This window comes from Abramis brama (assembly GCF_963993115.1).
Source record: "Abramis brama genome assembly, chromosome: 7".
NCBI classification, from domain to species: domain Eukaryota; kingdom Metazoa; phylum Chordata; class Actinopteri; order Cypriniformes; family Leuciscidae; genus Abramis; species Abramis brama.
In genome coordinates, this window is record NC_139969.1 from 15642583 (window position 1) to 15714671 (window position 72089).

Below are 72089 nucleotides of genomic sequence, written 5' to 3' on the forward strand. Positions count from 1 at the left end.
TTATAATAAAACAGGCCTATATGATTTACTTTAATGCTGTGAAAATGTATAATATAATATAATATAATATAATATAATATAATATAATGCAGATGTTAAACCCACAAAAATGTATTTTGTAGGAAATGAATACCTTTGACTAACTTAATGTACTTTACAACAGTGTTTTATATTCTTTGGCAAAAGGTCATTGAAATTTTAACTGCACAATTATTGCATTAATCTCAAATAATTGCTGTTAGATTGAATAACTGCCATTAGACAATTAATCAATAATTGCTATAGGTCTATGGCTGACTTATAAATATAAAAAGTAGAGAAATACTTCAAACAACATAAGATTGTACAAATGTCATACTAAGGAAGGAGGCGGAGCTTCCAGAGGAGACTTCAGATTTGTCACTTGTCTTGTTACTTTATTTTGCTCTGCTTAGGCTCACAATGTTGCTGTACATAGTCATTTGGATCTTAACCGTAGCAGGTAAATATATTTTTTCTTTACCCAGTTTGTGTGACTGTATTACTGAAAATATGCTTCTTTAAATGCCAACTGAGCTGTGGAAATCAACATATTTCTCCTATTTTTTTATCTTTAAGATGTCACTCTTGCAGATACCATTACCTCAGAACACACAGAAGTGCATGCAGAAGAGACCGAGAACATAACAATATCCTGTAGGTATTCCTCAGCATACAGTCTCCTTTGGTATCGACAGCATCACAGTTCAGCTCCTCATTTCCTCATGCTCATCCTTCAAAGCTCTGGAAAAGTAGTACAGAGTTCAGACGAGCGCCTGTCAGGAAAACTGAACGTGGAGAAAAATCGTGTAGATTTGGAAATCGCCTCTTCCACAGTACAAGACTCAGCACTGTATTTCTGCGCTCTGCAGACCACAGTGATAGGAAATCAAACATTACTGTACAAAAACCTAACAGCATGCATGAGAGTTTATCATGCTCATTATTCACTCTTAGTTAGGGGGAGGAGCTTCAAGCTGCTTTAAGATCTCAAGTGCCATCACAGACTTGCCATTTCAGCACAATGCTGCTCATCACAATGATCCTGCTCTGTGCTGTTGGGAGTGAGTATAACTCAATATTGCTTAGTCAACTTTATTTGTTTGTCTTAATAATATACCATATTTGAATATAATTACACTGTAAATGATGTCAGACTTTTGCCGAATAAAACCAAATTGTATTTTATAGTTCAGAGTGCAATATTTTTCTAATTCTTTTTATCATCATTTTCAGGTGGAAGGTTTGAGAGTCTCATTACATCAGACCAAACTGAGGTCTTTCATGAGGAGGGTGACATTATTGTTTTGTCCTGTAGCTACTCAACAGCAATTAGTTTGCATTGGTACCGCCAGTATCCCAAATCAGCTCCTGAATATATTTTATTAATTCTGCAAACCTCTGGACGGGTCCAGAATGCAGAGAATCTGGACTCTCGGTTTTCCGGGAGACTAAATGAAAAGAAAAACGGTGTGGATCTCATCATCTCCTCTGCTAAAGTATCAGACACTGCACTGTATTACTGTGCCCTGGAGCCCACAGTGACAGGAAACACTAGAACACGCCACAAAAACCTGCCTAAGCATAGTAGAAAAGATATACACCCATAACAAACAGTTCCTTTCCTTTCATTCTAATTTGAGGACATTGCAAAAAGGCAAAGATTTCATGCTCAACTGTAGTTAATATTCTGATTTCAGTTTCTCCAAGCCAAACAATTGCTCATAATGTTCATCATTGTCTCATTTATTTTACGAAAACAAATGCTTTCAAGGCTCTGAAAAACAAACATGTTCAACTCCTGTCATATAATCCTCCTTCAACCACTTAAGATATCGTATCACTCAAACAATGTAACAGTGTAATAGCCATAACAATATTTACAGTAGAAAATATAAAGACTATCATTATGAAAAAAAGACAATATCATAAAGTTCATAAATTTTAAGATTAATCTGCCATCTAGTGGTCCACTCATGACACTGGGCGGAAAAACTTGTGAAATATGTTTTTGAGGCTTTATGATATCATATCAAACAGTGAAAATGTAAAATATCACTGTCATCAAAGTGGCACAAAATTTGATTTTAGATATTGCATGTATTCATTTCTGTTCTCCATTTTGGTGGAAGGCCACCAAATATTATTTGTGATGATAGTTATTCTTTTAAAGACTACACAGACATGTTTTATATGAAAACTCTGAACATTGAATGAAAGAAAACAAAAGCAAGAACCAGTTTGATATGCATAAAAACATATTTCAGCACATTTCAGCACTTCAATGTAACTGTGATTGTCACTGTGAACATAATTTCTTGGTTTCTGAAATGAATATGTTTTAACTTATGTTTAAATATGTTTAAACTTTTTTTTTGTCTTTCTAAGCTTTCTCTTTGGCCCTGAGTCTGATTTAGAGAAAAGTTCATGAAATGATCATGAGAATGATTCTGCATTTTTATATTTTACCAGCAGGGAGCACCCAGAGTTTTGATCTACAATGAAAGTCGGTTATGTTGTGTGAAAGGATACAGAACCCTGATAGTTCAGAGGCTGAACAGACTGTGAGAGCGGGTGTCAGGTCTACGTTTAGCTATTGTTTCAGTTCTTTAGCAGATTTTTTTTGGTCAATCATGAGAACTTGGCTGAGGGATATCCTTATTGTTATATTCTGTCTAGGTAATGTAGCACGTTTTTATTAATTTCATTCTTTTAGGAAAATGCTGTTTGAGAATGTGTTGTGAGAGGCAGAATGAGTTAAATAATGTTACAGTATGTGCTCTCCACAGAATGCAGAGGACAACATACTGTATGTCAACCAACAACAACAACTTCAGCTCGCATTGGAGAGACTGTAACCCTGAAGTGTGAATATAATACAACAGACACAATGCCTGCTTTGCTGTGGTACAGGCAAACTAAGCATTTACCACCAGAATATATATTAGTAAGACACAATCTTGGAAATGGAAGTAATTCCAAAGACTTCCCCTACAAGCGATTTCAGTCCCTGCTGGATTCTGCAGCAAGAAGAACTACACTGACTGTCCAAAACCTTCATCTGTCTGACTCTTCTGTGTACTTCTGTGCTTTGAGGCCCACTGTGAAAGCAGGATATTGAGTTTTCTAACATAAACCTGAACTTCACAGCCCACATATTACAGTTTGTTGCCACTCTCGTTGTCTGTATACACTCTTAAAAAATAAAGGTTCCAAAAGGTTTTTTTTTTTTCTTCACAGTGATGCCATTGAAGAACCATTTTTGGTTTCACAAAGAACCTTTCAAACAGTTCTTAAAAGAAGCATGGTTTCCTTTGAGCGAAGACATTTTTAACAATCTGATGAACCCTTTTTTTTTTTTTTTTTTTTTTACTGTAAAGTACCTTTTGTTAATAGAAAGTTTACATGAATGTTTAAGGTTCTTAATGAGACCATCAATGCCAAAAAAGAACCTTCATTTTCAAGAGTGTATGATGAAACACTGCTGATAAAAAATAGATATATATTTAAACAGTATTTATCTATTATAAAATGGTATATACACTTTTTATACTAATAATACAATGGATCATACAATTACAAATAGTACATACAATATATAATTTTTTATATAAATAATATATTTTTTTTTTTTTAATCAACATAATATCTTAAGATAATATATATGTATAATACATCTTAAAATGTTCTGGATCAGCATAATTACACTAATTTTCCCTGTGGAAAAATGATGAAAATAAAATAGACTAGATTAAAACTTCTGTCTTCTGTTCTACCAATGTGATATAACCTAAAATGTCAGACAGAGGCCAGTAATGCAGCAACACCAATTAGAAATCTGTCATCGTTTGATTGTGATGTTTTGTTTTGCTATATGGACAGCACTTATAAACTGCCCTATAAAAAGTTATTGAGCTGGTAAACATACATCAGCATTTACATAATGCCCTAATTTAAATGAATTGCCCTAACACCTGTGAAGAGATGACTTTAACTCCTGCGAGGATAACAGATGATGCAAACTCTGAATCACCCAGTGCTAAATTTCTATATATTGCAAGCATTATTTTCACAACTTGTAATAATGACTTAAATGAGCTCATTGTTTCTGCCTTAAATTAATACATTGTTAGCTAACTGCGTGATTTGTATGTACTTGGACACAGTAACCTCTGATAACAGATCACTCTAAATTGTAATGTAGACGCATGCATTTTCTGTAAAGGTGCTTTGAAACTATATATATATTGTGAAAAGCGCTATACAAAATTAATATTGAATTGAAAATGTATTTTAGACCACTGGAGATGACAAGAACATCAATTTAAGAGTTTGTAACAGTCCTATCTAGAGTCTAGCATCTGTGACACCTGCCAGTGACATCACTGCACTGTGATTGGTTGTTGAAAGCACTGACTGGGAGCTTCAGTTTGAAGGATTCTGTTATGGCAGTTCTGCGAAGCTCAGTGAGGAAACCATCGTTTAAAACAATGTCTTTCTGTTTGTTAATAGTTTTAATGGCATTTATTGGTAAGATTTCTGTTCTATATCTACATGAATTTACTTTCTTTCCACATTAGCAGTGCATATTTGATGCTAACTTTAGTGGCTTTGCAACATTGACACGAATAAACTGAATTAAATCAACAGTGAATTAAATTGAGCTGAATAATGATACTATTGCCTTCTGTAGAGCTGCTTTATAGCTGAATTGAAGTCATTTAAATTTTGCAATGCTGTTATTTTGCTGTTTATTTCTGCAAAGCTGCTTTGAAACTATCTAAAGAGTTTTACAAATAAATGTGACTTGATTTGCTTTCAAATGCTAATTCAACATTCTTCCCAGGTGACAGTATACAAGACAGAATTAATCCAACAGCTCCGGTTGTCCATACAAAGGTCAATGAAAAAGTGACTATTTCTTGTGAATACCATTATTCCGTGTCAATGAATAATCTACAGTGGTATCGACAACACCTCCACAACACCCCACCGGAATTCCTGATTCTAATCATGGAGTCGGGACAAACGCAGACCGCCACTCCTCCTCATCCTCGGGTGACAGCCTCAGTTGATAAAAAAAACAAGACGGTGAATCTGGAAATCTTCCCTGCAGATGTGGCGGATTCTGCAATGTATTACTGTGCACTGCAGCCCACAGTGGCAGGAAACACCATGAACTCCATACAAAAACCTGCTAAAAGCTAAAAGGTTTAGATGTTAGAAACCTCATGGTACCAGAGAGTCTACACACACACCACAAGAGGGCAGCACTTTTCATGACTCTCAACAACATAAGCGTGTGTGTGCATAAAGCTGAAAGTTATACTATCAACCACTTGAGACTACACAGAAACAAATCAGCACCTCAAGAGATTGTGAAGAGAAGCACACAACTGATCAGTACATTCAGGATGAGGAGATCGCTAGTACTAATTCTCATTGCTACAGGTATTTGAAAGCCTGTAAAATGTATGAATTTTTAACATTAATGTATAATTTCAAAGCTTAATAAATCAGAATTTATCACAAAGCTTTCACATAACAATTTTTAATTCCTTTACAGTTGCTCTTGGTGATCACATTGGACCAGATGAAGCTGTTATTATTAGAAATGAAATGGACCGGGTGACATTAAGATGCTCATATGAAACAAGCAGTGAAAATGTTGATCTTTATTGGTATAGACAGTTTCCTAACAGTGAGCCACAGTATTTACTGTGGAAAGGTGCGCGATCAAGAGATGGCGAGAGTGATATACCAGATCCTCATTTTGAATCATCTACAACCAGAACATCCACTGAACTGATTATCAAAGCAGTTGCTCTGAAAGATTCAGCTCTCTATTACTGTGCTCTTTGGAAAGACCCAGTGATACAAAGTTTAAGAGAAGCTGTACAAAAACACACATACTTTGAACTCAAAAACATCAAAGTATTAGCCAAACCAAGAAAAATTATCAGCCATAACCATTACTGTATGTGGGAACACCTGCGACTGATACGGTAGCCAAAACCAAAAGAATAATACACTGTTAGACTTTTCAAGGGTTTTTTACAGTAACTTACTGGCAACACTGTTGCCAGTAAGTTACTGTAATTAAGAGTTACAGTACCAAACCGTATTTCAGTTTTACAGTAAATGGTACCGTAATTGTGTAATACAGTGCATTACTGTAAAAAACGAAGCTAATCAGTACACTACTGTAATTAGTTTTTTTATTTGTTCTAAATATAAATTAGATTTCATAATTTTGATATATGATTAATTTTATTTTTATCCTACATAAGTACTACTGTACAAACCAATTCGACAAAGTTATCACAAAATACCATTTTTTTATTTAAAACATTTCATATATATCACAAAATAAACAGTCTGTCAATGCTGGAAATGATGTGTGAAATTTTTACACATTAATGGGTGAGTTTAGGGACAACGTTTTTTGTGTTAATTTTAACTCATTAATTGTGTTAATGATTTTAACAAAGTAAATATGTCAGAAAGGTTAGCACAAAGATGTGTAAACGTGTTAAATTAACACATTATGTGCTGTCCTTCACTGCACACATTGTTAAAAACATACATAAAATCATAAACAAAACATTAGCATTTGACTAAATGAATGTAGAGTCATTGGTTGTTTAGCTTATACAAGTATTATAATGAAATATCAACCATTACATTCATAAAACTGCAGAATATAAATACATTTTTAAGCAGTCAAAAAGGAAATGTCCAACACAGGACAAAACTTTTCACAATACATGACACATAACCCCACCTTCAAAATAATTTCACTTATTTCCAAAAATTTGTTGGATTCATGTACACTGGTGGACAAAAGAAGTATTTAAGTGTCTTAATGTTTTTGAAAGAAGTCTCTTTGATGCTCAAGAAACATTTCTTATTATTATCAATGTCTGACTGTCTACTCCTCCATCTTTTCTACAACATAGGAGAAAAAGTCTTCATCAAAATAATCTTTAAAAAGCCAGCACAATGTTTTTGTCCACCTTTGCGAATAAACAAACTTCTCCAAAGATTGGTTCCTGGGGTCCGTTCTTCGTACGTCGCTAACTCACTTAGCTGGATTTGATTGTTGGCGATTTGGCATGATCTTGGATTGTTTGGTTCTTCAACGCTCATCCAGGACTTGCTGTCATAGCAACATGTGCGCAAACTTAAACCTGCTCGGGAGCAGGCTTATTTCATGTAAACAGGATTAGATCGCGGCTTCATATGCGGAGCTGATACGGGAAGTCCAGCGCAGCGCGATAGTGCACTTTCTGAGATATATATTTTTTGTCGTGATTCGTGAGATTGTCGTTTTTTGTCGCTTTTAGGTTTAAAAAACAGTTTTAGTTTTTTTGTGGCATTTCCAAGCCACGTAAGACCCAATGTTGTAAAGCAGTTTTATTTTTATTTTTTATTTTATTTTTTAGGCTATCATAATTTTTTATGAAGATCATACAATCATGACCATGCCGATTACAGTATATGTCACTCAGGCTTCACTAACGTGATTGGTACCATAGACTATAGGCTACTATAGACTGTCATCAAGGCCTCAATGAAGGGGATTATGTGAACAGAAAGGGGGATTATGTGAACAGAAAGGGGGTTCACAATGTAAATGTGCAGCCCAGTTACTATTGTGATTCTTAATATTCCAGATTAGTAATATTATATCAAATAAAAAAAAAAGGCAGTTGACTAAAATCTTCCATATCACAATTGTGAAAGCAAAATGGCCAGGATCTGTGCATGACTTAAGAATTTTGAGAGATTCACATTTATGCACATTATTTGAAAGTGGTAAGAAAAGTTCCACAATTAAATATCAAGCTCACTGTATTACGTACACTTATGCTGATCCCAACAGAACTGCACAGGTTGCACACCTGACAGGGCCTGTGACATTGTTGCATGTGCCATATTACACAACATTGCAAAAAAAAAAAAAAAAAAAAAAAAAAAACTTTTCATTAAATGTTTAATAAAAGACAAATATGCTTAGTTCCTTGAGTTTTATTTCAGTTGTTCTTTGTAAAGAAAAGCCAGTGGTCAAGTGCAACCCACTGGCTTGACAGTGTTTTTAAGTACTGAAAATTATATTAATACTATGCAAACACTGCATCCTCTTGATTTTACATTTTTACCACATCTGTTCTGAATCACACTAGTACTATTTGGTGATCATTTTACAATAAGGTTCCATTTGTTAACTTTAGTTAACCACATTTTTTTAACAAACTATAAAGTACTTCTAAAGCATTTATTAATCTTAGTTCATGTTTCAGCATTTACCAATACATTATTAAAATCAAAAGTTGAATCTGTTAATATTATTTAATGGACCTGAGCTAACATGAACTAACAATGAACAGTTAATTTAATTAACGTTAAAAAAAGATTAATAAATCAACAAATGTATTGCTAACATAATTTTTTTGTTAATGTTAGTTACTGCATTAATGCATGTTAACTATAATGAAAGCTTATTGTAAAGTGTTACCATTTTTTTAATCTATTCAATATTTAGTGGTGAAATTGGGCAGACCGAAGTGAATTAATTGCCAGTATTGTATTAGATTAAAATTATGTATAGAGAATCATTACCGAAGACCATTTGTTTGTGTATTTTTTAAGAGAGGTCAAAATTTATTGACTTTAAACTAGGGGTGCAACGAGACCCTCATGTCACGATTCAATACATATCACGACACTGAACTCACAACATTATTGCGATACTCCAAGACATTTGATAAAAGGTAAACAAAATATTTACTGTTGATTAAAATGCTAAATTTTATATTACATTGTGGATGTAAATGAATAGGTTTGGACTTGGTGCTGCTAATCCCAATGCCATAACGGATAATAGTGACACCAAAATAAAAATATTCATGATTCTGAAGCTGAAAATACATAATTATTTTAGACAAATATGCTTGCGCTCTGTCACTGATTAGATATATTTAAAATACCACTTTTTACTGGTAACATAGATATTTTGTATTTTCAGGACCCACAAATATTCCCCCATTGCATTATTATATATTATATTCAACATTATATGCAGTATAATGTAGTACTGACACTAGATTTAGATTTTCTTCTCACACAGTAATTTTGATTTTGCGTGAACTATCCACAATACATATTGTCACTATCCATGATACATATTGTTGCATTTTTGTATTGTATTTGTATTGTATTGTATTTTGTATCGTATTGTATACGATTTACACCCCACTTAAAAACTAATTGTTTCGCTGTTCATTTCTCTTTGTGCACAGCTAAGTAATAAATCTGACAATGATATTCAGATATATAAGCAGAGATTTTAATTTCACACAGCCCAGCACACATTTTAAAATATCTGACGAATTAAAATAATATCTATGCCCTCAATGCAGGATTTATATTTACAAATGAGTAAATGTTTTTGGGCATAGCTCTCAAAAATCCGTTTGAATGGGTGAAGACTAATTTTTTGCATGTGCATTGTTGCTGCCATTGTCATGATCAAAGAGCCTGTGCATCAGCTCCTGTCACAGATGAACCAATTAAACACCAATTAGAAATCTGTCATCGTTTGATTGTGATGTTTTGTTTTGCTATATGGACAGCACTTATAAACTGCCCTATAAAAAGTTATTGAGCTGGTAAACATACATCAGCATTCATTTACATAATGCCCTAATTTAAATGCATTGCCCTAACACCTGTGAAGAGATGACTTTAACTCCTGCGAGGATAACAGATGATTCAAACTCTGAATCACCCAGTGCTAAATTTCTATATATTGCAAGCATTATTTTCACTTGTAATAATGACTTAAATGAGCTCATTGTTTCTGCCTTAAATTAATACATTGTTAGCTAACTGCGTGATTTGTATGTACTTGGACACAGTAACCTCTGATAACAGATCACTCTAAATTGTAATGTAGACGCATGCATTTTCTGTAAAGGTGCTTTGAAACTATATGTATTTTGAAAAGCGCTATACAAAATTAATATGAATTGAATTGAAAATGTATTTTAGACCACTGGAGATGACAAGAACATCAATTTAAGAGTTTGTAACAGTCCTATCTATAGCATCTGTGACACCTGCCAGTGACATCACTGCACTGTGATTGGTTGTTGAAAGCATTGACTGGGAGCTTCAGTTGTCTGAAGGATTCTGTTATGGCAGTTCTGCGAAGCTCAGTGAGGAAACCATCGTTTAAAACAATGTCTTTCTGTTTGTTAATAGTTTTAATGGCATTTTTTGGTAAGATTTCTGTTCTATATCTACATCAATTGTTCTTTCTTTCCACATTAGCAGTGCATATTTGATGCTAACTTTAGTGGCTTTGCAACATTGACATGAAATAACTGAATAAAATCAACAGTGAATCAAATTGAGCTGAATAATGATACTATTGCCTTCTGTAGAGCTGCTTTATAGCTGAATTGAAGTCATTTAAATTTTGCAATGCTGTTATTTCGCTGCTTATTTCTGTAAAGTTGTTTTGAAACTATCTAAAGAGTTTTACAAATAAATGTGACTTGATTTGCTTTCAAATGCTAATTCAACATTCTTCCCAGGTGACAGTATACAAGACAGAATTAATCCAACAGCTCCGGTTGTCCATACAAAGGTCAATGAAAAAGTGACTATTTCTTGTGAATACCATTACACCATGTCAATGAATAATCTACAGTGGTATCGACAACACCTCCACAACACCCCACCGGAATTCCTGATTCTAATCATGGAGTCGGGACAAACGCAGACCGCCACTCCTCCTCATCCTCGGGTGACAGCCTCAGTTGATAAAAAAAACAAGACGGTGAATCTGGAAATCTTCCCTGCAGATGTGGCGGATTCTGCAATGTATTACTGTGCACTGCAGCCCACAGTGGCAGGAAACACCATGAACTCCATACAAAAACCTGCTCAAAGCTAAAAGGTTTGTGTTAGAAACCATGAGATCAGAGAGTCTGCACACACACCACAAGAGGGCAGCACTTTTCATGACTCTCAACAACATAAGCGTGTGTGTGCATAAAGCTGAAAGTTATACTATCAACCACTTGAGACTACACAGAAACAAATCAACACCTCAAGAGATTGTGAAGAGAAGCACACAACTGATCAGTACATTCAGGATGAGGAGATCGCTAGTACTAATTCTCATTGCTACATCAGGTATTTGAAAGCCTGTAAAATGTATGAATTTTTAACATTAATGTATAATTTCAAAGCTTAATAAATCAGAATTTATCACAAAGCTTTCACATAACAATTTTTAATTCCTTTCCAGTTGCTCTTGGTGATCACATTGGACCAGATGAAGCTGTTATTATTAGAAATGAAATGGACCGGGTGACATTAAGATGCTCATATGAAACAAGCAGTGAAAATGTTGATCTTTATTGGTATAGACAGTTTCCTAACAGTGAGCCACAGTATTTACTGTGGAAAGGTGCGCGATCAAGAGACGGCAGGAGTAATATACCAGATCCTCATTTTGAATCATCTACAACCAGAACATCCACTGAACTGATTATCAAAGCAGTTGCTCTGAAAGATTCAGCTCTCTATTACTGTGCTCTTTGGAAAGACCCAGTGATACAAAGTTTAAGAGAAGCTGTACAAAAACACACATACTTTGAACTCAAAAACATCAAAGTATTAGCCAAACCAAGACAAATTATCAGCCATAACCATTACTGTATGTGGGAACACCTGCGACTGATACGGTAGCCAAAACCAAAAGAATAATAGATTTAATGAAGCAGCATTTGTACTGTGAACACAGCAAAGTGTAATCACTCTGGAAGATGCAATCCTTGTGGTTAGTATTAAAGTTTGAACCCACAATAAGCTAAAGGTATGAAACATATGCTACTAAAACATATAGTGTCTGTCTCCTGAGGTTAGTCATATTATGTTTCAAAATGTAAGACTAGATATCCTATTTTGCATATAAGTTTGGGCTTTGAGATGTGTTTGTTTGCTGTAAGTTCGGTATAAAATAAAATAAAAAATGTTCACATTAAATTTCTAAAGTTTGTTCTGCTAATATAAAGGGGCTGTCTTCAAAAGCTGGACCCCCAACTCCTAAAACATGTGTTTGGGGTCAGAAGGAGGGGCTTTAGTGTTCTGACACCATCTAGGCCATCCTGAGGATGTGGTTTTGAAATAGATTAGCTACAAACTGAGCTGTCAGTCAGAGCATCGGCCTGAACAATGTTACTCTGTTTACTTAGCTTTCTATCTACATTCGGAGGTGAGTAGCTCAATATTTGATTATATTTAATAACTTCCATTTTGCAACCACAAACTTTTCAGATTTTTCATTATGAGATCTTTATAATCCCTGCATGTACAATAAATCCTCCTGAGGTCAGGTTCACGAAGATCAGCCAAAATACAAGACCATAATGAACCTTACAAATACTAATTTCTCTTTTTCAGGTGGCAGTTGTGAAGATGTCATCACTCCTGTCCAAACTGAGGTTTATAGGAAGAGTGGGGATAAAGTCACGTTGTCTTGCAACTACTCTTCAGCCCTTTCTTTGTACTGGTATCGTCAATATCCAAGGTCAAGTCCACATTTCCTTCTTCTGATCCTGCAAAACAGTGGGGAGTCTGAAATTATGCAGCCTGAAATTAAAGTGAAAAGAATTTCAGTGAAATTAAATGAAAAGAAAACGTCTACGGATCTGGAGATCTCCTCTGTGAAAGTATCCGACTCTGCAGTGTACTACTGTGCGTTGAAGCCCACAGTGAGAGGAAACCCGTCAGCGCCGTACAAAAACCTGAATCTGGCTTGACAAAGTGTTTTTAAGAACTGAAAATTATATTAATACTATGCAAACACTGCATCCTCTTGATTTTACATTTTTACCACATCTGTTCTGAATCACACTAGTACTATTTGGTGATCATTTTACAATAAGGTTCCATTTGTTAACTTTAGTTAACCACATTTTTTAACAAACTATAAAGTACTTCTAAAGCATTTATTAATCTTAGTTAATGTTTCAGCATTTACCAATACATTATTAAAATCAAAAGTTGAATCTGTTAATATTATTTAATGGACCTGAGCTAACATGAACTAACAATGAACAGTTAATTTAATTAACGTTAAAAAAAGATTAATAAATTAACAAATGTATTGCTAACATACATTTTTTGTTAATGTTAGTTACTGCATTAATGCATGTTAACTATAATGAAAGCTTATTGTAAAGTGTTACCATTTTTTTAATCTATTCAATATTTAGTGGTGAAATTGGGCAGACCGAAGTGAATTAATTGCCAGTATTAGATTAAAATGATGTAAAGAGAATCATTACCGAAGACCATTTGTTTGTGTATTTTTTAAGAGAGGTCAAAATGTATTGACATTAAACTAGGGGTGCAACGAGACCCTCATGTCACGATTCAATACATATCACGATACTGAACTCACTATACAACATTATTGCGATACTCCAAGACATTTGATAAAAGGTAAACAAAATATTTACTGTTGATTAAAATGCTAAATTTTATATTACATTGTGGATGTAAATGAATAGGTTTGGACTTGGTGCTGCTAATCCCAATGCCATAACGGATAATAGTGACACCAAAATAAAAATATTCATGATTGTGAAGCTGAAAATACAGAATTATTTTAGACAAATATGCTTGCGCTCTGTCACTGATTAGATATATTTAAAATAATGTAGGCCACTTTTTACTGGTAACATAGACATTTTGTATTTTCAGGACCCACAAATATTCCCCCATCGCATTATTATATATTATATTCAACATTATATGCAGTATAATGTAGTACTGACACTAGATTTAGATTTTCTTCTCACACAGTAATTTTGATTTTGGGTGAACTATCCACAATGCATATTGTCACTATCCATGATACATATTGTTGCATTTTTGTATTGTATTTGTATTGTATTTTGTATCGTATTGTATTTACACCCCACTTAAAAACTAATTGTTTCGCTGTTCATTTCTCTCTTTGTGCACAGCTAAGTAATAAATCTGACAATGATATTCAGATACGTAAGCAGAGATTTTAATTTCACACAGCCCAGTACACATTTTAAAATATCTGATGAATGAAAATAATATCCATGCCCTCAATGCAGGATTTATATTTACAAATGTGTAAAAAAAATTTAGGCATAGCTCTCAAAAATCCGTCTGAATGGGTGAAGACTCATTTTTTGCATGTGCATTGTCGCTGCTTTTTTCCCCTTTCTACTTTTTTTAACATTAACCTGCCCCAATTCTTGTTTGTTTACATTGAATATATTGCAATATGTTGCAAGTTTTTGTAGTTATATACAGTGTGGTTTATTTTTAGTGCTTAGTCTAAAAATCTCCCTATTGATCTTTATATTCTGTTTTAACAATGGTGAATCTGATTGTCATGATCAAAGAGCCTGTGCATCAGCTCCTGTCACACATGAATGAGAACTCAACATTAGGATCATTTCAGTATCAATGTTTTTTTCCCTCCCCGTAGGTACAGTACATCATTGTGTCAAGAGGTGGAGCTCTCTGGTTAGTTTGACTTTGCATGGCTTGTTTTCTGTTGTAGAATGAAATCACATCATTGTCACTCTCTGTAAGAGCATCAACCAACATGTGCCTTGCTGTCTTTGTAATTTTGGTTCTTCATATAGGTGAGTATTGATTAATTTCTCAGAATTAATTACTTCAATTATATAATAATTGTATTGATTAGAATTGCTTTTAACAGATATTTAAATTAATAAATATGCTTCTTATTTTACTATGCAATTTTACATCTTATTTGTTTCATTTTATTTCATTGTTTCTCACAGGGAACATCCTGGCAAACATGATAACGTCTCATGACTCACAAACACAAGTTTTAGAAGGTGAAAGCGTAAATCTCACATGTAACTACAGCGGAGTACCTGATACTCTCCAGTGGTACATTGAATATCCCGGATCTACACCAAAGTTCCTCCTCTACATCTATGAAAGTGGCTTGAAAAGTGACAACATACCAGAGCGTTTAACGCCAAGAATTAATAAAGATACAAAACGTGTGTATCTGGAGATCTCCTCTGCTGAAGTGTCAGACTCTGCTCTGTATTACTGCGCTCTGAGGCCCACAGTGACAGGAAACACAACTACGCTGTACGAAAACTTCAAACAGAGAGAAAAGTATTTAACAAGTGGAGCACTGTACTCCATATTTTTAAACAAAATAGATAAACATGTTTCTCTGAAAAAAAACTCTCATTATTTTATATAACACAATTTCGTGTTTTAACCACTGTTAAATCAATTCAGCTGAATTTGTGCATTGCTGTGCTTTTATTTTACTTTTATTGTTTGATTTTATTGTACAAAGTAAAATGTTGTAAAGCTGCATCTCCTATAAGTTTAGGTTGTCACTCTGCTCCTTCTTGTTCAAGAATAACTTATTTTTTTAGCACAGTTAGTTAGAACTGATATCCATCTCTGTCTAGTGCTGTCTTTGAAGAGCAGAGGAGTCACCAAACCTGATTTGGGTTACAGATAAATTAGGACATGATGAGTTTTTGGTAACACCTGCAGGTGTCTGAAACTAAAATAGACATGTACGTTAACGCTATACATCCGCTATATTTAAAAAGGAAAGGGGGGTTAAGAAAAACATTCACTACTGTAAAAAAATCTAAAAATATATAATAGCAAAAAATAATTTGAACTGAAAAAAATTGCTTTGTTTGTCAATTTTTTTTGTTTGATTAACAATGCTTCATTAACCTGTTTAAAAGTAATTAAGAAAGGAATTATCTAATAGTCGGTTCTATAGCATGATCTAAAGCATATAGTTATTACTACAATAAGGAATTTATTTATAAATGTTGGTTAAAAAACAGTGATGGTGTATAATTTCACTGAAAATATAGCTCTATTGTTCTCAGAACAAAATAAATGAAAACCCAAAACAAGCATTACTTGTAAATCAGTAATCAGAATGTTTGTGGTTTGACATTTTATATCAGTTTTATGTTTGCCTATTTTTTTGCAACAGTGCTAAATTTACATTGTCGTCAGAACATTTTTAAGAAGAAAGTCTAACTGAATGTGATGTAAAAAAACAAACAAAAAAACTGTATATTTCAAAATATTCAGCATTGGTTTCACAAAGTGAATAAAATCATGCATTCTTTTCTCATAGTTTCTCTCCCATTCATTTATCCATGGTCAATTTCATTTAAATATTGAACCCTCAGATGATGAGATGTGTGGGTGGAGCTTTCAAAGACATTGTCATTTCTCAATCACAAGCATCATTTGTGTTTTACAGTGCAGTCATGATGTTCCTGTGCTCTCTGCTTCTGCTGACAGTAATACAGGGTATGTAAGAGACTGGTTTAAATATAAATATATTTAGAACTATATAACTATAATGCACCTGTTAATGTCAAATATCTGATTTTGTGATTCACCAATTTTCCATGACTTTTGACAATTATCATTATTTTTGATGAATATGTTCTACACATTTTGCAGATGAATGTTTTGCACAGACAATAACACCACTGCAGGGCAGAACACAAGTTACTGAGGGGGAAACAATCATTCTCTCATGCAAATATGATGTCAGTGTACAGAATTTATTTTGGTATCGACAATATCCTGGATCAGGACTGGAATTTCTGCTCCTTGTCGTTGAGTCATCCAAGAAGACTGTAACATATGCAAATCCCCCAATTTCTAGACTGGACGGCAACATGAACATGGGAGAAAAGAAAGTGTATCTGGAGATCTCCTCTGCTGAAGTGACAGACTCTGCTCTGTATTACTGCGCTCTGAGGCCCACAGTGACAGAAAACATGATAACACTGTACAAAAACCTCCAACCACACTCCATATGCAATAAATTAATAATGTTGAAATTAAATCACTTTCAAACCATTTATATCTTCTTCTAATTAAACTCCATGGCCCTGCTTTAAATATGGTAATTAATTGCTTATTGGCAAGGCAAGGCAAGTGTATTTATATAGCACATTTCATACACTATGGCAATTCAAAGTGCTTTACAGAAAGGAATTAAAATAATCACAAAATAAAAGCAAGGAAAATTAAAACAGTTATAAAATAAATTAAAAGAGATATATGATACAGTTATAAAATTAATTAAAAGAGTAAAAAGATGATACATAGATAAACTTCACCGGTGTATCATATTTTTCACAACTCCCAGTTTTACTCTGAGATTTTCCCATGGTGATTACACTGTGTCTGTGGTGTTCTTTCTTTTGGCGCGCCTAAGAAATCTATTGGACGTCTCCAATGGACCCGATTTTCCCCTAAAATTGGACAGGAGGAGCTCTAGGACTGACTCACGGGGTAACCTCGGGTTCTCTGCCCCATCAGTCCGCACCCCAAAAACCCATTTGTTCGGAAGCTCTAGGAATGGAATCAATCCAGTCCGCACCCCACAGAACCTCGAGTTTAATTACACATCAAACTCATACTCCAACACAGACTCTACAGATTATTGTTTTAGAGCAGGAACTATTTATTATTTCTTTATATAAAATATATTATACAATAGTTTGCCTTTTCTAAAATATAAATGCTTGCTAACTAAATGAGATTAAAGCATTTAACAGTTACATGCAGTTGAATCTTTTTTTATTAGTATATGAACTGTAAAGTGCAATTAATAATTTATCAAATAAACAAAACAATAAATAAACTTAATAAACTTGCTTAAAATAAACCAATAACCACCACGCAGTATGCACTGTAATGTGATGTAATATGTGGTACTAACTGGAGTCAGCTAATTTTCTGGTTCTTTAAAAGCATCGAAATAAGAAAGTTCAAATATCCACAAATATTTTACTGAAATGTTTTTTCAACAGGCCAATGTGAAATTTCTACAGCTGGCACCATAGAAAACTGTGATGTGATGTCTGAAATTATCCACAAGTGGGCGCTCTTCAACCAAAAATGAAAATAAAATGAACCAAATCTTCAAAGGCACGTAAGAGGAGGAGATACAAGGTAATTACTTCAGGCATGCAGAGGTTTCAGAGATAGTTCAATAGTGGCTCTCATTTGTTCCTCGTCAGAAATGATATCCCTTTTTTGTATATGGCTTATCTCAATCTTAACAGGTAAGATAAATGCAATTAATCAAATAAGCATAACTGAGAAGAGAAAACAATTCAAAGTATACTTCACTTCATCTCCATTCATTATTCCTATCTTTCTTCCCCTCTTTCTCTTAGGGGATGCTTCTAGTGAGGGAATAGCACCAGTCTCTCCTAATGAATTTGTCTCAGAAGGTAAAACAGTCACCCTGTCCTGCAATTACACTGGATCAGCTGCTACAGATGCTCTCCATTGGTATCGTCAATACCCGAGATCCAGGCCAGACTTCCTGTTTCTGATTAATGAAGCTAAATTTGAGCAATCAGCTGACCCTCCAGTTCCAGGAATATCTGCTAGATTAAATGAGGAGAAGAATCGTGTGGATCTGGAGATCACTGGCACTGCATTAACTGATTCTGCTCTGTATTACTGCGCCCTGCAGCCCACAGTGACAGGAAACATACATGCGCTGTACAAAAATGAGACACATCGAAAATAGAGGCTGGAATCTGTGTTCATTGTCTCTACTCAATGGCTGAAAGTATTGCATGATTATCCATGTTTGCATTCAAGCATTTTGATCTAGCAACTTTAAAGGTAGGGTTAGCAATTTTCAGAGTGGCTAGCAATAGCAAGCTAGCTTTAAAAGCATGAGATCCAACCCTCACTTCAGAGCATCTACAAAGCCACATCTCCAAAAGACATGAACGCACAGCAGATTCTGCAAAGCGTCACGAGACGGCGTTAAATTACTTCATAACATTACAATACTAATGAACGAAAGCAACTTACAGAGCTCTTACTTGTACCACCTGACTACTTCAGATTAATTTCAGCATTGATAGTGTTGACATGACACATAAATCCGAGTATGAGCTCCGGGTAGAATGTCACTGGTTGCCATCTCGTAATTATGGATATGACATGGCGTGAACAGCATAAGCTCATTGTTTTGGTTCAGGAGGAACTGTAGAAGGCGGCAGCTGTTTGTTTATGGCGCTCTGTGACTGACTGTCTACAACTGTGCATCGCTTTACAGAACGTGCTGATGATGTGTGATGTCTGCTCGAGCGGTGTGCAGGGAGGTATGGAAATACATGCACTATATTGTCAAAAGTTTTGGGATGTCTGCCTTTACATGCACATGAACTTTAATGACATCCCATTCTTAATCCGTAGGGTTTAATATGGAGTCGACCCAGCCTTTGCAGTTATAACAGCTTCAACTCTTCTGGGAAGGCTTTCCACAAGGTTTAGAAGTGTGTTTATGGGAATTTTTGACCATTATTCTAGAAGCGCATTTGTGATGTTGGACGAGAAGGCCTGGCTCGCAGTCTCCTCTCTAATTCATCCCAAATGTGTGAGGGTTGAGGTCAGGAATCTGTGCAGGCCAGTCAAGTTCCTGCACACCAAACTCGCTCATCGTTACGCAGACACTTTTATCCAAAGCAACTTGCAACTTTTCAGTACACATTTACATTCTTATCAGTGCTTTCCCTGGGAATTGAACTCATGACCTTGGCATTGCAAGTGCCAACACTCTACTGTTTGAGCTACAGGAAAGCTACAGCATTAAGAGTTCCTTTCACTGGAACTAAGGTTGTCTTATTATAATTGTCTTATTATTGTCTCCTTAACAGCTGACCTTGTGTTCAACACAGAATATTTCTGTCACTGTGAAATGAAAGATTTAGCATAAGTTCTGCCGGGAAGACTCAATTGTTGTGTCACTTTACCTTCTCATCTATCCAATCACATTCTAATACTCGTGGTATAAAAGATTGGTACTTACACACGTTTGAGTTCGCAGATGCTGACGCTTCCATTCACCTCCATCCTCCCCACCACCTCCAAGACGGATCCTTCCCTCCACCCTCCCCACCACCACCAGGATAGCCCCTTCCCATACCTCACAGGGGGTCAGCTGCGCCCCTGCCTTTGTCTTCAGGCAGGATATGCAGAGTCCGGACCCTCAGATTGCGAGCTACGGATGGGGCCTACGCCAAATAACTTTATTGCTTGCTGGGCTGTTAATAAATGTATAATTGTCACAGTATTTATTCTCTTTCTGATGTCTTTCTGGTAGAACTATCTATCTATATAATCATATATATAGCCAAAATGTACTTCACATTCTTCCATGTATAACATGTTTTGTGTAATCATAATCACACTGAGATGTGTGGGTGGAGCTTCAAGAGATTGAGTTGGCATTCATCTCTTATGATTTCAGTCTGTTCTTCAGCAGTGCAAAAATGAGATCGCTTTTTTACCTACTTGTACTATTAGCCATTCAGGGTGAGTAGGATTGAGTAACTTCTTCATTATTTAATACTATTTGAATTCTTGTATATTTACAAAAAAAATACTATTTGTTTATGTAAATACATAGTAAAAAAACTGTTCAGATTATAGATAATGATAATGGCTGAACTTTTTTTTTTTTTTTTCTGATGACTATTTTTCATGCTCTATTTGCAGAATCCTTTGGCCAGTCAATAACACCATTGCAGACCACAAAACATGCCACTGAGAGAGAGCAAGTCCTTCTCTCATGCAAATATGATAGCCAAGCACGTACTTTACAGTGGTATCGACAATATCCTGGATCCAGACCTCAGTTTCTGCTCCTTGTTTATGAATCAGGCAGTGTAACACACGCAGAACCCCCTTTCCCAAGACTGAATGCCAGTGTGGATAAGGTGGAGAAGCAGGTAGATCTGCAGATCTCTTCCGCTGCAGTCACAGATTCAGCGCTGTACTACTGCGCCCTGGCGCCCACAGTGACAGGAAGAACAGCCACACTGTACAAAAACCTCTATGAGAAATGTTAAACTATTGTTAAAGTCAGCATACAACTTTTCTTCCCTATTGTAACGCATCTCGGAGTGATGTAGCTACTTAAACAAGAAAAAATGTAGGGCGAGATTTGATTTTGTCCATTGGAAATTGACTGGATCTTTGTGGTTTGCTATTGCTGTGATCTCATGTGAGTGACAGGTTGTCCCGCCTTCACGTCGGAAAACACCTCATCAGAGATGGCAAGAGATGTCTTGCCAAGAAGGCGAAGTTATTTTGATCAAAGATTATGAGGACACATAAAAAAAAAAAAGATGTGCACAGTTGAATCATATACACTAAATATTGCAATATTCAATTAAAAAAACAAAAACAAAACAGAATTGTCCGTTTTGATTTTATGGAGACTTTAAATGTCCTGTAAGAATATAATATAATTAAAATGAAAGACAATATCATGTGTTCTTGACCTTCCATATAATCTAGTATTGGTTTAACGTCACTGTTGTGATCATACACTTAAATAAACATTTTGGATCTTTGACTTAAACAATATACTTTAATATATTGCTTTCTCTTCTTTTGAAGTTTGAAAGAAAGGTAAAAAATATATATATATAAAAAAAATGTTTTGCTTTCAAACAAAAAAAGAGGAAGATTTTACACTTGCAAAGCTTGGCATTTTCAGAAAAGTTTAATTTAATTATAGAATTCTAGCCTCATTTTTTAATATCATTCTTCAGTTAATGAAATAGTATTTGTGTCAATCTTATTTCAAGACCAAACTAAATCTGATAAAGATAGCGCTATGTCTCTGAATGCTTTCACTGATTGTTATGGGTGGAGCTTTGAAGGATCTCACAAAAATCTCACAATTCTGTCTGCAGTTTTCATTCGTGGTTCAAGATGATGCTCCTGTGCTCTCTGCTTGTGTTTTCAGTAATGCAATGTAAGTAGCTTTGTTTAAAACTGGAATAGTAATTAATTGTATTTTATGCAAGTTCATAGTATTAATTTGCCATTTGATTTACATTTTCTGAACGTCTTCATCTTGTTATTCTTCCTAACTGAATGTTTTCTATTCTATGCAGATACATTTGCACAGTCAATAAGACCATCGCAGAATAATGGGCATGTAACTGAGGGGAAGCCGGTCACTCTCTCATGTGAATATAATGGCAGTGCAGACAGTCTGCATTGGTATCGACAGTATCCTGGATCCAAGCCTGAATTTGTGCTCCTCGTCATGGAGTCATCATCAAAACATGTAACATATGCAACTCCCCGTATCCCTGGAATGGATGGACAAATGAGTATGAGTGAAAAACGTGTGGATCTGGAGATCTCCTCTACTACAGTATCAGACTCTGCACTGTATTACTGCGCCCTGGAGCCCACAGTGACAGGAAACACTAGAACACTGTACAAAAACCTAAAGAAAGAGAAATAACATAATATCTGTCTTTTATCATAGACTCATGTTTGTTTGCAGATTGAGCAGATTAAATTGATTGAACAGATTGGAATTGTCAAAATGCTTGAGTACTTTCCATAAATAAGAAATTCTAAAAAAAAATAGCTTTATAAATAATGTACAAAATAATGGACATTTTAACATTAACATGGTAAAATGAATAGATAATACTTTGTGGGCAAGATTTTAGGTTTACATTTACATGAGTGAATAAAGGGAATGTGAATGTATTTTGTCCTGTCACCCTTTTATTTTGTCTCTCTTCATTTTTAATCTCTTTCACATCATCTTAAATCTCTTTCACTATAAAAAGAAAGATAGCTAAACTTTCTGGACAAAATTGTGGATTTAGTGGTCCAGTAAAGTAACACTGTTCTTTGTGCCCAACAACTTTATTTTATATAAATTGGTTGCCCGAATTCAAAACCCTCATACAACACCCTTACACTCTTAAACATAAAGGTCCCAAAAGGGATTTTTGCAGCAATGCCATATATAGAGCAACCATTTTTGGATTCCCCAAAGAACCTTCCAGTGAACAGTTTAAAAAAACAAAACAAAACAAAAAAAGTCTTAGTGTCAAGAATATGAAAATTACAGAGCCCCAAAAGGGACATGGTGGTTGAAAAAATATGGGATGGGAGGAAAGAATATATTTCAAGGCTTTCGCATTCACCCAAGACACTTTGCGTGGGGTCACAAAGAACTAAAATGTTTTGAAAGACCACGCAATTTCTTGGGGGAACACGAACATTTTGCGTAAGAATGCAAAGTTTGTTTGGGAAAGCAAAACATTTAAGATGTCCAATAAGATGCTGTACCTTGCATTACATTGTTCTCTCACAGCTGATTGATTTAAATTCATTATTGCAGCCACAAGGTGGCATTATGTCCATACATAAGTCTCATAACACACTAGCCTTGCCATTAGTGATGCTTATGTTTCATCTATAGCACTGATATAAACTGGTATAAAATCAACAGTATCTCATATAAAATATACCTTTTACAGCAGGCAAACTACTTGTCCTTAAATAGCTACTGAAATTAGTAATACAAACTAATCAGTAATCAGTAAAGTAATAGCATAAAATGTACAGCAGATGGCAGCGTTCACTCAGATTACAGAAGATTTGAACCTTGGTGTAACAGTGCCCAGAATCAGCCAGAATCTCTTAGTTGTAAAGTTTGGGCTGCTTGCGAGGATCCGTGATGTTTCTATGCAATGTCTGGTTCATTCTTCTCTTTTCAGGTAAGCTATGTGACATTTTTAAGTAAACCTTCCAAAAATAAGTCATCATTAGACATTAATAATTTGTGTTGAATGGGTAATAAACTGTAATGCTCTGCCTGTTTCAGGTGATATAAGTGGAGAAGGAATAGCGCCTCTCTCCTCATCTGAACTTGTTAGCACTGCTGACTCTATCACTTTGGCCTGCAAATACAATGGGTCTTACAGCAGTGATTCTCTCCTGTGGTATCGTCAATACAGCAGCTTTAAACCAGAGTTTTTGTTTCTGGTTAGTGAACCCAATCTTGAGCAGCCAGCTGACCCTCCAATACCTGGAGTGTCTGCTAAATTAAATGAGGAGAAAAATCGTGTGGATCTGAAGATCTCCTCTGCTTCAGTTACGGACTCTGCAACGTATTACTGTGCCCTGCAGCCCACAGTGACAGGAAACTCAAAACCCCTGTACAAAATTAAGATGAAACATCTAAAATGACGAACTACACTAAATAGAGCATGATGCTCTTAAATATATATATATTTGCATAAAACTGCAACCACAACATGTACATAACTGGAAAGCTAAACAGAAGGTCGAGCGGTTTTAAATTGTGTTTAAACCGTTTCAGGTGAAAACAAATATATCTAAAATATATTATATCTAAATGCTTTGAAAGTTGATGTGGCAATACAGTACATTCCACTATCATGCATTTCTAGTGATTAAACTGTTACTTGTCAATCAAGTGGCAATACAGATGCTTTTTCTCATCTATTACTGAAGTGACAGACCCTGTTCTAAAAGATGTTCCCCCAATTAAATCTTATATAAGATATATAATATCTTATCCCCCCTTATCGACGGCCCTGGTTGTATATAATCTCTTTTGTATATCTATAATCCTATAAAAGATGCATATTAATGAACAGATACAATTACTGAAGGTGCCCTAATATTCTTCTTCTTTTGTGAAAAGTTATTAGTAAAAGCAACGAAAGAAAAACATTTTATTTTTATTTAGAGCTCCTGTAATGAAGTGAAACACCCCGATCTAGACCTGGAGTGGGACAAGAAATGCAGAAACATTCATCTGACTCAGAGGGTGGAGTTTTGTGTCTCTGAATGGATCTCACTAAAGTGCAGGTGCCCATATTATGTGATGAAACAGACATCATAATTTTGGCATCCAATACATCAACCATTATGTTTATTTACACACTTAGCTTTATGGATCCATCTGGGTGAGATAAACTCATGCACACACATTTTGCCTTCCTCTAAATTAATATAATTAATGTTGAATTAAATCGGAATCTTATGTAATTTTATTCAATGACTCCTGTCGAGCTGCTTCTATAACCAAGCTATTTTATTTTGTTAGGTGAGACAGAGGCAAATGCAATCTTCCCACTATCACCTATAAAGAGCACTGTTGTAGGTGGAAATGTAACTATATCCTATAGTTACAAAGGATTCAATGGAAGTGTGCTAAATGTACAGTGGTACAAACAATATGGAAGATCAAAACTAAAGTTTATTGTCTACAGCTATCCACAGGGAGGTCCAGCCTTACCCATAACCATAGCACGATCTTCTGCCAAATTTGATCAAGACCTTCAACAAGTGGATCTAAAGATCTCAAATGTTGCTTGGCCAGATTCAGCTGTGTACTACTGCGCACTGCAGCCCACAGTCACAGAACACTAAGAGCTTACCATACAACAACATAATATACTTTAGATTTAAGGCATTACATGTCAGAGGTGTTTTTTTTTTTTTTTTTGGAGATTTCAAATTCATACAGGACATGATTTGGAGTCAATTCCAATACCATAACAATTCAAATTGATAAATGAAAAACAACATTTCTTCACAAACTATGTAACAACACACTTCTTCTTAATTCACAGATGCCCTTATGACACATTTAAGATGTATATTATGTGGATGTCTTTACTTGTTTGTTGGAATGAGTTGTTTTCAATTACCAATAAATATGAGAACATTTTCAAACCAAATCTTTTTTCTTTTCTTTTTTTGCAATTGCAATTGCAATAAAGAAGTGAGAGGTAATTTCGGTAATTTCTAAGAATCAATAGACTAGTAGAGGGTCCCACAATCCATTGGGCGGAGCTTGGTGAGAAGGGGTACAGCAGAGGGCAGTCCTGTGTTTCCCCAGATCTCATTTTGTATGTCATTCTCCAACAGTCATAATGTTTTTGTATTGCTTCACCATTTTGGCACTTCTTACAGGTATTTACATTTGATATTTACATTTGTTCATATATCTATATACCTCTATAAAAGTATACTAATGAAGAATTAAAATACTGAATGTTCCCCAATAATATTCCTCTGTTGTTTATAATTTCCCAGAGAGTGTTTTTGCAAATGCAATTACACCCATATCTACTGAAAAGCCTGCTTTAGAAGGAGGAAAGACGACTCTTTCCTGCAACTACAATGGAAGTAATATACAGAGTTTGCAGTGGTACAGACAGTATCCCAACACTGCCCCAGAATTTCTGTTGCAAGCTTTTGAAAATCTGGGTCGAGAGGAGAAGGACCGCTATGCTGCTGAAGCGCTGAAGGACAAAAAACAACTAAATCTGGAGATCTCCAAAACTGAGATAGCAGACTCTGCAATATACTACTGTGCCCTGGTGCCCACAGTGACAGGAAACCCTTCTACACTGTACAAAAACATGAGATGATGAAAAATACATTAATAACATCTTGAGCAAACTTTCTCAGATTTTAAACAATATCAGAACAACAACATCTGTTACCAAACAAAATGTTTATCTCTTTGAAGTTCAATATTTATCAGAGAAAAACGACTCAAGACCTCAAAGAGGGTGGAGCTCTCTCACGAAGAGGGTGATACAAAGTTTCTCTATGTTTACTGTCATCACTCCAAAGATCACCCATCAAGTTTCTCTTTTGTTGGATATTTTCATTATTCATCGGTAAGAGATGTTCTAATTTTCAGGGTATCATCCCCCAATATGCTAAAGAATGTGAAGCAAATTTTGAGCAACCAATGCATGAGTTTATGACGACAATATCTAATTCCTGTTTTATTAACAAACATGCATTTCTCTCTTTTTTTTTTTTCTTCAGGAATTTCTTTTTCAAACACAATATACCCATTATCCTCTGGAAAGCATGTTTTCAGAGGTGAAAATGTGATTCTTACTTGTAACTACAGTGTTGATGTAGATAATCTGCAGTGGTATCGCCAGAATCCTGGATCTCGACCTGAGCACCTCATTCTCGTCACAGAATATTCAGAACCCGTTCTTTCACTTCGTCTGTCAGCAAAAGCTAAAAAAGACATAAAACAAGTGAATCTTACAATCTCATCTGCTGAAGAAACAGATTCTGCTCTGTACTACTGCGCTCTGAGGCCCACAGTGACAGGAAACCTGGGAACACTGTACAAAAACGTGGGATGTATTACATTTGTGTTAACATTGATTTTTTCTTTAAAGCAGAAACGATTAAAGACATCATAGACTAAAAATATATTTCCAAACCAGTTCATTTCAAACCGTTTTAATGTGTTTGGTGTTTCAAAAGTAAAGTCACTCACTCAGCCCAGAAGAGGGCGCTGTGCTCCACACACTGTAGTCCTCATGCATGATCACACAAGTCTTTGACATCCAGAAGCAAGCCAGTTATTTCCTCAGAGCATAGCATTATAGTCAATGATGATTATAGAAATCTAAATCCTGATCCATTCATCACTATTTTTTAAATTGAACAATTGTGATAAATTCAGATAAATCATAAAAACACTGCAGGCCTACTGTATATATTTAAATGAAACGGTTTGTATGCAGCACCAGCACCATCTAAAATAATAATAATAATAATTAAATATATATATATGTGTGTGTGTGTGTGTGTGTACTTAATTCAGATTAAAGTAAAAAACTTTTTAAATTGCCAAAAGGGTGAAGCTCTAGACTCATATTGTTTTAGTCAGTCAGAGTCTGTCATATCATGCTGCTCTGTGCAGTGTGCACTTAATATATTTTTGGAGCTTGCAGATGATATTTATCCCAACATTAATTAATAAATAAATAAAGTGATACTGCTTTGCAGGCGTGATACAAAATAGCCTAAATAATTGACTCAAAATAAAAATCCTGTATATATACTCACCCTCAAGTTTCTCCAATACATCAGACACTCTACAGTACACCATATAAGGAGAAGAAGGCGGAGCAGAAAACAACAGCACACAAATCTCATATAGATTTCACTTAGATATGAAAGTGAATAAGATTTGAGAACTTACAGTAGAAAAGTCTCACAGGTCACAGGGTGTGGATACAAAAGAAACACAGAAGGCACTTGCTCTTTCTCTATCCCAGTATTAGGATGCTGTTTTTTTACTTCACAGTCATGGCACTTCTTTCAGGTTATTGATTTATATTTATTTCAAAGCCATAAATGTTGTCTTTGAGCATATAAAAATATTTTCTTCTGATGCTGAATTAATGTTATTTTTTTCTTCTGTTGTTGTATTTCCAGACAATGTTCTTGCAAATGCAATAACATCCCAGTCTACTGAAAAGCCTGCTTTAGAAGGAGAGAAGACGACTCTTTCCTGCAACTACAGTGGACTCACTATTAACAGTTTTCAGTGGTGCAGACAGTCTTCCAACACTGCCCCTGAATTTCTCTTGCAAGTTTTTGAAAGTTTGGGACAACAGCAGAAGGACCGTTATGTTGCTAAAGTTCAAAAGGACGAAAAACAACTAAATCTGGAGATCTCCAAAACTGAGATAGCAGACTCTGCAATATACTACTGTGCCCTGGTGCCCACAGTGACAGGAAACCCTTCTACACTGTACAGAAACCTGAGTACGATCCTCATTTCAGAAAATATCTGAACAACAACACCTCTCCCGCAACCATGCAAAAGATTCAAAAATGATACTGCAAGTTCATATCACAAAACTGTCTCATTCTGCTGTGATCAACAGCATTAAACTGACCCCAGTGTTCTTAAACTTGCAGGATTTGTTTTCTTCCACAGAATTATTATTTTATTACCTATGTTTTCTTTTCCATTTTGACAAACTACACAATGTGTGTCTTTTAAACTTTACAAAGGAACAAGCTATGCCTTTTATTACCATAGCATAGTGTGCAAGAAATGGAAGTGCATGTTGCTTTAAAAAAAACAAAACAATAACCATTACCCATTAATAAATGTATTCTAATAAACTTTACATCTAATAAATTAGCAATCAAAATGTGTGTGTGTGTGTGTGTGTGTGTGTGTGTGTGTGTGTGTGTGTGTGTGTGTGTGTGTGTGTGTGTGTGTTTTTCAGGTAGAGGAAAGACACATGGGACAGAGGGTGGAGCTCTCTCACAAAGTGTTTAATGTGCAAGAGGCTGTCTCAGAGTCACTCGAATTTGCCATCACTCCCTCATTGACCATCCATCATGTTTCTCCTTTGTTGGATATCGTTTTTATTTATAGGTAGGTGTTTTCATTTTTAAAAGCTTGATAAAGATTTATAAAATGAAAATGTATATGTAGCAGCATTAAGTGGAGCAATTGATACATGTGTTAATGCCAAAATAAGTTTTCTGTTTAATGAATAAAGATGTATGTCCCTTTTTTTACAGGAAATTCCGCTGCAAACACAATATACCCATTATCCTTTGAAAAGCAAGTTTTCAGAGGTCAAAATGTGATTCTTTCCTGTAACTACAGTGGTGATGTAAATAATCTGCAATGGTATCGTCAGTATCCTGGATCTCGACCTGAGCACCTCATTCTCATCACAGAGTATTCAGATCCACCTGATCCTTCACTCCGTCTGTCAGCAAAAGCTACAAAAGAAATCAAACGTGTTGATCTTATGATCTCCTCTGCTGAAGTGTCTGACTCTGCTGTGTATTACTGTGCTCTGGTGCCCACAGTCACAGGAAACACTAGAACACTGTACAAAAACCTGTGATATATTCAATCAGATTTAACATGCATTTGAAAGCCTTAGCATTACAAACTTGATGTTAAATACTAAATAAAAAAATTCAGGTGTGAACATTTGTCCAGTGTCTTTCAGTCAAACAGCAAAAACACCAACTAAAAATGACCAAATAAATACAAGTGAACAAAAAAAGAGGCATAATGTATTATCAGTATTACACAGTGGTGTCAAAAAGTCTGAGACGCTAGTGAAAATGCCTCTTTTACATTTTTGTTTAATTTAATACAGTTATAATACTTTTTTCAGTGATGTCCAGCATTATTTGAGAGAATTCCAAAAAGCACATTGTTCAGTGGAAACAGGAAAATCTGATCTTTGCATGGTCAGTGTCACAAATTTGTTTTATTATGTTTTATTTTATTAGTGACCCAGAAATGTATTTATTTTTCAGATTCTTGGAGCCTATTGTATAATGAATCTGAAACGTTTGAAGCAGTCATTCAGAAGCAGAAGCTGCTTCACTGTAGTAATTTATGACTAAACTATTGCACCTGCTACTCAATCTTTGAAGTTCTTCTTACATTAGTCACTGAAAATAACTGTATTCATTATTATACAGTAAATCTTTCACCATAGAAAACAATTTCCTTATGAATAGTCTCAATAGAATATAAGTGTTGTTGCTCACTTCCTTGCCACAGGGTGGAGCTCTGCAGCCTGTTGTTAGAAAGCAGCTCAAGTTAAATGTGACAGCGATACCCAAAAAAGAAATGACAGAAGTGTATCTGGAGATCTCCTCTGCTACAGTATCAGACTCTGCTGTATATTACTGCGCCCTGGTGCCCACAGTGACAGGAAACACACCTGCACTGTACAAAAACATAAAACATTAACACATCTTGTATTATACAAAAATTGTGACACGCCAGCTTCTAATCACAATAAATTATTGATGAATAAAACGCTGTCGAGTCTTTTCATTTTGAGAAAAACAGCCCATCAGAGAAAATCAAGTCTCAGCAAGAGGGTGGAGCAAATTCACAAACACTTGAATGTGTGAAAGGCTGATTCAGTTGAAGTATTCCTGCTTTGTTATCTTTACAATCACTCTTCATCAGAAACCATCATGTTTCTCTTTTGTCACTGACATTATTCATAGGTAAATCATTTCTTATATTATTTTTGTTCATTTAATAAAATAATTATGTGGTATATTTTATATAAAATGGTGACTTTAGTATCAGTTTAATAAATACAGATGCATTTTGTCCATTACAGGAAATTCCTTTGCTGACACAATACAGCCATTGTCTTCTGAAAAACATATTTTCAGAGGTGACAATGTGACCCTGTCCTGTAACTACAGTGGCCTTGTATATAACCTGCAATGGTATCGGAAATATGTGGGATCAGAAACCCTGATTCCAGTCATGTGCCTTTGTGCTGTTACTGATTTTACAGTTCAGTTTGACATCTCAATAAATAATCCAAAACCTTCTTTAAGTTTTATTTGTGTGGAAAGCTTTAATATGATGTTTGATTTCAATTTCTAAAAATGGAGAAGAAATATGCAATGTATCTTCACATGAGGTGTTCCAGTAATTTCCATGTGCATACACACATTTTAGTTTGTCTCATTTATAAGAAAGCTTCAATAACATAAAATTCATGTTTTCTCATTTTTTACAATTTTCTTTTCTTTTATTAATTTTTTCTAAAAACCAACAACTGAAAATCAATAAACTGTGACAACAGCTTTAAGATGGATGCATGTAAGAACCTTCTTAGGGTAAAAATACAAAAACTGTGCAAGTCCTTGGTGATTCATGAAGGTCTGAATGTGTTTGTTTTCACCCAGAAGAGTGTGTTCTTCTCATTTCTGTAGTTCTGTACACAAAGAGCTCAAGACTCATCATGGAAGATCAAATCTTGCCACAGGGTGGAGCTCCAGACTTAAATCACAGTGTTCCAGTGAAGAAAAGACACATCTGAGTTTATTTCTTTCCATCATGCTGCTCTGTGCACTTGTAATATTTTCAGTACTAGCAGGTGAGATTCATTTATTTTATTTATCACCACATCTTTTGATTTAAACATGTTAATATTACATTTATCTGATCACAATAGTGAATTTAGTATGTTTTTTTTCTTCAGGAGACTCTCTTGGTGATCTAATAACTTCTCATGGTTCTGAAAAAGAAGCTCAAGATGGTAACAGTGTTACTCTCTCCTGTAACTACAGTGGTGCTGTTTACAATCTACTGTGGTATCGCCAGTATCAGAGATCCAAACCAGAACTCCTTCTCTACATGACTGAATCTGGAGATCCAGTTAAAGCAGATCCATCAGCCCACTGGTTTTCTGCTAAAGTTGACAAACACAGAAAGCTCATGGAACTGAAAATCAGCCCTGCTAAAATAACAGACTCTGCACAGTATTATTGTGCCCTGAAGCCCACAGTGACAGGAAACCCTTTTCCTCAGTACATAATCTTCCTGCAGATTAGCCATGCTTTTCATTGATGCTTAACAAGCACAAGTATTCTGTGTGTTTCTGTGACTGCATTAGCCATCAGTAACTGTAAGATCTCTTAATGAATCCACAAGTAGGCCTGCCAACACAACATTTCCATAGAGAATACACACACAAGTGGGGGCAGTGTCGGCGCCATGAGTGGGCCCTGGGGGCCCTTCAGTCACTGTGCCCCCTTCTAATCTTGAAAGTAATATATCCACATAATCTAGCATTTCCAACACTCCTTCAGATTTCTTACCAGACATATTTATTTGAAGCTGGTGATGTTTATTTTTCAACAAAAATTAGCCAACAACCTTATAAACTGTATTAATTTCCTTACAAGTGGAATCCTGAACACATAAAGAAAGGCCAGGGAAAATAAATCTAGTTAAACCTTCTTCCTTCAATAATAGGACTCTGCCTAAAACAGACAGATCTCTCTCTCTGTAACCAAATATCAAAAATGTATTTTGTTGTCTTCACTTTCTCCACAGCAGACTTCTACCTGACAGTCAAACCTGCATTACGTCACAAAGTGTGGACTCGGAGGAAGACTGCAAGGGCTTAGGGTTCCATTTGGGACAGGGCATAAAGACAGAAAATAATTGTGCCAGAAGGCGGAGCTTAATATCATAATGTAGAAGCATTTTCATCTGAAGGAGGTTGTCAGAACTCAAAGGCATCCAGTCTGAATGATACTCTTGATACTCTGTAGTCTTTCATATTCTTCTTCAGATATCTGCTATCATGATTATTTTCACTCTCCTCAGTTTTTTGTGGACATTTATTGGTAAGATAAAGTTTTTTTTCTCTCCAATCTGGATCAGTTACTTTTTACTTATTTACTGCTATACTTTTTACGGTTAAGTTACTGTTTGATTTATCTAACCAGGCGTTTATTCTCAATTTATAGGCCACACAGAGGCAGATGGAATAAAACCCTCGTCAGGGGATAAAAATATACTTGTTGGTGACACTGTTACTCTGTCCTGCAGTTACAAAGACTATACGGGTACTGTAAATAATTTACAATGGTACAGACAATATCCCAGATCCAAACCGGAGTTCCTCCTTTACATCTTCCCAGGTGGAGATATGAGTAAAGATAGACCAGACAGATTTTCTGCTGAAGTTCGTCAAGATATTAAACGAGTGGATCTGAAGATCTCCTCTGCTGTACAGGCAGATTCTGCCATGTATTACTGTGCCCTGGTGCCCACAGTGACAGGAAATCTAACAGCATCATACAAAAACCTCCCATGCCATCATTCAAGATGAAGCTCTAAACACTTGCTTCATCTGGTCTTAAATGTCAATGCATCATCACCACAATAGTCTGTCCTTTTGCTGAAACAAGTCATAACATATACATTCATATAGTCAAAGGTTTACAGATCTCCCATATGACTGAAATTGTACAGAAAACTTTGAACTGTTTTGCCAGGAGGTGGCGCTGTATGACTGTATTCATTTTGTGAGTTTTTCCAAAATAATTATCTTGCAATATGTGAGTTTTATCTTACATGCAGATTAATTTGCTGTCATTTTAGTTTTTGCGCAGGTTAGATTTTGCCTTAAGACTGATTCTTGTCTGCTCAAAGGTCAAAGATTGACATTTTTACATTTGAGCTGCAAGATATTGTTAGTTTGCTTTAGATTTAAGTTTACGTTTGTTCATTTAATTGGTTATTCCCAAAGTAAAAAAGCCAGAACCCATCAATACTGCACATTTTTTGCGTACAAGGTATATTTCTTTAGAATTTCTTTTCTTTTTTTTAAAAATATACCAGATATTGTATTCTGCCAGAGGGAGGAGCTACATCATTCACATTTTTTATTACCACAGTGACAGGAAACCCTTTTCCTCAGTACATAATCTTCCTGCATATTAGCCATGCTTTTCATTGATGCTTAACAAGCACACGTATTCTGTCTTGTTTCTGTGACTGCATTATCAGTAACTGTCTAGAGGGTCCCACAATCCATTGGGCGGAGCTTGGTGAGAAGGGGTACAGCAGAAGGCAGTCCTGTGTTTCCCCAGATCTCATTTTGTATGTCATTCTCCACCAGTCATAATGTTTTTGTTTTACCTCACCATTTTGGCACTTCTTACAGGTATTTACATTTGATATTTACATTTGTTAATATATCTATATACCTCTATAAAAGTATACTAATGTAGAATTAAAATACTGAAAGTGCCCCAATAATACTATTCCTCTGTTGTTTATATTTTCCCAGAGAGTGTTTTTGCAAATGCAGTTACACCCCTATCTACTGAAAAGCATGCTTTAGAAGGAGGAAAGACGACTCTTTCCTGCAACTACGATGGAAGTGATATAAGGAGTTTTCAGTGGTACAGACAGTATCCCAACACTGCCCCAGAATTTCTCTTGCAAGCTTTTGAAAATCTGGGTCGAGAGGAGGAGGACCGCCATGTCGCTGAAGCGTTAAAGGACAAAAAACAACTAAATCTGGAGATCTCCAAAAGTGAAATAGCAGACTCTGCAATATACTACTGTGCCCTGGTGCCCACAGTGACAGGAAACCCTTCTACACTGTACAAAAACATGAAGACCTCAAAGAGGGTGGAGCTCTCTCACGAAGAGGGTGATAAAGTTTCTCTATGTTTACTGTCATCACTCCAAAGATCACCGATCATGTTTCTCTTTTGTTGGATATTTTCATTATTCATCGGTAAGAGATGTTCTAATTTTCAGGGTATCATCCCCCAATATGCTAAAGAATGTGAAGTAAATTTCGAGAAACCAATGCATGAGTTTATGATGACAATATCTAATTCCTGTTTTATTAACAAACATGCATTTCTCTCTTTTTTTTTTCAAACACAATATACCCATTATCCTCTGGAAAGCATGTTTTCAGAGGTGAAAATGTGATTCTTACTTGTAACTACAGTGTTGATGTAGATAATCTGCAGTGGTATCGCCAGAATCCTGGATCTCGACCTGAGCACCTCATTCTCATCACAGAATATTCAGAACCTGATCTTTCACTTCGTCTGTCAGCAAAAGCTAAAAAAGACATAAAACAAGTGAATCTTACAATCTCATCTGCTGAAGAAACAGATTCTGCTCTGTACTACTGCGCTCTGAGGCCCACAGTGACAGAAACCTGGGAACACTGTACAAAAACGTGGGATGTATTACACTTGTGTTAACATTGATTTTTTTTTTTTTTTTTTTAAAAAAGCAGAAACGGTTAAAGACATCGATCATAGACTAAAAATATGTTTCCAAACCAGTTAATTTCAAACCGTTTTAATGTGTTTGTTTGGTGTTTCAAAAGTAAAGTCACTCACTCAGCCCAGAAGAGGGCGCTGTGCTCCACACACTGTAGTCCTCATGCATATCATGATCACACAAGTCTTTGACATCCAGAAGCAAGCCAGTTATTTCCTCAGAGCATAGCATTATAGTCAATGATGATTATAGAAATCTAAATCCTGATCCATTCATCACTATTTTTTAAATTGAACCATTTTGATAAATTCAGATAAATCATAAAAATATTGCATAGGCCTACTGTATATATTAAAATGAAACGGTTTGTATGCAGCACCAGCACCATCTCTCTCTCTCTCTCTCTCTCTCTCTCTCTCTCTCTATATGTATATATATATATATGTGTGTGTGTGTGTGTGTGTGTGTGTACTTAATTCAGATTAAAGTAAAAAACTTTTTAAATTGCCAAAAGGGTGAAGCTCTAGACTCAAATCATATTGTTTTATTCAGTCAGAGTCTGTCATATCATGCTGCTCTGTGCAGTGTGCACTTAATATATTTTTGGAGCTTGCAGATGATATTTATCCCAACATTAATTAATAAATAAAGTGATAGAAAAGGCGTGATACAAAATAGCCTAAATAATTGACTCAAAATAAAAATCCTGTATATATACTCACCCTCACGTTTCTCCAAACCGAAATTTAAGTACATTAAAATTTGGCGTTCACCACAGTTGTTTACATCAGACACTCTACACCGTATAAGGAGAAGAAGGCGGAGCAGAAAACAACAGCACACAAATCTCATATAGATTTCACTTAGATTTGAATGTAGGCCTATGAAAGTGAATAAGATTTGAGAACTTACAGTAGAAAAGTCTCACAGGTCACAGGGTGTGGCTACAAAAGAAACACAGAAGGCACTTGCTCTTTCTCTATCCCAGTATTAGGATGCTGTTTTTTTACTTCACAGTCATGGCACTTCTTTCAGGTGATTGATTTATATTTATTTCAAAGCTATAAATGTTGTCTTTGAGCAAATAAAAATGTTTTTTTCGATGCTGAATTAATGTTATTTTTTTCTTCTGTTGTTGTATTTCCAGACAATGTTCTTGCAAATGCAATAACATCCCAGTCTACTGAAAAGCCTGCTTTAGAAGGAGAGAAGACGACTCTTTCCTGCAACTACAGTGGACTCACTATTAACAGTTTTCAGTGGTACAGACAGTCTTCCAACACTGCCCCTGAATTTCTCTTGCCAGCTTTTGAAAGTTTGGGACAACAGCAGAAGGAACGCTATGTTGCTAAAGTTCAAAAGGACGAAAAACAACTAAATCTGGAGATCTCCAAAACTGAGATAGCAGACTCTGCAATATACTACTGTGCCCTGGTGCCCACAGTGACAGGAAACCCTTCTACACTGTACAAAAACCTGAGTACGATCCTCATTTCAGAAAATATCTGAACAACAACACCTCTCCCGCAACCATGCAAAAGATTCAAATATGATACTGCAAGTTCATATCACAAAACTGTCTCAATCTGCTGTGATCAACAGCATTAAACTGACCCCAGTGTTCTTAAACTTGCAGGATTTGTTTTCTTCCACATAATTATTATTTTATTACCTGTTTTCTTTTCCATTTTGACAATGTGTGTCTTTTAAACTTTACAAAGGAACAAGCTTATGCCTTTTATTATCATAGCATAGTGTGCAAGATGTCCTTTTTAATAAATGGAAGTGCATGTTGCTTTTTTTTTTTTTTTTAACACACAATAACCATTACACGTTAATAAACGTATTCTAATAAACGTTACATCTAATAAATTAGCAATCAAAATATGTGTGTGTTTTTTTGTTTTTTTTTTCAGGTAGAGGAAAGACACATGGGACAGAGGGTGGAGCTCTCTCACAAAGTGTTTAATGTGCAAGAGGCTGTCTCAGAGTCACTCGAATTTGCCATCACTCCCTCATTGACCATCCATCATGTTTCTCCTTTGTTGGATATCGTTTTTATTTATAGGTAGGTGTTTTCATTTTTAAAAGCTTGATAAAGATTTATAAAATGTAGTATATGTAGCAGCATTAAGTGGAGCAATTGATACATGTGTTAATGCCAAAATAAGTTTTCTGTTTAATGAATAAAGATGTATGTCCCTTTTTTTACAGGAAATTCCGCTGCAAACACAATATACCCATTATCCTTTGAAAAGCAAGTTTTCAGAGGTCAAAATGTGATTCTTTCCTGTAACTACAGTGGTGATGTAAATAATCTGCAATGGTATCGTCAGTATCCTGGATCTCGACCTGAGCACCTCATTCTCATCACAGAGTATTCAGATCCACCTGATCCTTCACTCCGTCTGTCAGCAAAAGCTACAAAAGAAATCAAACGTGTTGATCTTATGATCTCCTCTGCTGAAGTGTCAGACTCTGCTGTGTATTACTGCGCCCTGCAGCCCACAGTCACAGGAAACACTAGAACACTGTACAAAAACCTGTGATATATTCAGTCAGATTTAACATGCATTTGAAAGCCTTAGCATTACAAACTTGATGTTAAATACTAAATAAAAATGTTCAGTTGTGAACATTTGTCCAGTGTCTTTCAGTCAAACAGCAGCAACACCAACTAAAAATGACCAAATAAATACAAGTGAACAAAAAAACACAGAGGCATAATGTATTATCAATATTACACAGTGGTGTCAAAAAGTCTGATACGCTAGTGAAAATACCTCTTTTACATTTTTGTTTAATTTAATACAGTTATAATACTTTTTTCAGTGATGTCCAGCATTATTTGAGAATATTCCAAAAAGCACCTTGTAGTTCAGTGGAAACAGGAAAATCTGATCTTTGCATGGTCAGTGTCACAAATTTGTTTATTTTATTAGTGACCCAGAAATGTATTTATTTTTCAGATTCTTGGAGCCTATTGTATAATGAAGCTGAAACGTCTGAAGCAGTCATTCAGAAGCAGAAGCTGCTTCACTGTAGTAATTTATGACTAAACTATTCCACCTGCTACTCAATCTTTGAAGTTCTTCTTACATTAGTCACTGAAAATAACTGTATTCATTATTATACAGTAAATCTTTCACCATAGAAAACAATTTCCTTATTAATAGTCTCAATAGAATATAAGTGTTGTTGCTCACTTCCTTGCCACAGGGTGGAGCTCTGCAGCCTGTTGTTAGAAAGCAGCTCAAGTTAAATGTAATTGACTCAAGGTTGAGTGTAACACTTAAAGCATTCATTGACTCGAGTCTCAAGGTTGAGTGAATTCTGCTGAACAATGGCCAGGTTTACTGTAGTCTTGTTTGTATTTTCACTGCTTAAAGGGGTGGTTCGGGATTTTTGACATCGGACCTCATTTTTAAGTCAGCCTGGTTGTTATTTATCAGTGGAGACATTTTTTTTTTTAAATTATCCAGTCCTTATATTTGGATAGTTAGCCGATGCTAGGCTAGCGCGAGTCAATGGTATATGTTAGCCAGCCATTAAAAAAACGTTTTACCCACTCCACAGTGCACCAAACGCAAATCAATTATAACACTAGACTATCGATGCAAATGTCCGTTGAGAGAATAATGTTAGAAATCAAACTTACCTTTCATCTCAATGATCCCAAAGGAACTAGTTTCTCAGCAGCTGCGGAATTTTACTTTGGTCCGGTTAGTAATGCGGCAAAAAGTAAACACAGTGTGCCAGCGGCAGGTAAATACACTTGCGTCATGTGTGGACCGGCTCACTCGGTTGCCTAGGTAATCAATATCACTCCGCTGCTGCTGTAGACAAGGCTACGGTACGTTCACACGGGTCGTCAGCGTCAACGCTTGACGGAAGGCGTGGCTGAAGTTTGGCACTGACGCCATGGTCATAGCAGCGTCAGCCAGTGAAATTAGACAGGAACTCAACAACAAGCTTCATTGTCATTCAATGGTCATAAAGGACCGGGTGATTGCCCACCGCAATAATTAGTTTCTCCTCCATTTTAAAATTTATCCTCAGTTTGCTGCTCTTGAACAGGATGAACGTGATTGGCTGCCACCTGGCTACTGTATTTGCATAGAGCGATCTGATTGGCTGACGCTTCCGTCGGCGGCGCTTCACTGGCGTTGCTCGCGGCAGAAGTTGAAAAATTCTCAACTTCTGCCGCGAGCAACGCCAGTGAAGCGCCGCCGACGGATCCACAATTCTTTTCGGCAACGCTTGACGTCACCCATTCAAAGTCAATGGGAAGCGTTGACGCTGACGCCCCGTGTGAACGTACCGTTATGATTACAGGGAACAAATTATAACTAATGCAATGTGATGAAAGGTAAGTTTGATTTCTAACATTATTCTCTCAACGGACATATACATCGATAGTCTAGTGTTATAATTGATTTGCGTTTGGTGCACTGTGGAGTGGGTAAAACGGTTTTTAATGGCTGGCTAACATATACTATTGACTCGCGCTAGCCTAGCATCGGCTAACTATCCAAATATAAGGACTGGATAATTTTTTTTTTAAAATGTCTCCACTGATGAATAACAACCCGGCTGACTTAAAAATGAGGTCCGATGTCAAAAATCCCGAACCACCCCTTTAAGGGTAAGTAATACTTTAATTCTGATCGCTGTATTAGTGTCAACAGCAGCTGACCAAACATGTAACAGTAACTTAGCTTGTTACACAATCTGTATCAAGTATTTAACAGTTCTGTTGAACAGTAATTACTTTAGATTTTCTCTCTTCTTCTTTTACAGAGAGTGCTGATGCATATACAATAGAATCTCTCTCATCAGAAAAGCATGTTTCAGTTGGAGAAAGTGCTATTATCTCTTGCAAATACAGTGGACTTGGGCCCAACTTCCAGTGGTATCGCCAATATCCAAGATCCAGACCAGAGTTCCTTATTTTTCATACAGAGACTGCTGTTTCATCCGAACCCACTTTACGTCTCACAGCGATACCCAAAAAAGAAATGACAGAAGTGTATCTGGAGATCTCCTCTGCTGAAGTGTCAGACTCTGCTGTATATTACTGCGCCCTGGTGCCCACAGTGACAAGAAACACACCTGCACTGTACAAAAACATAAAACATTAAAGGGGTCATATAATGGTATGCACTTTTACAAGTTGATTGTACTGAAATGTGTGTTGGCAGTGCCTGTACACAACCATCATATAATGATAAAAATCCATCCAGTGTTTTTTTTTTAATCTCCTTATATGTTTTCCCCTGTCTCAAATCAAGCCGTCTGACCGTGTGACGTCACATGGTCAGACGTCCCTCCCATAATTGTTAATTGACAGCAGCGTTTCAACACAGACCCGCCCTGAGCGAAGCTCATTATCATTTAAAGACACATGCACTTAAATGGCGTGCTGAAAACAGAGCTGTTTTTGACCATGTAAAATTAGTGTTTTCTTACAATATTAATGAGAATTTTTAATTAAAGTATATTACAAACTTTTCATTTAGACCCTAAAGAATCATAATAACTTGATTCTGGCATTATATGACCCCTTTAACACATCTTGTATTATACAGAAATTGTGACACGCCAGCTTCCAATCACTTACAATAAATTATTGATGAATAAAACGCTGTCGGGTCTTTTCATTTTGAGAAAAAACAGCCCATCAGAGAAAATCAAGTCTCAGCAAGAGGGTGGAGCAAATTCACAAACACTTGAATGTGTGAAAGGCTGATTCAGTTGAAGTATTCCTGCTTTGTTATCTTTACAATCACTCTTCATCAGAAACCATCATGTTTCTCTTTTGTTGGATACCACTGTCATTATTCATAGGTAAATCATTTCTTATATTATTTTTGTTTATTTAAAAAAAACATTGTATGTGGTACATTTAATATCAAATAGAGGCTTTAGTAAGGCAAGGCAAGGCAAGGCAAGTTTATTTATATAGCACATTTCATACACAGTGGCAATTCAAAGTGCTTTACATAGAAGAAATTAAAATAATAAAAAGAAATAAGAATAATTAAAACAGTTTAGAAAAATAAAAATAAAATACAGTACAGTACAAACAGTCGGACGAACATTGGCACAGTGCTCATTCATTAAATGCATAGCTAAACATGCATAGCTAAACAGAAGTGTTTTGAGTCTGGATTTGAATGTGACTACTGTAGGAGCACGTCTGATCTCCTCTGGAAGCTGGTTCCAGCTGCGGCTGGAATAGCTAAAAGCGGACTCGCCATGCTTAGAGTGAACCCTTGGTATTTCTAGCTGATATGATCCTAGTGATCTGAGTGATCTGTTGGGTTTATATTCAGTGAGCATATCTGCAATGTATTGAGGTCCTAGGCCATTGAATGATTTATATACCAGTAATAATACTTTAAAATCAATCCTAAATTTAACTGGGAGCCAGTGTAAAGACCTGAGGACTGGTGTGATATGTTCATATTTTCTGGTTCTGCTCAGAATCCTGGCGGCAGCGTTCTGTATGAGCTGCAACTGTCTTATGGTCTTTTTGGGAAGGCCAGTGAGGAGTCCATTACAATAATCCACCCTGCTGGTGATGAAAGCATGAACAAGTTTCTCTAAGTCTTGTCTGGAAACAAAGTATCTAATTGTTGCAATATTTTTTAGATGATATTATGCTGATTTAGTTATTGCTTTGACATGACTACTGAAACTAAGGTCTGACTCTAGTGTCACACCAAGATTCCTGACTTGATTTTTAGTTGTTTGACCCCTAGAGTGAAGGTATGCGTTCACCTTGAGAACTTCATCTTTGTTTCCAAATGCAATAACTTCAGTTTTGTCTTTGTTTAACTGAAGAAAGTTTTGACACATCCAACTGTTGACTTCGTCAATGCATTGGCACAGGGAGTCAATGGGGCTGTAATCGTTAGGCGATAGGGCTAAGTAAATCTGTGTGTCGTCTGCATAGCTGTGGTAAGCAATTTGGTTCTTTCTCATTATTTGGCTCATTGGGAGCATATACAGGTTGAACAGGAGTGGCGCAAGAATTGAGCCTTGAGGGACTCCGCATGTCATGGATGTCCACTCAGACTTATGGTCTCCTATACTCACATAATAACCTCTCCCATCTAAGTATGACCTGAACCATTTTAGGACTATCCCAGAAAGCCCCACCCAGTTTTCCAGCCTGTCAAGAAGTATGTTATGATCGACAGTGTCAAATGCAGCACTGAGGTCGAGTAGTACGAGCACTGATAATTTGCCTGAATCAGTATTTAAGCGAATATCGTTTATTATCTTTATGAGCGCTGTCTCTGTGCTGTGGTGCGGTCGGAAACCAGATTGAAAATTGTCAAAGTATCCATTCGCGCAAAAGAATTTGTTCAGCTGATTGAAGACAACTTTTTCAATGATCTTGCCTATGAAAGGAAGATTTGAGATCGGTCAATAGTTGCTTAATATGGTCTTATCCAGATTGTTCTTTTTCAGGAGGGGCTTGACAACTGCAGTTTTCAGGGAGTTTGGAAAACTCCCAGAGAGAAGTGAAGCATTTACCACTTCTAGAAGATCTGCTTCTAAACTGTTTAACACACTTTTGAAAAATGATGTGGGAAGAGTGTCAAGAGCACAGGTTGATGAACAGGTAGTATCAGTTTAATAAATACAGATGCCTTTTATCCACACAGGAAATTCCTTTGCTGACACAATACAGCCATTGTCTTCTGAAAAACATATTTTCAGAGGTGACAATGTGACCCTGTCCTGTAACTACAGTGGCCTTGTACATAACCTGCACTGGTATCGGAAATATGTGGGATCGAGACCGGAGTTCCTGATACTTGTAAATGAAAAATCAGAGTCTTATGAGCCTTCTCTTCATCTGTCAGCAAAAGACTCAAAAGACAGAAAACAAGTGAATCTTACGATCTCTTCTGCTGAGGTGTCAGACTCTGCTCTGTACTACTGCGCTCTGAGGCCCACAGTGACAGAAAGCCCAGAAACACTGGTCCGGTCCGGTGACGCCCCCCAAGGAAGAAAATTTTGAATTATTTTTTAAAAAATAACTCCTGAAATGATGACTTCTGGTGAATATTGTGGAAACTAATTGATATATTTAGATAAATATATTTAATACATTGTAGCATATTATAATACAACTTATTAGGCCTATATTTATAGAATAGCAAAGTAGGCCTAATCAATATACAAGACTGAACCACATAAGTTAGATGTGAAATATAAAGCCTATCATGATCATTTTGCCAACAATGAACCATGGATTTGTTTAGTTTATAATACGTTTTATTTTTAACTTAAACAAATACAACATATAACATTCAAAACTTATCGGCTTAGACTGCATTTGAAGAAAAATAAACAACAGTTTTCTGTAGCCTTGTGCAAACTTATTCAATAGAATTAGATTTCTAGAATGTTCTTTCCAGTGCAAAAAAATATATTTTTAATTTAATTAGACAACATTTTAAGGAGGTGTAGTGCAAATATATTTATATATGTATACTTCCATCATAGTTAACTTTCTTTCCAGTGCAAAACAATAATATAAAAAACATAAATAAAAAAACAGCTAATAAAGAAAATCTAAAATATTGCACTCAAATACTGCATTCAAGCAATACAACACCTGTATGTATGCACATGGAAAATCTCACAGAAATAAATAAACCTCCAGACTAAGCACATTGTGCAGCTATTTTTTCCATGTGTACTTTTTTGATTTCTTTACAATGTTAGGCTAAACCTGTACTATCTCTTTTAATATAATCACTTTCTTATGAACTATATTTGAGTTTTAAAAATCCACATGATTACATAACCTACCATATCAGCCTCTGGAGACGTCTGACGGACAAGGAACCTTGACATCGCTCGGCCGTGTATTCATTGTCCCTCACGCATTCCAACCACGGGTTGGTAGTCATTTTCCCATTCAATTCTATATTTTTATGCTCTTTTCTTTTTCGCCGGCTGCTCGGAGGTAGTCATTTTTACATTTCCCGCTGTTGTTACTTGTCGTCATCGTTGCTACGATACGTGACTCACAATGACTGAAACGACCAATTAAAAGGGCATTCTCTGATGATGTTCCAAGATGTTAAAAACGCTACGCTGATCATAGACAAACAGGGGGAGAAATTAGTATCTACCGCATCGTCGGGTTTTTTTTTTTCTTATCGCCTACAAATGTCTTCGTTCATAGTCTGACATATATTAGAAGCTATATGTGTCTGTCATGGATTTGCACTGAATTGATTCTCAAAAATACGGAACAAAGTGTGTTCCGTATCAGTTCAGTACGGAACAAGACTTTTATGTGTCAAATACGGAACGATTCCGAACGGTTGGCAACCCTAGCTGTTACTGATTTTACAGTTCAGTTTGACATCTCAATAAATAATCCAAAAGCTTCTTTAAGTTTTATTTGTGTGGAAAGCTTTAATATTATGTTTGATTTCAATTTCTTAAAATGGATAAGAAATAGGCCTATGCAATGTATCTTCACATGAGGTGTTCCAGTAATTTCCATGTGCATACACACATTTTAGTTTGTCTCATTTATAAGAAAGCTTCAATAACTTAAAATTCATGTTTTCTCATTTTTTACAATTTTATTTTATTTTATTAAATTTTTCTTAAACTGAAAATGTATTAAACTGAAAAATCAATAAATCGTGACAACAGGTTTAAGATGAATGCATGTAAGAACCTTCTATCGTGACCAAAGTCTTTTTTAGAGGGTAAAAATACAAAAACTGTGCAAGTCCTTGGTGATTCATGAAGGCCTGAATGTGTTTGTTTTCACCCAGGAGAGTGTGTTCTCCTCATTTCTGTAGTTCTGTACACAAAGAGCTCAAGACTCATCATGGAAGATCAAATCTTGCCACAGGGTGGAGCTCCAGACTTAAATTACAGTGTTCCAGTGAAGAAAAGACACATCTGAGTTTATTTCTTTCCATCATGCTGCTCTGTGCACTTGTAATATTTTCAGTACTAGCAGGTGAGATTTATTTATTTTCTTTATCACCACATCTTTTGATTTAAACATGTTAATATTAAATTTATTTGATCACAATAGTGAATTTATTATGTTTTTTCTTCAGGAGACTCTGTCACGGTTGATAATTCATCGTTTCCTCTGTGTCTCGTGTAACTGTTTGTTTACATGTCTGTGAGTTTGCGTGAGTGGGCGTTGTCCCGCTCGCGTGTTTGTTCAGTGCTCCAGCTGTCTGCAATCATCTCATTCCCCACCTCAGCTGTTTCCCATTACCATTCTCTACATATACTCACTCATCTCTCCATTCCAGTGTCCATCCGTTGTTTGCAGTCCTTCATGTGTGTTCGAGTCGTCTTCCGGGTCGTCGTCGTCGTCGTCGTCGTCTTCAGGGTTGTCGTCGTCTTCAGTGGATGTTCCTGTTGTTTCACCGCACCCGAGCACCGATCACCGAGCACCGAGCACCGAGCACCAGACCATCGAAGTCCCTGTGTGACCGAGCCTGAGCGTCTTCCCCTGAGAGTACCCGTCAGTAGAGTGGAAAGAGAAGCGATTTCGCGAGCGCACCCGGAGAAGGAACTTCCTCATTGACTTTGAGTGATATTCATGTTTTGAGTGTTGAGTCCTAATAAACACTTGTTCACCTGCTATTGCTTCCAGTGATTTATCATGACAGACTCTCTTGGTGATCTAATAACTTCTCATGGTCCTGAAAAAGAAGCTCACGATGGTAACAGTGTTACTCTCTCCTGTAACTACAGTGGTGTTGTTTACAATCTACTGTGGTATCGTCAGTATCAGAGATCCAAACCAGAACTCCTTCTCTACATGACTGAATCTGGAGATCCAGTTAAAGCAGATCCATCAGCCCACTGGTTTTCTGCTGAAGTTGACAAACATAGAAAGCTCATGGAACTGGAAATCAGCCCTGCTAAAGTAACAGACTCTGCACAGTATTATTGTGCCCTGGAGCCCACAGTGACAGGAAACCCTTTTCCTCAGTACATAATCTTCCTGCATATTAGCCATGCTTTTCATTAATGTTTAACAAGCACAAGTATTCTGTGTGTTTCTGTGACTGCATTATCAGTAACTGTCTAGAGGGTCCCACAATCCATTGGGTGGAGCTTGGTGAGAAGGGGTACAGCAGAGGGCAGTCCTGTGTTTCCCCAGATCTCATTTTGTATGTCATTCTCCACCAGTCATAATGTTTTTGTTTTACCTCCCCATTTTGGCACTTCTTACAGGTATTTACATTTGATATTTACATTTGTTAATATATCTATATACCTCTATAAAAGTATACTAATGTAGAATTAAAATACTGAAAGTGCCCCAATAATACCATTCCTCTGTTGTTTATATTTTCCCAGAGAGTGTTTTTGCAAATGCAATTACACCCCGATCTACTGAAAAGCCTGCTTTAGAAGGAGGAAAGACGACTCTTTCCTGCAACTACGATGGAAGTGATATAAGGAGTTTGCAGTGGTACAGACAGTATCCCAACACTGCCCCAGAATTTCTCTTGCAAGCTTTTGAAAATCTGGGTCGAGAGGAGAAGGACCGCCATGTCGCTGAAGCGTTAAAGGACAAAAAACAACTAAATCTGGAGATCTCCAAAACTGAGATAGCAGACTCTGCAATATACTACTGTGCCCTGGTGCCCACAGTGACAGGAAACCCTTCTACACTGTACAGAAACATGAGATGATGAAAAATACATTAATAACATCTTGAGCAAACTTTCTCAAATTTTAAACAATATCAGAACAACAACATCTGTTACCAAACAAAATGTTTATCTCTTTGAAGTTCAATATTTATCAGAGAAAAACGACTCAAGACCTCAAAGAGGGTGGAGCTCTCTCACGAAGAGGGTGATATAAAGTTTCTCTATGTTTACTGTCATCACTCCAAAGATCACCCATCATGTTTCTCTTTTGTTGGATATTTTCATTATTCATCGGTAAGAGATGTTCTAATTTTCAGGGTATCATCCCCCAATATGCTAAAGAATGTGAAGTAAATTTCGAGCAACCAATGCATGAGTTTATGATGACAATATCTAATTCCTGTTTTATTAACAAACATGCATTTCTCTTTTTTTTTACAGGAATTTCTTTTGCAAACACAGTATACCCATTATCCTCTGAAAAGCATGTTTTCAGAGGTGAAAATGTGATTCTTACTTGTAACTACAGTGTTGATGTAGATAATCTGCAGTGGTATCGCCAGAATCCTGGATCTCGACCTGAGCACCTCATTCTCATCACAGAATATTCAGAACCTGATCTTTCACTTCGTCTGTCAGCAAAAGCTAAAAAAGACATAAAACAAGTGAATCTTACAATCTCATCTGCTGAAGAAACAGATTCTGCTCTGTACTACTGCGCTCTGAGGCCCACAGTGACAGGAAACCTGGGAACACTGTACAAAAACGTGGGATGTATTACATTTGAGTTAACATTGATTTTTTTTTATTATTTTTTTTTTATAAAGACATCATAGACTAAAAATATATTTCCAAACCAGTTAATTTCAAACCGTTTTAATGTGTTTGTTTGGTGTTTCAAAAGTAAAGTCACTCACTCAGCCCAGAAGAGGGCGCTGTGCTCCACACACTGTAGTCCTCATGCATATCATGATCACACAAGTCTTTGACATCCAGAAGCAAGCCAGTTATTTCCTCAGAGCATAGCATTATAGTCAATGATGATTATAGAAATCTAAATCCTGATCCATTCATCACTATTTTTTAAATTGAACAATTTTGATAAATTCAGATAAATCATACAAATATTGCATAGACCTACTGTATATATATATGTGTGTGTGTGTGTGTGTGTGTGTGTGTGTGCTTAATTCAGATTAAAGTAAAAAACTTTTTAAATTGCCAAAAGCTCTAGACTCAAATCATATTGTTTTATTCAGTCAGAGTCTGTCATATCATGCTGCTCTCTGCAGTGTGCACTTAATATATTTTTGAAGCTTGCAGATGATATTTATCCCAACATTAATAGCCTGCAGTCATTAGGCTAGTTAGCCTACTTCTGACTTTTTTTTTTGTCCGTTGCTGCTTTGGCCATGGGGCTGTTTACACCTGGCCACTTCATGCGTTTTCTCAGATCGGATAGCTATCTTATATATCAAAACGATTCCATTTACACCTGGTCACATAAATGTGTTTTTGCGAAACGGATTTAAATCCGATCTTCAATTCCCGTGATATATATGCATGTTTATTGGAGTGCACGTCACTGAAAGCAACAGATACGAGCGGCATTTTATTGATCATCAGCTAAATTTTCAAAATCAGAGACCGCAATAAGAGAGAGCAGCAACAGCCCTGGTAAGATCATTTCATTTATTTACTTTTAATGATGATGATTGTGTGTTAAGCGTCTGCGACTTACTTTCACTTTGATTTGCGATAGTTTGCACGTTGGCTTGATGAATACATAACTTACTCAGCTGCTCATCTGCGGTGATTCCAGTAGCGTCGTCATATCTGGCTATCACATTACATATAGCCTATAACGCGTGTATTTATTTATTTTTTTTAGCATTTTTGGGAGGAGTACAATTTACATATGTGGTTTCAACAACCAGATGCATTTTTACACTTGTCCAGTTTCATCTGGAATGCGTCTCAGACCTCCTCCTGAAGTGGTTTGAGCGATCGGTTTCAAATCCGTCTTGAATGCGTTTCGGAGGACATTTACACCTGGTCTTTTCACGATCGGATAGCTATCCGAATTGAGAAAACGCATGAAGTGGCCAGGTGTAAACAGCCCCCAAAAACATACGCATGAAAGCCGGAAAAACAAACGCTGGTTGGCCTCTCGCGTCCAAATTTGACGAAGTGGTGGGGGAAGTGACGTATGCCGTAAAGCAGTCGAATTTTGTAGTTCTTTTTGTGCTCGGGTAACTACCCGAACCCCGAAGTTACATAGTGCCAGTAAAAGCGATACAGACCCCGTCAGGCTCTGGCAGACGTGTCATTCAACCTATTGTAAGTCCATGTACCATCACAAGGGTTTTGGAAATATATTATGAAGGTCGAAAAGTTACATAGTGTTGCTTTAAAATTTGGCGTTCACCACAGTTGTTTACATCAGACACTCTCCACCATATAAGGAGAAGAAGGCGGAGCAGAAAACAACAGCACACAAATCTCATATAGATTTCACTTAGATTTGAATGTAGGCCTATGAAAGTGAATAAGATTTGAGAACTTACAGTAGAAAAGTCTCACAGGTCACAGGGTGTGGCTACAAAAGAAACACAGAAGGCACTTGCTCTTTCTCTATCCCAGTATTAGGATGCTGTTTTTTTACTTCACAGTCATGGCACTTCTTTCAGGTGATTGATTTATATTTATTTCAAAGCTATAAATGTTGTCTTTGAGCAAATAAAAATATTTTTTTCTGATGCTGAATTAATGATATTTTTTTCTGCTGTTGTTGTATTTCCAGACAATGTCCTTGCAAATGCAATAACATCCCAGTCTACTGAAAAGCCTGCTTTAGAAGGAGAGAAGACGACTCTTTCCTGCAGCTACAGTGGACTCACTATTAACAGTTTTCAGTGGTACAGACAGTCTTCCAACACTGCCCCTGAATTTCTCTTGCAAGTTTTTGAAAATCTGGGTCCAGAGGAGAAGGACCGCCATGCCGCTGAAGCGCTAAAGGAGAAAAAACAACTAAATCTGGAGATCTCCAAAACTGAGATAGCAGACTCTGCAATATACTACTGTGCCCTGGTGCCCACAGTGACAGGAAACCCTTCTACACTGTACAGAAACATGAGTACGATCCTCATTTCAGAAAATATCTGAACAACAACACCTCTCCCGCAACCAGGGGCGTAGAATTTAGTAGGGACGCTAAGGACGTGTCCCTACCAATATCCAGTGACACTGATATATCCTTAGCAATAATTTCGATCAAAACTTAAAATATATTTATATTGATGTCCCCGTCCCCACCAATTTCAAAATCAAACCTATGCCACTGCCCGCAACCATGCAAAAGATTCAAATATGATACTGCAAGTTCATATCACAAAACTGTCTCAATCTGCTGTGATCAACAGCAGCATTAAACTGACCCCAGTGTTCTTAAACTTGCAGGATTTGTTTTCTTCCACAGAATTATTATTTTATTACCTGTTTTCTTTTCCATTTTCACAATGTGTGTCTTTTAAACTTTACAAAGGAACAAGCTTATGCCTTTTATTATCATAGCATAGTGTGCAAGATGTCCTTTTTCATAAATGGAAGTGCATGTTGCTTTTTTTTTTTTTTAACACACAATAATTACCCGTTAATAAACGTATTCTAATAAACGTTACATCTAATAAATTAGCAATCAAAATGTGTGTTTTTTTTTTGTTTGTTTTTTTGTTTTTCAGGTAGAAGAAAGACACATGGGACAGAGGGTGGAGCTCTCTCACAAAGTATTTAATGTGCAAGAGGCTGTCTCAGAGTCACTCGAATTTGCCATCACTCCCTCATTGTAGACCATCCATCATGTTTCTCCTTTGTTGGATATCGTTTTTATTTATAGGTAGGTGTTTTCATTTTTAAAAGCTTGATAAAGATTTATAAAATGAAAATGTGTTGTTGATACATGTGTTAATGCAAATAAGTTTTCTGTTTAATGAATAAAGATGTATGTCCCTTTTTTTACAGGAAATTCCTCTGCAAACACAATATACCCATTATCCTCTGAAAAGCATGTTTTCAGAGGTCAAAATGTGATTCTTTCCTGTAACTACAGCGTTGATGTAAATAATCTGCAGTGGTATCGTCAGTATCCTGGATCTCGACCTGAGCACCTCATTCTCATCACAGAGTATTCAGATCCACCTGATCCTTCACTCCGTCTGTCAGCAAAAGCTACAAAAGAAATCAAACGTGTTGATCTTATGATCTCCTCTGCTGAAGTGTCAGACTCTGCTGTGTATTACTGCGCTCTGCAGCCCACAGTCACAGGAAACACAAGAACACTGTACAAAAACCTGTGATATATTCAATCAGATTTAACACTCATTTGAAAGCCTAGCATTAAAAACTTGATGTTAAATACTAAATAAAAAATTTCAGTTGTGAACATTTGTCCAGTGTCTTTCAGTCAAACAGCAAAAACACCAAATAAAAATGACCAAATAAACAAAAGTGAACAAAAAAATGTATTATCAGTATTACACAGTGGTGTCAAAAAGTCTGAGACACTAGTGAAAATGCCTCTTTTACATTTTTGTTTAATTTAATACAGTTATAATACTTTTTTCAGTGATGTCCAGCATTATTTGAGAATATTCCAAAAAGCACCTTGTAGTTCAGTGGAAACAGGAAAATCTGATCTTTGCATGGTCAGTGTCACAAATTTGTTTATTTTATTAGTGACCCAGAAATGTATTTATTTTTCAGATTCTTGGAGCCTATTGTATAATGAAGCTGAAACGTCTGAAGCAGTCATTCAGAAGCAGAAGCTGCTTCACTGTATAATTTATGACTAAACTATTCCACCTGCTACTCAATCTTTGAAGTTCTTCTTACATTAGTCACTGAAAATAACTGTATTCATTATTATACAGTAAATCTTTCACCATAGAAAACAATTTCCTTATTAATAGTCTCAATATAAGTGTTGTTGCTCACTTCCTTGCCACAGGGTGGAGCTCTGCAGCCTGTTGTTAGAAAGCAGCTCAAGTTAAATGTGATTGACTCAAGGTTGAGTGTAACACTTTAGCATTCATTGACTGGAGTCTCGATGTTGAGTGAATTCTGCTGAACAATGGCCAGGTTTACTGTAGTCTTGTTTGTATTTTCACTGCTTAAGGGTAAGTAATACTTTAATTCTGATTGTTGTATTAGTGTCAACAGCAGCTGACCAAACATGTAACAGTAACTTAGTTTGTTACACAATCTATATCAAGTATTTAACAGTTCTGTTGAGCAGTAATTACTTTAATAGGTTTTCTCTCTTCTTCTTTTACAGAGAGTGCTGATGCATATACAATAGAATCTCTCTCACCAGAAAAGCATGTTTCAGTTGGAGAAAGTGCTATTATCTCTTGCAAATACAGTGGACTTGGGCCCAGCTTCCAGTGGTATCGCCAATATCCAAGATCCAGACCAGAGTTCCTTATTTTTCATTCAGAGACTGCTGTTTCATCCGAACCCACTTTACGTCTCACAGCGATACCCAAAAAAGAAATGACAGAAGTGTATCTGGAGATCTCCTCTGCTACAGTATCAGACTCTGCTGTATATTACTGCGCCCTGGTGCCCACAGTGACAGGAAACACACCTGCACTGTACAAAAACATAAAACATTAACACATCTTGTATTATACAAAAATTGTGACACGCCAGCTTCCAATCACCTACAATAAATTATTGATGAATAAAACGCTGTCGGGTCTTTTCATTTTGAGAAAAAACAGCCCATCAGAGAAAATCAAGTCTCAGCAAGAGGGTGGAGCAAATTCACAAAGACTTGAATGTGTGAAAGGCTGATTCAGTTGAAGTATTCCTGCTTTGTTATTTTTACAATCACTCTTCATCAGAAACCATCATGTTTCTCTTTTGTTGGATATCACTGTCATTATTCATAGGTAAATCATTTCTTATATTATTTTTGTTCATTTTAAAAAAAAAATTATGTGGTATATTTTATATAAAATGGTGACTTTAGTATCAGTTTAATAAATACAGATGCCTTTTTTCCATACAGGAAATTCCTTTGCTGACACAATACAGCCATTGTCTTCTGAAAAACATATTTTCAGAGGTGACAATGTGACCCTGTCCTGTAACTACAGTGGCCTTGTATATGACCTGCAATGGTATCAGAAATATGTGGGATCAAGACCGGAGTTCCTGATACTTGTAAATGAAAATTCAGAGTCTTCTGAGCCTTCTCTTCGTCTGTCAGCAAAAGACTCAAAAGACAGAAAACAAGTGAATCTTACGATCTCTTCTGCTGAGGTGTCAGACTCTGCTCTGTACTATTGCGCTCTGAGGCCCACAGTGACAGAAAGCCCAGAAACATTGTACGAAAACCCTGATTCCAGTCATGTGCCTTTGCGCTGTTACTGATTTTACAGTTCAGTTTGACATCTCAATAAATAATCCAAAACCTTCTTTAAGTTTTATTTGTGTGGAAAGCTTTAATATAATGTTTGATTTCAATTTCTAAAAATGGAGAAGAAATATGCAATGTATCTTCACATGAGGTGTTCCAGTAATTTCCATGTGCATACACACATTTTAGTTTGTCTCATTTATAAGAAAGCTTCAATAACTTAAAATTCATGTTTTCTCATTTTTTACAATTTTCTTTTCTTTTCTTAATTTTTTCAAAAAACCAACAACTGAAAATCAATAAACTGTGACAACAGCTTTAAGATGGATGCATGTAAGAACCTTCTATCGTGACCAAAGTCTTTTTTTAGAGGGTAAAAATACAAAAACTGTGCAAGTCCTTGGTGATTCATGAAGGCCTGAATGTGTTTGTTTTCATCCAGAAGAGTGTGTTCTTCTCATTTCTTTAGTCCTCAAGTACACAAAGAGCTCAAGACTCATCATGGAAGATCAAATCTTGCCACAGGGTGGAGCTCCAGACTTAAATCACAGTGTTCCAGTGAAGAAAAGACACATCTGAGTTTGTCATTTCTTTCCATCATGCTGCTCTGTGCACTTGTAATATTTTCAGTACTAGCAGGTGAGATTCATTTATTTTATTTATCACCACATCTTTTGATTTAAACATGTTAATATTACATTTATCTGATCACAATAGTGAATTTAGTATGTTTTTTCTTCAGGAGACTCTCTTGGCGATCTAATAACTTCTCATGGTCCTGAAAAAGAAGCTCACGATGGTAACAGTGTTACTCTCTCCTGTAACTACAGTGGTGCTGTTTACAATCTACTGTGGTATCGCCAGTATCAGAGATCCAAACCAGAACTCCTTCTCTACATGACTGAATCTGGAGATCCAGTTAAAGCAGATCCATCAGCCCACTGGTTTTCTGCTAAAGTTGACAAACACAGAAAGCTCATGGAACTGAAAATCAGCCCTGCTAAAGTAACAGACTCTGCACAGTATTATTGTGCCCTGGAGCCCACAGTGACAGGAAACCCTTTTCCTCAGTACATAATCTCCCTGCAGATTAGCCATGCTTTTCATTGATGTTTAACAAGCACAAGTATTCTGTGTGTTTCTGTGACTGCATTAGCCATCGGTAACTGTAAGATCTCTTAATGAATCCACAAGTAGGCCTGCCAACACAACACATATTTCCATAGAGAATACACACACAAGTGGGGGCAGTGTCGGCGCCATGAGTGGACCCTGGGGGCCCTTCAGTCACTGTGCCCCCTCACTTCTAATCTTGAAAGTAATATATAGACATAATCTAGCATTTCCAACACTCCTTCAGATTTCTTACCAGACACATTTATTTGAAGCTGGTGATGTTTATTTTTCAACAAAAATTTGCCAACAACCTTATAAACTATTAATTTCCTTACAAGTGGAATCCTGAACACATAAAGAAAGGCCAGGGAAAATAAATCTAGTTAAACCTTCTTCCTTCAATAATAGGACTCTGCCTAAAACAGACAGATCTCTCTCTCTGTAACCAAATATCAAAAATGTATTTTGTTATCTTAACTTTCTCCACAGCAGACTTCTACCTGACAGTCAAACCTGCATTATGTCACAAAGTGTGGACTCGGAGGAAGACAGCAAGGGCTTAGGGTTCCATTTGGGACAGGGCATAAAGACTACATTACAGAAGTAAATCATTTTGCCAGAAGGCGGAGCTTAATATCATAATGTAGAAGCATTTTCATCTGAAGGAGGTTGTCAGAACTCAAAGGCATCCAGTCTGAATGATATTTATACTCAAGTCTTTCAGATTCTTCTTCAGATATCTGCTATCATGATTATTTTCTCTCTCCTCAGTTTTTTGTGGACATTTATTGGTAAGATAAAGTTTTTCAATCTCTCCAATCTAGATCAGTTACTTTTTACTTATTTACTGCTATACTTTTTACGGTTAAGTTACTGTTTGATTTATCTAACCAGGTGTTTATTCTCAATTTATAGGCCACACAAAGGCAGATGCAATAAACCCCTTGTCAGGGGATGAAAATAAACTTGTTGGTGACTCTGTTACTCTGTCCTGCAGTTACAAAGACTATATGGTTACAAAGACTAAGACTATGACTATGACTCATCACCACATGTACTCACAAATCAGGCAACCAACTGGACCTGGTTTACACACGCAACTGTATCACAGACAACATCTTGGTGAGACCTCTCCATGTCTCAGATCATTTCCTCATTACTTTCTTTCTACATCTCTCTACCCCTGCACCACCAACCCCCCCACCAGTCACTTTCAGGCGAAACCTGCGCTCACTTTCTCCCTCCCATCTTTCCTCTGCCGTGTCATCTTCTCTTCCCCCACCCTCACAATTCTCATCTCTGGATGTGAATACCGCAACGGATACCTTATGCTCCACTCTAACCTCTTCTCTAGACAATATCTGCCCTCTCTCCTCCAGGTCAGCACGCGCTACTCCCTCTAACCCCTGGTTGTCTGAGGTTCTTCATGAACACCGGACCGAACTCAGGGCAGCGGAGAGGAAATGGCGCAAATCAAAAGACACATCTGACCTGAGTATGTATAAATCTCTCCTCTCTTCCTTTTCTGTTGATGTTCATGCTGCAAAATCTTCCTACTTCCACAACAAGATCAACAACTCCTCCAACACACAATCACTCTTCAAGACATTCAACTCTCTCCTCTGTCCACCTCCACCACCACCCACCTCCTCTTTAACTGCTGACGACTTTGCGAACTTCTTCACCAACAAAACAACAACTATCAGCAGTCAGTTCTCAGCTCCACACACACAGGAACCCAGACTGACCCCTTCCACAGCCAATAACCCTCTGTCCACCTTTTCTCAGCTAACCGAGGAAGAAGTATCTACACTTCTCCTCTCCAGTCATCCTACCACCTGCCCTCTTGACCCCATCCCCTCACACCTTCTACAAGCCATCTCTCCCACACTTCTCCCAGCACTCACACACATCATCAACTCATCCCTCCATACTGGCACCTTCCCTACAGCATTCAAGCAGGCTCGGGTTACTCCACTGCTTAAAAAACCAACGCTAAACACATCATTTGTAGAGAATTACAGACCTATCTCTCTCCTACCATTCATTGCGAAAACACTTGAAAGAGCTGTTTTCAACCAAGTAACATCCTTCTTGTCTCTAAACAACCAGCTAGATGTCAACCAATCTGGCTTCAAGAAAGGGCATTCAACTGAGACTGCACTACTGTCGGTCACAGAAGCCCTACGGATCGCAAAAGCTGCTTCCAAATCTTCAGTCCTCATTCTCCTGGATCTGTCTGCTGCCTTCGACACTGTGAATCATCAGATCCTTCTGTCCAGCCTCTCATCACTGGGCATCACAGGAACTTCACTCCACTGGTTTGAGTCCTATCTCACAGGTAGGTCCTTCAGGGTCTCATGGAGAGGCGAGGTATCCAGAACTCATCAACTGACCACAGGTGTTCCCCAGGGTTCAGTTCTTGGACCCCTCCTCTTCTCCATCTACACCACATCACTGGGACACATCATACAAGCACACGGTTTCTCCTACCACTGCTATGCTGATGACACACAGCTCTTCCTCTCATTTCAACCAGATGATCCCACAGTAGCTGCACGGGTCTCAAGCTGTCTGGCGGACATCTCGACATGGATGAAGGAACATCACCTGCAGCTCAACCTGGCAAAGACTGAGCTTCTCGTCCTCCCTGCCAATCCGTCTCTACAGCACGACTTCACTATCCAGCTAGATTCATCATCAATCACCCCATCAAGGTCGGTCAGAAATCTTGGAGTAACGTTTGATGACCAGCTGACCTTCACAGATCACATTTCAAAGATAGCTCGATCATGCAGGTTTGCACTGCACAACATCAGGAAGATCAGGCCTTTCAACTGAGCATGCAACACAACTTCTCGTCCAGGCCCTGGTCATTTCTAGGCTTGACTACTGCAATGCTCTTCTGGCTGGACTTCCATCATGTGCAACCAAACCTCTACAGATGATCCAGAACGCTGCAGCTCGTCTTGTCTTCAACGAGCCCAAGAGGGCCCACGTCACTCCTCTGTTCATCTCTCTGCACTGGCTACCTCTCGCTGCTCGCATCAAGTTCAAAGCATTGACGCTTGCTTACAGATCTATCACAGGCTCAGCTCCCTCCTACTTTCACTCACTACTACGAGCCTACATCCCTACCAGAAGCCTACGATCGGTCAACGAGCGACGTCTCGTGGTTCCATCACAGAGAGCCACAAAATCACTTTCCAGAACATTCTCATTCACAGTTCCATGCTGGTGGAACGCTCTCCCCACCCTCATCCGGAATGCAGATTCCCTGACAACCTTCAAAAGACAGCTGAAAACCCATCTCTTCTGTGAGCACTTAACCGCATAAAAAAAAAAAAAAAAAAAACCTCCCCTTTCCCTCTAAAACCTCACTTATCGGGCTTATGCTACTCTGAATAATGCCTGAACTTCATATTTTGAGCACTTCTTGCGTTGTTTTTGTTTTTGCCTCTTCATGATGACTCGCTTAATTTAGTCCTAATTTGTAAGTCGCTTTGGATAAAAGCGTCTGCTAAATGACTAAATGTGTAAATGTGTACGGGTACTGTAAATAATTTACAATGGTACAGACAATATCCCAGATCCAAACCGGAGTTCCTCCTTTACATCTTCCCAGGTGTAGATATGGGTAAAGATAGACCAGACAGATTTTCTGCTGAAGTTCGTCAAGATAAACAAGTGGATCTGAAGATCTCCTCTGCTGTACAGGCAGATTCTGCCATGTATTACTGTGCCCTGGTGCCCACAGTGACAGGAAATCTAACAGCATCATACAAAAACCTCCCATGCCATCATTCAAGATGAAGCTCTAAACACTTGCTTCATCTGGTTTTAAATGCCAGTGCATCATCACCACAATAGTCTGTCCTTTTGCTGAAACAAGTCATAACATATACATTCATATAGTCAAAGGTTTACATATGGAGCGAATTATGTGCCATAATTATAACAAACAAATCCAGCATTTTGCAAACAAACTCAATCTACTTCGCAAAGGAAAACTCCACTCGCAAACAAACTCGATTCGCTTTGCAAAGGAAAACTCGACTCGCAAACAAACAGAAAGCAATGTGCAAGCACAAAGGTCAGTTTGAGTGAAAATGCAGTGGAGTTACAAATATGTATTGTGTTTTACAAATATAAATAAATGAGCCAAGACAATACTTCACAAATATATACAAACCATCCTTCAAATTGCATGTAACCTTTGAACAAATACCAAATCTAGTGCATACAAATGCATATCTGTCTGTTATGATTGTGTGACGCTTCGCTTTTTATGAGATCTCTCGGCTCGATTTTCTCACAAATGCGTCCAGGCAGATTTTCTCACAAATGCAGTTGAGCAACTTCCTCTTCTAAAACAGTAGATGGCGCTAAACTAGAGGCTAATTTAGCGCTAGTCTCCCGGAGAAGCACTGATTTGAAACTTGCCTTTGCCTACAGCTGAGGAAAATGACCGGTGAACGGGTGTGTTTCTGTCTTATTTGATCTATAATTAACCTTTTTGAGGTTTTCTCTTGCAAAATGTTTATTGCCTATCTAGACAGAAATCCACATTAGCACTTAGTAGCACTTCACTCTCTCTAGGATCGGGGAATCTATAAGCTGAAAGCTCTGCCATCAGTTGCTTTTTGTCATTTTTTTCTGCATCGGACTCATGCGAAATTACTAAATTAGTGATTATGTCTACACTGAACAAATCTATTTCTTTCGTTCTCCATAAATGAATGAGAACATTTCATTTAATTGAGCGGCGGGTTTCATTTGTGTGTCCAAAATAATAATTTGGGCACGGCATACGTCACAGGCAAGTTAAGAAACAATTGTATATTGTTTGTTTTGTTCATTAATTATTTTATTACATTAACAGTAAAGCTGACTGAATTCCAACTAAATAAATAAATAAGTGGGACCCTCCTTTCAATTAAATGAAATGTTCTCATTCATTTATGGAGAACGAAAGAAATAGATTTGTTCAAGTGTAGACATAATTACTAATTTAGTAATTTCGCATGAGTCCGATGCAGAAAAAAAAAGACAAAAAGCAACAAGATGGCAGAGCTTTCAGCTTAGATTCCCCGATCCTAGAGAGAATGAAGTGCTACTAAGTGCTAATGTGGATTTCTGTCTAGATAGGCAATAAACATTTTGCAAGAGAAAACCTCAAAAAGGTTAATTATAGATCAAATAAGACAGAAACACACCCGTTCACCGGTCATTTTCCTCAGCTGTAGGCAAAGGCAAGTTTCAAATCAGTGCTTCTCCTGGGAGACTAGCGCTAAATTAGCCTCTAGTTTAGCGCCATCTACTGTTTTAGAAGAGGAAGTTGCTCAACTGCATTTGTGAGAAAATCTGCCTGGACGCATTTGTGAGAAAATCGAGCCGAGAGATCTCATAAAAAGCGAAGCGTCACACAATCATAACAGACAGATATGCATTTGTATGCACTAGATTTGGTATTTGTTCAAAGGTTACATGCAATTTGAAGGATGGTTTGTATATATTTGTGAAGTATTATCTTGGCTCATTTATATATATTTGTAAAACACAATACATATTTGTAACTCCACTGCATTTTCACTCAAACTGACCTTTGTGCTTGCACATTGCTTTCTGTTTGTTTGCGAGTCGAGTTTTCCTTTGCGAAGTAGATTGAGTTTGTTTGCAAAATGCTGGATTTGTTTGTTAAATTATGGCACATAATTCGCTCCATATTTACAGATCTCCCATCTGACTGAAATTGTACAGAAAACTTTGAACTGTTTTGCCAGGAGGTGGCGCTGTATGACTGTATTCATTTTGTGAGTTTTTCCAAAATAATTATCTTGCAATATGTGAGTTTTATCTTACATGCAGATTAATTTGCTGTCATTTTAGTTTTTGCGCAGGTCAGATTTTGCCTAAAGACTGATTCTTGTCTGCTCAAAGGTCAAAAAAAAAAGAAAAAAAGAAAGAGCTTACGTACTGCTTTATTTCCCAACCCTTTTTTTTGTTTGTTTGTTTGTTTTTTTTTTGTTTGTTTTTTTTTTCCTTGACAGATTGAAAGAGGAAAAGAAAAAAAGAAGGAAAAAATAGGAGGGGGGGGGGGTGAGAAGGAAGACGGAGAAGAAAGAAGGAAAAGAAGGGAAGGGAAAGAAGAAGGAGGGGAAGGAGGAGGAGGGTGGAAGAGAAAGGGGAAGAGGAAAAAAAAAAAAAAAAAAAAAAAAGCTTCATTCAGAGGGTAAGGGTGACGGGGGCATGGCAAGCTGGGCATTGCACCGGACTGATCCATGCTGAACGTCACACCTTTTTAATGCATCACAAAGCAACTGACACACACTATGCACTTCAAGGTTGATCATATAACTTCCACCTCCTCATATAATTATTAATGTTGTTATTTTATTATTATTATCAATATGAGTATATTCTAATTATTACTATTTTCCTCTTTCAATCTTATTATTACTACTACTATTATTATTATTATTATTATTATTATTATTGTAATATGTGTGTATGTGTATATATATAGCAACACATGTATATATATATATATATATATATATGTGTATATATATGTGTGTGTGTGTATGTATATATATGTGTGTGTGTATGTGTATATGTATGTATATATATATATGTATATGTATGTGTATATGTATATATGTGTATGTGTGTATATATATATATATATATATATATACTCCTTATTTATTTATTTATTTATTTTTTTACTTTTTTTTTTTTTTTTTTTGCTCTTTCCTTTTCCTATTATTATTATTATTATTATTATTATTATTATTAGTCCTCTCCCTGACTTCCTAACCTCACCTCACCTCTTCATTACTATCATTAATATCATTACTATCATCAATATTACTTATACTTTTGTTTTCATTACTATTATTACTGTTCTGATTTGTCCTTCTGTTATCTTATTATCATTACTATCAAGTATTTATACCATTGTCATTATTCAAGTTGCTGATGTAGTAGTAGTAGCAGTTAATGTAGTAGTAGAGATTGTAGTAATAATTGTGGTTGTAGTTGTAGCAGTTATTGTAGAAGTAGAGACTGTAGTAGTAGTTGTGGTTGTTGAAGTAGTAGTTGCAGTTAATGTAGTAGTAGAGATTGTAGTAGTAGTTGTGGTTGTAGTTGTAGCAGTTATTGTAGAAGTAGAGACTGTAGTAGTAGTTGTGGTAGTTGAAGTAGTAGTTGTAGTAGTAGACGTTATAGTATTTTTAGTAGTCACTCCTTACCACTGATTGATTTCTTTATATTTGTTTTATTAATATCTGTTATTTGTTTTCATATACTGACTTATACATGTTTATGTATGTTTATTTTAATATATATATATCGTTTTTTTTGTGTTTTTTTTCTCTCTCTATCTCTTGTTTTTCAAAGTATGTACTGTGACACGTCCACCCAGTTACCTTTACATGCACACATGCACGCACGCACACACACAAACGCACGCACCTGTCAGTTCCTGACTGTATTGGCTTTGTTTTGCTTGTTTGTTTGTTTATTTGTTTTCCCTGTTTGTGATCCCAATTTATGTACATCTTGCATATTCCAATAAAAAAAAAAATAAATAAATAAAAAAAAAGGTCAAAGATTGACGTTTACATTTGAGCTGCAAGATATTATTAGTTTGCTTTAGATTTAAGTTTACTTTTGTTCATTTAATTGGTTATTCCCATCAATACTCAATACTGCACATTTTTTGCTTACAAGGTACAGTACATTTCTTTAGAAAATGTTTTTACTAAATGATAAAAATATACCAGATATTGTATTCTGCCAGAGGGAGGAGCTATATCATTCACGTTTTTTTTATTAACAATCACCAGCTTTTTTGAGCTAGTTATATATTTGGAAGAAATGTGCAGCACTGATTTTCATAGTCATTTTTGTCTCTTCACTGGTCAGGTCTTTTAAATTTGAGAGAAAAACAGCCCATCAGAACAAAATAAAGTCTCAGCAAGAGGGTGGAGCAAATTCACAAAGACTTGAATGTGTGAAAGGCTGATTCAGTTGAAGTATTCCTGCTTTGTTATCCTTACAATCACTCTTCATCAGAAACCGTCATGTTTCTCTTTCGTTGGATATCACTGTCATTATTCATAGGTAAATCATTTCTTATATTATTTTTGTTTATTTAAAAAAAAAAAAATGTATATGGTATATTTAATATCAAATAGAGGCTTTAGTATCAGTTTAATAAATACAGATGCCTTTTGTCCATACAGGAAATTCCTTTGCTGACACAATACAGCCATTGTCTTCTGAAAAACATATTTTCAGAGGTGACAATGTGACCCTGTCCTGTAACTACAGTGGCCTTGTATATGACCTGCAATGGTATCAGAAATATGTGGGATCAAGACCGGAGTTCCTGATACTTGTAAATGAAAATTCAGAGTCTTCTGAGCCTTCTCTTCGTCTGTCAGCAAAAGACAAAAAACAAGTGAATCTTACGATCTCTTCTTCTGAGGTGTCAGACTCTGCTCTGTACTATTGCGCTCTGAGGCCCGCAGTGACAGAAAGCCCAGAAACATTGTACAAAAACCCTGATTCCAGTCATGTGCCTTTGCGCTGTTACTGATTTTACAGTTCAGTTTGTCATCTCAATAAATAATCCAAAACCTTCTTTAAGTTTTATTTGTGTGGAAAGCTTTAATATGATGTTTGACTTCAATTTTTTAAAATGGAGAAGAAATATGCAATGTATCTTCACATGAGGTGTTCCAGTAATTTCCATGTGCATACACACATTTTAGTTTGTCTCATTTATAAGAAAGCTTCAGTAACTTAAAACTCATGTTTTCTCTTTTTTTTTTACAATTTTATTTTCTTTTGTTACATTTTTCTAAAAACCAACAACTGAAAAATCTATAAATCGTGACAACAGCTTTAAGATGGATGCATGTAAGAACCTTCTATCATGATCAAAGTCTTTTTTAGAGGGTAAAAATACAAAAACTTAGCAAGTCCTTGGTGATTCATGAAGGCCTGAATGTGTTTGTTTTCACACAGAAGAGTGTGTTCTTCTCATTTCTTTAGTCCTCAAGACAAGTACACAAAGAGCTCAAGACTCATCATGGAAGATCAAATCTTGCCACAGGGTGGAGCTCCAGACTTAAATTACAGTGTTCCAGTGAAGAAAAGACACATCTGAGTTTGTCATTTCTTTCCATCATGCTGCTCTGTGCACATGTAATATTTTCAGTACTAGCAGGTGAGATTCATTTATTCTATTTATCACCACATCTTTTGATTTAAACATGTTAATATTACATTTATCTGGTCACAATAGTGAATTTAGTATGTTTTTTTCTTCAGGAGACTCTCTTGGTGGAAGACAGCAAGGGCTCAGGGTTCCATTTGGGACAGGGCATAAAGACTACATTACAGAAGTAAATCATTTTGCCAGAAGGCGGAGCTTAATATCATGATGTAGAAGCATTTTCATCTGAAGGAGGTTGTCAGAATTCAAAGGCATCCAGTCTGAATGATATTTATACTCAAGTCTTTCAGATTCTTCTTCAGATATCTGCTATCATGATTATTTTCTCTCTCCTCAGTTTTTTGTGGACATTTATTGGTAAGATAAAGTTTTTTCTCTCCAATCTGGATCAGTTACTTTTTACTTATTTACTGCTATACTTTTTACGGTTAAGTTACTGTTTGATTTATCTAACCAGGTGTTTATTCTCAATTTATAGGCCACACAGAGGCAGATGGAATAAAACCCTTGTCAGGGGATGAAAATAAACTTGTTGGTGACACTGTTACTCTGTCCTGCAGTTACAAAGACTATACGGGTACTGTAAATAATTTACAATGGTACAGACAATATCCCAGATCCAAACCGGAGTTCCTCCTTTACATCTTGCCAGGTGGAGCTATGGGTGATAGACCAGACAGATTTTCTGCTGAAGTTCGTCAAGATAAACAAGTGGATCTGAAGATCTCCTCTGCTGTACAGGCAGATTCTGCCATGTATTACTGTGCCCTGGTGCCCACAGTGACAGGAAATCTAACAGCATAATACAAAAACCTCCCATGCCATCATTCAAGAAAGATGAATATTCAGACATTTACTTCATCCTCTTGCTAAATGCTAAATGCCTGAATAGCCTCACTGGAATAGCATCACTAGCCACACAATAGCCTCACTTTTACTGGAACAAATCGTATCATGCATATTCACGAGGTTTACGTCTTCCCAGAAAGGCTCAACTTGACCGTATTTTGCCAGGAGGTGGCGCTCTATGACTTACACTAGACAGAAAAGACTTTATCACTTGATTATTTTAGTCTGTTCTCCAGCTCCTGTTCATTTTAAGTTTTATCTTATGAAATAATTGTGCAGTTTTATTCTGTAGGTCTTTTTTTATATATATATTTGTGCAAATCAGATTTTGACCCTGATATACTTTGTCTACTTCAAGGTCGGTGATTCAAACATTTGACATTTGATCTGCAAGATATTGTCAATTAGCTCAGATACTAGTTCAGTTTCAATTAGCATTTGTTTTACATGTGGATTTTAGTTGATCATAAAAACTTTAAACTCTCTCTTTACCCATGTAAAAGCACTGAGTAAACTGAGTTTAGCTAAGAGTCTAGTCTGATTGTTTGTTTCCAAGGTTAGGCCTACTATAAAAACATAAATGTATATTTTAGACATATTTGTTGATGATAATAATATTCCAAGTTCAACTATATATTTCAATCTATAGTCAGTGTTAACAAGTATTTAATGATATTTTAGCATATGCTCATTTTTAATTTTACACTCATTCCAAACTGTTGGGATACGGTTGATTATTATTTATTTTTTTAAGTAAGGATCATATCACTCACACACCTGTTATAATACAATCAAAGGTTCTCAGATCAATGATCATAAAACCCTTTTCTTACCCATATTCTCCTGTAGGGAGGAGCTACATGATACACATTTTTTTTACTCAGCTCCTGTACTATTTGAGTTACTTCTTAGGAAGAAATGTGCAGCATTGATTCACATAGTCATTTTTGTCCCTTCACTGGTCAGATGTTGTTCCTGGTCTTCATCATTATTTCTCTGCTCAAAGGTCAGTTATTCATTTTTTTTTTTTACATTTAATCCAATGATTACGTAAATTCTGTGTGAACAACATTCATCTTAATTTATGAAATAATCTAGCATTGTTGTTTCTTCTTTGACACAGAGAATGCTGATGCAAATACAATAAACCCACTAATCTCAGAGAAGCAAGTCAGAGAAGGAGACAATGTTACCCTCTCCTGCCAATACAGTAGTGTTTACATCTCGCAGTGGTATCGACAATATCCAGGATCTCGACTAGAGTACCTCATATTTGCCACTGAGTCAGTGGCCAGTCAGAGCCTGCACTTCGGCTTTCATCTGTGGCTGAGAGAGGATACATGCATCTGAGCATCTTTTCAGCAGAAATGGAAGATTCAGCATTGTACTACTGTGCCTTGGTGCCCACAGTGACTGTAAACACTCCAACACTGCACAAAAACCTGACATCATTATCAGCAGACATAGATCAGATATCAGATTCAAACAAACATTAAGTGTGATCACTCCACTTGAATCAAGTAATAATGAGGAAAGTATGTTTCAAAATATACATTTAAATGTATAAATGAAATAAAACTGAGTATGTGAGTATGAAATGATTGACAATAGGCAATGGCTGAAGAAATTAAGTAAATTTGATTAATCACAATATTTCTCAATATTCTCTGGTTCCTTTTAATGAAATAAAAACATACAATCTGTGTACTTCGATTATAGAACAAATGACACATATGAGCGTGTTTTTTTTAGTGAATCAAAAATGTACAATCAAATTAGTCAAATTATTTGACAAATGAGTCCTTTGTAGTTAATTAAGCACATATCTACATCTAACTAACTGAGAGATTAATTTGAATAAGCGTCATTAAATTCTTTATGATTCCCAACTGTACTGTTGGAGGTAAAAAATAAAACTTCATATTTCGTAATCCTTCAAAGCTGCCAGAAGGAGGAGCTCTATGAGAGTGTGTTTTTTTCTTCATTTTTCTGAGACTGCTGTCATTCTGTGAGTTAAAACAACATTATGCAGGTCTATTTTCTTTTGTTCCTTTCAGCACTCACAGGTGAGACTGTTTTACTTTCCATTTTAATTCTTCATTTGAATTTGCCATTCATTAGCATTTAAAATGATTTAAGGGTTTAACTTTAAGTGACTACATTTTTCTTTGACAGGATACTCTCTTGGTGATCTAATAACTTCTCATGGTTCTGAAAAAGAAGCTCAAGATGGTAACAGTGTTACTCTCTCCTGTAACTACAGTGGTGTTGTTTACAATCTACTGTGGTATCGGCAGTATCAGAGATCCAAACCAGAACTCCTTCTCTACATGACTGAATCTGGAGATCCAGTTAAAGCAGATCCATCAGCCCACTGGTTTTCTGCTAAAGTTGACAAACACAGAAAGCTCATGGAACTGGAAATCAGCCCTGCTAAAGTAACAGACTCTGCACAGTATTATTGTGCCCTGGAGCCCACAGTGACAGGAAACCCTTTTCCTCAGTACATAATCTTCCTGCAGATTAGCCATGCTTTTCATTGATGTTTAACAAGCACAAGTATTCTGTGTGTTTCTGTGACTGCATTAGCCATCAGTAACTGTAAGATCTCTTAATGAATCCATGTGTTGGCCCACCAAAACAACACATATTTCCATAGAGAACGATACCTGTATTTTCACTGCATTTCTAATTTTTAAATGTATTAGAAGATAAACTAAAAGAATATAAATCATATTAGTTGGCTTAATTTGTTCATCAAATATATATATATATATATATATCCTTCAGTTATTTTCATGCTTAATTAAGCCTGCTAAAATGCATTGTATGAGCTTCTGTTACTTTCACTGTTCATTCTATTGCTCTATCATATTTTATCTTTCATTTAATAGCACATAACATATTTAGAGCAGCTCCAGAAGGGCTCAGTGCTGAGGATTGGGTCAGTGGTGCAAATGTTTAGACACCAGTGAAATATCAATTCTTTATTCCAGTTGTGATACTACAAAAACTATCAGCCTAATGAATGTGAATTAAAAAAAATATTAAAGACAAGTAAGCAGTCAGTAATAAAATAAGAACAAATAATCAAATTACACAACAAAGAAAGGCTACAAATGAAATAAACAGTGTTTTTAGAGTTTTTCGGGTAGATCTAACAGGTAGGCCTATATAGAAATTTGAATAAAGTAATCAAATGTGAAGAAACATTGCATATTCTTACTGTATAAATTAAATATAGATGGATCTTAGTTAAAAAGAGTAGCCTATTTAGTCAAGAGCAGTGAGCAATTTATTTGTCCATTGTTTGATTAACATTAAAACACAGCAGCAGGTTTATTTCCTGCTGCCCCTTTAAGACCGAACGTATGGACCCCATTTGAATATACTGTCTACGTTCACTTGAGATATAACCGACTTTATTTACTGGGATACTCGCTAGGACGGGCGTTTTTACATAAACTTGTGTTAATTCGTCCGTACAAGTGCAAGACGTAAAAAAAGACCATTCAATTCAGTAGCCCATTCGCGCGCTGTCTATCAAGACGTTGGTTTTCAGAGCGGTCGCTTTGGATGTTTCGTTCATGAACTTCTTGACCTGCAAACGTCCTGTAATAATGTAGGGAACCACCCATTATACATAAATCATGTAACAGTTAATGTTTTACTTACATATACGATTTAGTTTTAATCCAAATAACACGTGCTGAGTAAACGATCAGCAATCAAGCATTCAAAACAAGCTCTCTCTGTCTCTCTCTCTCTCTCTCTCGTCAGTTAACAAATAATAAGCTACATCAGTCCTCGTTTTACTTTCTTTGCCATTGACATCCGACTGAACTACAAACTTTCCACTGACGTCTGTGAAAAGGGATGCGCTCGACCAGCTCTCGCTTCTGTGCCGCTGCGCGCTCAATCCACTGCGCGTTTTTCCTCTTATCAGCTCGCGCACACAGCTATATAGGCGTTACTATGTTTCGTTTAATATTCCACTAATACGATACATTTACCAGACAGCCTTCTTTTACATCCCCATTATACCCTCTGTTGTCAGTGTTTCTTTGTCTGGACACTAACACTGTTTACACGTATCGGTTGTTGGTATCGGAGCATTTTTACGAGTACGAGTACATCAATCTAGCATTTCCAAAACTTCTTCAGATTTCTTACCAGCCATATTTATTTTAACCTGGTGATGTTTATTTTTTTTTAAATAGCCAACAACCTTATAAACTGTATTAAGTTCCTTACAAGTGGAATCCTGAACAAATAAAGAAAAGCCAGGGAAAATCAATTCTTCCTTCAATAATAGGACTCTACAAATCTCTCTCTCTCTGTAACCAAATATCAAAAATAATTAGTATTTTGTTATCTTAACTTTCTCCACAGCAGACTTCTACCTGACAGTCAAACCTGCATTACGTCGCGAAAGTGTGGACTCGGAGGAAGACTGCAAGGGCTTAGGGTTCCATTTGGGACAGGGCCTAAAGAAGACAGAAAATAATTGTGCCAGAAGGCGGAGCTTAATATCATGGTGTAGAAGCATTTTCATCTGAAGAAGGAGGTTGTCAAAATTCAAAGGCATCCAGTCTGAATGATACTCTTGATACTCTGTAGTCTTTCAGATTCTTCTTCAGATATCTGCTATCATGATTATTTTCACTCTCCTCAGTTTTTTGTGGACATTTATTGGTAAGATAAAGTTTTTTTTTCTCTCCAGTCTGGATCAGTTACTTTTTACTTATTTACTGCTATACTTTTTACGGTTAAGTTACTGTTTGATTTATCTAACCAGGTGTTTATTCTCAATTTATAGGCCACACAGAGGCAGATGCAATAAAACCCTTGTCAGGGGATGAAAATAAACTTGTTGGTGACACTGTTACTCTGTCCTGCAGTTACAAAGACTATACGGGTTATGTACAGAATTTACAATGGTACAGACAATATCCCAGATCCAAACCGGAGTTCCTCCTTTACATCTTCCCAGGTGGAGATATGGGTAAAGATAGACCAGACAGATTTTCTGCTGAAGTTCGTCAAGATAAACAAGTGGATCTGAAGATCTCCTCTGCTGTACAGGCAGATTCTGCCATGTATTACTGTGCCCTGAAGCCCACAGTGACAGGAAATCTAACAGCATCATACAAAAACCTCCCATGCCATCATTCAAGATGAAGCTCTAAACACTTGCTTCATCTGGTCTTAAATGCCAATGCATCATCACCACAATAGTCTGTCCTTTTGCTGAAACAATTCATAACATATACATTCATATAGTCAAAGGTTTACAGATCTCCCATATTACTGAAATTGTACAGAAAACTTTGAACTGTTTTGCCAGGAGGTGGCGCTGTATGACTATTCATTTTGTGAGTTTTTCCAAAATAATTATCTTGCAATATGTGAGTTTTATCTTACATGCAGATTAATTTGCTGTCATTTTAGTTTTTGCGCAGGTCAGATTTTGCCTTAAGACTGATTCTTGTCTGCTCAAAGGTCAGAGATTGACATGTTTACATTTGAGCTGCAAGATATTGTTAGTTTGCTTTAGATTTAAGTTTACTTTTGTTCATTTAATTGGTTATTCCCGTCAATACTCAATACTGCACATTTTTTGCCTACAAGGTACATTTCTTTAGAAAATGTTTTTACTAAATGATAAAAATACCAGATATTGTATTCTGCCAGAGGGAGGAGCTATATCAATCACGTTTTTTTTTTTTTATTAACAATCAACAGCTTATTTGAGCTAGTTATATATTTGGAAGAAATGTGCAACACTGATTTTCATAGTGATTTTTGTCTCTTCACTGGTCAGGTCTTTTGAATTTGAGAGAAAAACAGCCCATCAGAACAAAATCAAGTCTCAGCAAGAGGGTGGAGCAAATTCACAAAGACTTGAATGTGTGAAAGGCTGATTCAGTTGAAGTATTCCTGCTTTGTTGTCTTTACAATCACTCTTCATCAGAAACCATCATGTTTCTCTTTTGTTGGATATCACTGTCATTATTCATAGGTAAATAATTTCTTATATTATTTTTGTTTATTTAAAAAACATTTTATGTGGTATATTTAATATCAAATAGAGGCTTTAGTATTAGTTTAATAAATACAGATGCCTTTTGTCCATTACAGGAAATTCCTTTGCTGACACAATACAGCCATTGTCTTCTGAAAAACATATTTTCAGAGGTGACAGTGTGACCCTGTCCTGTAACTACAGTGGCCTTGTATATACCCTGCAATGGTATCGGAAATATGTGGGATCAAGACCGGAGTTCCTGATACTTGTAAATGAAAATTCAGAGTCTTCTGAGCCTTCTCTTCATCTGTCAGCAAAAGACTCAAAAAACAAAAAACAAGTGAATCTTACGATCTCTTCTGCTGAGGTGTCAGACTCTGCTCTGTACTACTGCGCTCTGAGGCCCACAGTGACAGAAAGCCCAGAAACACTGTATGAAAACCCTGATTCCAGTCATGTGCCTTTGTGCTCTTACTGATTTTACAGTTCAGTTTGACATCTCATTAAATAATCCAAAACCTTCTTTAAGTTTTATTTGTGTGGAAAGCTTTAATATGATGTTTGATTTCAATTTTTTAAAATGGAGAAGAAATATGCAATGTATCTTCACATGAGGTGTTCCAGTAATTTCCATGTGCATACACACATTTTAGTTTGTCTCATTTATAAGAAAGCTTAAGTAACATAAAATTCATGTTTTCTAATTTTTTACAATTGTATTTTCTTTTGTTACATTTTTCTAAAAAACAACAACTGAAAAATCTATAAATCGTGACAACAGCTTTAAGATGGATGCATGTAAGAACCTTCTATCATGATCAAAGTCTTTTTTAGAGGGTAAAAATACAAAAACTTAGCAAGTCCTTGGTGATTCATGAAGGCCTGAATGTGTTTGTTTTCACCCAGAAGAGTGTGTTCTCCTCATTTCTGTAGTTCTGTACACAAAGAGTTCAAGATTCATCATGGAAGATCAAATCTTGCCACAGGGTGGAGCTCCAGACTTAAATCACAGTGTTCCAGTGAAGAAAAGACACATCTGAGTTTGTCATTTCTTTCCATCATGCTGCTCTGTGCACTTATTTTAATATTTTCAGTACTAGCAGGTGAGATTCATTTATTTTATGTATCACCACATCTTTTGATTTAAACATGTTAATATTACATTTATCTGATCACAATAGTGAATTTAGTATGTTTTTTTCTTCAGGAGACTCTCTTGGTGATCTAATAACTTCTCATGGTCCTGAAAAAGAAGCTCAAGATGGTAACAGTGTTACTCTCTCCTGTAACTACAGTGGTGCTGTTTACAATCTACTGTGGTATCGCCAGTATCAGAGATCCAAACCAGAACTCCTTCTCTACATGACTGAATCTGGAGATCCAGTTAAAGCAGATCCATC

The 72089-nt window shown here is 36.4% G+C and overlaps 1 protein-coding gene, 6 long non-coding RNA genes and 2 gene segments (V, D, J or C); all 9 read left to right on the forward strand.

Annotated features, from left to right (window-relative positions):
• Window positions 1-10209: 10209 nt before the first annotated feature.
• On the forward strand, window positions 10210-11630 carry LOC311086306. Its single transcript, XR_014607038.1, has 3 exons — window positions 10210-10302; window positions 10620-11223; window positions 11339-11630. It is a non-coding gene; the product is annotated as an uncharacterized lncRNA (long non-coding RNA).
• Window positions 11631-12493: 863 nt separating this feature from the next.
• LOC311086307 lies at window positions 12494-16241 on the forward strand. 2 transcript variants are annotated; one of them, XR_014607039.1, is made up of 4 exons: window positions 12494-12622; window positions 14642-14726; window positions 14889-16111; window positions 16198-16241. It is a non-coding gene; the product is annotated as an uncharacterized lncRNA (long non-coding RNA). The 2 variants fall into 2 exon arrangements; XR_014607040.1 differs by lacking the exon at window positions 12494-12622 and having other exon boundaries at window positions 13353-14726.
• Window positions 16242-18111: 1870 nt separating this feature from the next.
• LOC311087614 lies at window positions 18112-21350 on the forward strand. Of its 2 annotated transcripts, XR_014607322.1 has the most exons (5): window positions 18112-18197; window positions 18312-19259; window positions 19354-20213; window positions 20408-20472; window positions 20656-21350. It is a non-coding gene; the product is annotated as an uncharacterized lncRNA (long non-coding RNA). The 2 variants fall into 2 exon arrangements; XR_014607321.1 differs by having other exon boundaries at window positions 19354-20472.
• Window positions 21351-27991: 6641 nt separating this feature from the next.
• On the forward strand, window positions 27992-29700 carry LOC311086631. Its single transcript, XR_014607100.1, has 4 exons — window positions 27992-28105; window positions 28219-28551; window positions 29025-29176; window positions 29326-29700. It is a non-coding gene; the product is annotated as an uncharacterized lncRNA (long non-coding RNA).
• A 3122-nt stretch (window positions 29701-32822) lies between these two features.
• LOC311087725 (T cell receptor alpha variable 13-2-like) lies at window positions 32823-37989 on the forward strand. The segment is given in 7 exons: window positions 32823-32940; window positions 33064-33162; window positions 34109-34265; window positions 34392-36388; window positions 36501-36833; window positions 37270-37421; window positions 37568-37989.
• Window positions 37990-45480: 7491 nt separating this feature from the next.
• LOC311085969 lies at window positions 45481-48122 on the forward strand. Its single transcript, XR_014606981.1, has 3 exons — window positions 45481-46603; window positions 46730-47322; window positions 47470-48122. It is a non-coding gene; the product is annotated as an uncharacterized lncRNA (long non-coding RNA).
• A 5650-nt stretch (window positions 48123-53772) lies between these two features.
• Window positions 53773-54559, forward strand: LOC311087507 (T cell receptor alpha variable 12-3-like). The segment is given in 3 exons: window positions 53773-53782; window positions 54080-54088; window positions 54192-54559.
• A 1037-nt stretch (window positions 54560-55596) lies between these two features.
• LOC311087508 (uncharacterized protein) lies at window positions 55597-57975 on the forward strand (the record flags this gene model as incomplete). Its single annotated transcript, XM_084120835.1, has 4 exons — window positions 55597-55687; window positions 55945-56033; window positions 56135-56906; window positions 57105-57975. 4 exons carry the CDS (start codon window positions 55597-55599, stop codon window positions 57404-57406), a joined length of 1254 nt encoding a protein of 417 aa, XP_083976961.1. The 3' UTR covers window positions 57407-57975.
• An 11275-nt stretch (window positions 57976-69250) lies between these two features.
• Window positions 69251-71129, forward strand: LOC311087712. Its single transcript, XR_014607351.1, has 4 exons — window positions 69251-69356; window positions 69481-70036; window positions 70486-70683; window positions 70803-71129. It is a non-coding gene; the product is annotated as an uncharacterized lncRNA (long non-coding RNA).
• Window positions 71130-72089: the final 960 nt, after the last annotated feature.